General features: G+C 42.1%; 2 protein-coding genes across 2 annotated transcripts; both read left to right on the plus strand.

Moving 5' to 3' along the window:
• The first annotated feature begins 483 nt into the window (after positions 1-483).
• Positions 484-8,772, plus strand: LOC124673463 (cis-zeatin O-glucosyltransferase 1-like). Its single transcript, XM_047209541.1, has 3 exons — positions 484-678; positions 4,164-4,465; positions 7,892-8,772. The coding sequence occupies exons 1-3, from the start codon at positions 484-486 to the stop codon at positions 8,628-8,630; spliced, it is 1,236 nt and encodes a 411-aa protein (XP_047065497.1). The 3' UTR covers positions 8,631-8,772.
• A 24,157-nt stretch (positions 8,773-32,929) lies between these two features.
• Positions 32,930-36,927, plus strand: LOC124675335 (RNA pseudouridine synthase 6, chloroplastic-like). The gene is made up of 9 exons (XM_047211405.1): positions 32,930-33,167; positions 33,260-33,388; positions 33,489-33,743; positions 33,838-33,919; positions 34,474-34,589; positions 34,683-34,737; positions 34,819-34,930; positions 35,427-35,596; positions 36,142-36,927. Exons 1-9 carry the CDS (start codon positions 32,938-32,940, stop codon positions 36,445-36,447), a joined length of 1,455 nt encoding a protein of 484 aa, XP_047067361.1. The 5' UTR covers positions 32,930-32,937; the 3' UTR covers positions 36,448-36,927.
• The last annotated feature ends 35,162 nt before the right edge of the window (positions 36,928-72,089 follow it).

The raw sequence follows: 72,089 nt of genomic DNA on the forward strand, positions 1-72,089 counted from the left end.
AGATCTTATTTTGCTTTTGTACAACAGCTAAAATATGATACTCACAGCCAAGTTTTGGAATAAATAACAACATGGAATTAAAAAGTAACTAAGTAAATCAATGTGAGCAGTGTCTAGTTTCTCCTAGAAACTCATAAAATTTTCCAGGCTGGAGTTTCTGGAGGATCCGCTCACAAGGTAAGTTGTGTTTGATTTCATTAAGACTGCTAGGTAGTAGGTACGCACAATTTCATGATTTGAGAAGTCAACAGGGGCTTACTGGCTAACACCACGGGTGGAGGTCTCAGCAGCCTGGGTTCGATTCTCACCTCCTTAATAAAAAGTATTATCTAGTTTCTCCTAGACACTCATTCAATATTACTTTATTTTTAGTATTCTAGCCAATCCTTTTCAGGTTCCTTTACGGTGAAGAAGCAGTTGCGAGCCGCAGTGCGTTGGAACTGGACTACCTTGTACCAGAGGACGAAGAACAGGAGCTAAGTGATGTGTCGCAACAATAACAAATATGGGAATGAGGCAGCGAAGATCTTTGGTAATGCCACGGAGCAGGAGGAACACTCATGTGGTGCACAGAACGCCTGCGAGGTGGGTGCCTTCATGCAGCTTCAAAGAAAGTGCAGGTCAAGAATAGTTGAAAACGACGGTACTGAGATGGCGAAATTATTTGCAGCTGTCCAGGTTCGTAAACACGATGGTACAAGAAAGATTCGACCATTATGTACTACTGGGCAGAAATTGAGCTACACGCATTGACTATCTCTTATGCAAATGGGCCCCAGCACTGTTAAAAAAAGATATGAACTGAGTACATAGCTGAATACAACGACAAATAGTGATTAAGCTTGGGCTGCTGCATTTTTTTATTTTTCTATTTGGTTCAAAATTCATTTAGAAAGAGTACCATGACAGGGGACGAGGGGTATATAGTAGAAGTACCTCTTCACATATTCTATAGTTTGGGCTAATCCATAGCTCCTCTCGTCATTTTCTCTTTCACAGATAGCCTCTCTATTTCACCTTTAAAGTAGGAGAGTGATTCATTATTCACACCATTCTACAAATAGAAGAATTAAGGAATGTAAACAAATAACAGCTCTGCACATGTTACAGTTCTACAACAGACCATTATGTACCAAACTAGGGCAACCCAATGCAAAATCTTTTTTTAGATAAAAACAACAAGGAAGGCTCAAAAAGTATAATATATTATTCACAGGAAAAAAAGGTGTAGCAGGAGATCTAATGAAAAACCAGACCAGTAATGTTGTGATTCTAACAAAGAAAAAGCCACAGTAAAGTAAAGTCAATTAATTCACTATGGCATAGGGTGGCGATGTTTCAGCATCATGGTGCTATGGACCAGAACCATAACCTCTAAATTCTTCACTTCACAGCTAAATAAATTGTAAGGGTAGTACATCAATGGTCCATTCCTAAACTAAAAAGGCAAGCAACATCAGGTCACCTAGTATACATGATGCAGTAAGACAAACATCAACTCTTGTATCTAACTTTGCGAAAGTGGCTCCCTGTACCCTGTAGTAGTTTTCACTTTTTGTCTACATGGTAGCCACCTTAAAGAGCTCCCACAAAGTAAACTTTTGGGGGGAAAGGCAAACAATAGAAACAAGGTACAATACAGATTATACAACTGAGGTAGAAAGCGACAATATCAGTTTTAAAAGAACAACAACATAAAATCCCCCAAAACTGTCTGAATGTAAGCTCCATCGGAATGATGCAAGCATAATAATGGATGGCAAGAATATATTTCGCGACCTATTAGAGCTAGCAACATCAACCTCGGCTCACAGAAGGGGTGAAACAACATACATGACAAGGATATTTGCCTAGTACTTTCTTTAAAATCTTTATAACCATCACATATCAACCTTTTCACTATAGTAAGCAAAATTACATAACTGTGGCAGCAAACACCCAAGAACACTAGACTCAACGAGATTCATACCTAGATAAGCAGCAGGACAGGCATCAATCAAACGAAAACAGAATTCATGCTAGGCAACATATATTGCGTTGAATCAGAAAATAGCATATAAACTTTCGAGATCTGGTCCAGATCAGCTCCAACAATTGCAACCAGCAACATTATAAACAAAACCCTCTTAAATAAGACCTCTAGGTTTAAGGTTGACATTGATTAAGTCAACTAAACCAAGGAAGCCCACTAGAAAGACGCATATTTCTATCTGAAACACTCAGCCAACTCAGAGCCAACATTCAGCAAACTACTCAGCCAAGACAAATGCCACTACTTGGCATATCAAAATTAAAGACATGTGTGGTTAACACTGCTGATGTCGCCTTCTCATCGAATTAGGAAACCCGGCGAGCAGCTAAACTTGATAACTATAACGGAGAGTATGATAGACAAGCCTGTAGCAGTGTCAACACACAGAAAATAAGAAAATCGGCAAATGATAGCACGTAGTGTCAACGCCTAGTGAAACCAGGACTAGATCGGAGCAAAACAGGGGAAATCGAGTGAAGCCATACTAGTGTCATTGACTAGCTAGGCAGTAATTCAATACATCTATTAGCCATAAATTGCCACGTGAACATATAATAGAGGAGATGAGCTGGAGCTAGGGAGCTCGACCTGACAAGGATTGTAGCCAGCACCGATCTCTAGGAGAGGCTATGTCCAGCCAGCAAGGGAGAACACCACAGGTCTAAGAACATGACATTGACATGGGAAACCGGTGGCAGGCTACAAGGGCATATCCGAGGGCCGCGAAGCCGTGCTGGCAGCAGGAGCGCCATGGAACTAGAAACCAAGGTTTCGGTACACAGTGTGCAAGCCCCAGCAGCCGTGGCGACGGATAGCTGCAGCACGTTAACAAGCAAACCTTAGTGAAAAGCATAACAAAAATGACCAAACAGAATAGGAGCTATCTTGTTTTAGTGAAATAGACCTCTTGCACTGTTATCATGGTGAAGGCTAGGAAAGGATGGAATCCACCCGCGGCTCATATTTTGATGACAAAGTGGCTACCAATAAATGGGAAATCACGCACACATTTAGGCTCCACTGAAATTGTGGTGCAAACATCTCAATGAAATTTCACCTTGTTGCTAAATTCCTAATAACTCTCAATCCTAAAGGAAAATGTTGTTTTAATGAAAAGAACGGTTTTTTTTAGACGGAAGGCTCGAACAGAGCCTGGCTTTAAATTAATAAATCCCCCACGGAAGAGTACACACATAAGTTCTTAGAAACAGAAGGGTCAAAAATCCCGAATAAAACACATACACGCATAGATCAAACATCAGCTACCTCATGACCCAACACAAGAAAGAAGAAAGGGTACAGCAGATACAAGCGGCAAGAACAACAACATCAAGATCTCCCAAGCTGATGCCACATTTTTTCTTTGAGATCTTGCTTCCTAATGATTCTTCTTATAAGGACATATATGTGTAGCCTACAAAATCATTCACACATTACCATAGCTAGAGCTACAAAATAAGTAACTGAGTAACATAAGTGAACAAACTATACTGTCATGATATATATTATTTCAATGGAAAAACATGTACGATTTCAGACCAAGAAAAAACTACATGGTATACAATTTAGAAGGACGCTCAAATAATACATTGCAGGTAATGCAGAACATTGATCACCTAAAAAAAAAACATCATATGCCATAGATTAATAACCTTACAGTAACCACTTGACACAGTTTTAGATGAATAATTTAAAACGAGCTGAATACATATTACTATTGGGGGTGCAATGTCGTTGAGCACTAAAGTGCAGTCACAGTGGACATGTGATCTAACCAACAATGCAGCAATAGCGCTCTACAGAGCTCCTAAATTTTCTTTCCTAATGTGTTAGCAAAACTAAGAAATTCTTCTGAACAACAGTCACGTTTTCCTGACTCTGAACTCAACTTATTTTGAAGATTAATAATGAGGGCAACCAGATGAAATTGACGTTCCACTAGGACATACTAGTACTAGTAGAGTTGAGAGAATATAGACGAGATTTTGCCCATCTAGCTCAATAGGTTTGCCGATGAGAAGCTTTCTTTATTAGGGCTTAAATCACACAGAGAAGGAGAGGAGAGGAGAGGCAGGTTAGCGTGGGGTTGACTGCAGCTTCCCAAGATTACCTTGTGGTTCTTCGTTGACAGGTCGCGGACGGCAGTTGGGGCCGGGGAGGTGTTGGTGGTACAGGTACAGGAGATCCGGCAGCTGCTCCCCGTGGAGGCGAGGAGTCCGGCCGGAAGCAGCACCACGCGCAGGCGACCATCAGCTCGTCCTTCACGCGGCCAGTTCTGCGCCGCAGCGACCTGACGCCGGCTGCGGCCGTCGCCAGCATTGCTCGTCCCCACCGGCCGCGGGGACAACGGGTGCAGCTCGATCCGCCCTTCCCTGCACTTGGCCCCTACGCTGGGCTAGCTCTCCGTTGCTCGGATGGCGGGGAGGGCGGCCGGTTTGGGCGAGACCATCGTCATGGGGAAATGGAGAGGCGGCGGCGGCGGCGGCTGTATCGGGCGTTGGGGTGGAGGAGGGGAACCGAAGCGGTGAGAGTGAAACGCCCCAGCGCGGTTTGTGCTTTCGTTAGGTGGGGCAATGAAATACACTTTTTTTTGAGAATTATAATACACTTACTGTTGGGTGGAGGCGAATCGAAGCGTCGGGGTCGAGAATTGAATGCCAGTTTCGTTAGGTGGGACTCATTTCAATTTTTGTGTTCCATTGGTTGGGTGTGATCTCAGGATGTAAATGGACACGGACGTCCGTGAATTCCATGTGTTCGGACCGTGTAAATTGCCTAAACGACGTCGTGGACAGGCCGCCTAAACTAAACGGACTCACCGACGATGCCTCGTTTAGTACACCACTTCGGTGTTCCTTCTATCCTGCTTAGAAAAACAGATCGGCAAGTCGAAAGAAAGAACAGAGACGTGATTCCACTCGCCACCGGCCGGACGGACGCCCACCCGTCGCCGCCCATCGCCCCACTCGTCTTGCCTAGCACTTTCCCTCTACGTCTACGTTAGTCCGGGGCCTGGCTCCCTTGTCGTCGATGTTTGCGGAGCAAGATGGATGCAGCGGCGGAGGAGAGGTAAATCATGTCGGAGGCGATGAAAATATGGGCATGGCGGCGGAGGATGAACATAATCCAGCGAAGGTGGGGAAGAATCCAGTAGAGAAGGAAGAGGAAAGAGTTGTGTATTGGGTTTAGGGTTTTCGAGCCTTCCCGAGCCATTTTATGCACCCCTCCCCTATTCAGTGGGCCCCAAAAACGTCTACACCCTAGCAATTCATTGAAAGTGGTGATTTCATGTGAGTTTTCACTTTGTTTATGTTTGCAATAGGTTATATGCATATGGAAACCCCAACAAGAGGCCGTGTTATTACAAGATAATCTTGACCTTGTGTTAGGTCGCATACCAATCGACCCGTTCGTATTAGACCCATTTGGTGGGTGTCACTCCTTTGTTAGGGTAGATATTTAATTAGTAGATCTGTTACTAAAATTGAATTCAAAATTCATCCGAATTAGCTTGAACGTTAAAATGAAAAGTTTTCCGATATTGAGTGCCATCACGTAAAAACCAGCAACCTGGCAACGTAGACCATGTGAACACATGCATGGAGAGATCAGAGGTAAATCGTGTAATCATTAAGCATGTATACTATTGATTAAAGATGATATATATTAGATTGGCACTCGTAGATCTCAACTAACTCATGGCTACTTAATAACTAATAGTACTATTTTGCAATGTGGTGAGCCCTTCGTCGTTCGTTTTGACAACGTCCACCACCCGTGCAAGTAGAACAAAGCGCGTCGGCGTATGACACGGTGTCACGGCCACACTTATCACCTCTGCTTCGACAACGTCCGCCACCTTCCTTGCCTCTCTCATGCCCACCATCTATGCGATGTCCCTCCTGCCGATCCAACCTTAGCCTTGGCGTCGCCATCGAGATGCTCATGCCGGAGGAGTGCGTCCGCATGGTGCCGACTTTGACATTGATCATGTCGGGGCTTAGGGAGACCACACACATGGTGGCCTTCATCGCCGACCTCTTAGGTGTGATGTGTGGGTCCCACGTCGGTCGTTGGAGGGAGGAGATCAGGGAAATTCCAAGCGTGGGTGAAGTTACTTCATGGCGGTTGGGCATTCGCATGGCTAGATTTGTTTTGGACGTTTCGGGACTCGTGGGCCATATATTTCCGGGTTTGATAGGTTTCTTTTGGATGTGCCCTAAGTACACGGCCTATTTCTCTACTCCTCTAGAGCCGCTCCTACACGATTCTGTTTGAAGCTATCTACCAATCCCATCGATTCAACAACGGCTAATGGTATCATGAAGTCACGCTGATATCAACATGCTTTCTAGCCGGAAAATCCGGGGAATTTTATAATTTACCACACTTTTCTTTGCACTTCTATCATTTGCCATTTTATGTCTCACTGACATGTGGTGGTCATGTGACAAATAATAGACACTTCAGAGAAAAGTGTGGCAAATCATAAAATATTCCGGAAAATCCACGCTCTTTGTCCATACCTAACTCCAAGTGCTTGTGATCACCTCTAATAATTCTCTATTTTTTTTTACCTTTTTTTTTTGCCAAATGCATGAACATTTTGATTTTTTTTATTGTTTCCGATTTTTATTACACCCATATTTTTTCACGGAGACCAAGAAATAGGAGTTAACATAGACATGCATCGTACGATTGTTCTTCCCTACAAATCTTAATTTCACCTTGTAATAGTACAATATTTAGATTAAAAATTGCATTTGCTTCCAGAGTGTGCTGCCATAAGGATGTCACGTGTTCTCCCCAATATCGGTACAACCCCCATATGTACATGTTGACACATGTTGGCAGTATCGCCACCGTGTCTGTTGTTCCAACATGCATTCGTGCTATATAGTTTTGACATTCTTTGCACAAGGACCGTTCTAGCGATAGAAATTAATCAACACTATTGTCGTTGTACCTTAGACCGTGTCAATTTTAGCTAATTGAATTTTGACCCTCAACTAGAAGTTGAGAATGGCGGTAGATTGTTTCGACGCACGTTAACTTATCGGCGATGGAACGTGTCATCAAGCTAGCTAGTTCTCGCAAAAAGACACCTGCTTCCGTCATGCTTTCCGTTATTAACCGTCACCAGTTCAACCTCAAAAAAAAAACGTCACCAGTTGGTTTGGGTTGGCATCTTTTTGTGCCTGTAGCTGGATACCATATGTGTAAGCTGCATATATACACTCAAATTTGGAAGGCATGCGAACTTACGATAAATGAGCGGGAAAGGCTAAACCAGCGTGCACGCGAAGTGAATGAAAAGAATAACCTCGGAAGCAAACTCGAGAAAATTCCTGCATCGGACCCGTCGTATTGAATCCCCATTTTAATTTTAAGGTGTAAAAAAACAAAACAAAGAATTGAATCCCCTCGCCGGCCATTTTTCAACTTACGGCGCCGCCCCGTTTTAAGGTCTCAAAAAGAAAAAATTGAATCCCCATTTTCCCAAACGCGCCGCTCTGGATGGGCGGGGCGGCTATGCCCCTTGATCTAGCGGCCCAATCCAGCAGCAGCAGATTCCGTACTAGTATATTGGAGCGAGAGAAGGAGGTATTTATTAGTAGGTCGTTTTTTTTTTTCTGTTACGGCTTGATTATGGACCGCAGCAAATAAAGGAGGGATTAATTCGTCGTTTCGTTTCCCGCACGCGCGCACCAGTTAAAGCTAGCGATGGATGGATCGGTTTTTTCCAAAAAGAAAAATGGATGGATCGGTCGCATGGACGGAGAGAACGACACGCGAAGGAAACGTTCTCTCGTGAGGGGAGGAGGAGGATTCACATTCACGCCAGCGTTTGACAGCTAGCGGCGTGCGCCCGGATTCATCGATCGGGTCCCTGCACAGACAGCCAACGGCGCACGATCCTCTCGTCGCTCCGCGGGAGTGGCTCCGCAAGCAGCCGCCGTCGCTGGAGTGGCTCGACAAGCAGCCGCCGTCGTCGGCGCATTACATTTCGTTCGGCACGACGTCGTCTCTCCGGGCAGAGCAGGTCAGGGAGCTGGCCGCCGCGCTGCGGGACACCAAGCAGCGGTTCGTCTGGGCGCTGCGGGACGCCGACCGCGCCGACATGCGCGAGCCCGGCGGCGAGCGCCGGCTCGCGGCATCGGCGGCGTCCCTGCTCGGCGACGCGGCGGCGCAAGGGACGGGCGTGGTGGTGACCGGGTGGGCGCCGCAGCTGGAGATCCTAGCGCACGGCGCCACGGCGGCGTTCATGAGCCACTGCGGGTGGAACTCGACGGTGGAGGGGCTGAGCCACGGGAAGGCCATCCTGGCGTGGCCGATGCACAGCGACCAGCCGTGGGACGCGGAGCTCGTGTGCAAGTACCTCCGGGCGGGGATCCTCGTGCGGCCGTGGGAGGAGCGAGGGGACGTCACGCCGGCGGCCGCCATCCGCGAGGCTATCGAGAGGGCGATGCGATCGGACGAAGGGACGGCGGTCCGGGAGAGGGCAAGGATGCTTGGGGACGCTGTGTGCGCCGCCCATGGCAACGGCGGGTCGTCGAGCCGGGACATGGACGACCTTGTCGCGTACGTGACGAGGTGACCGATAGAAACACGATGCATCAGTGGATGTGGAGATGGAGCTAAACATTCATGGCCGCTCTTTGAAGCTTTTGATTCGAATTTGTACTCACTGAAACTGCTGACTAGTGCTGGACTGCTGTTGACTCGAACTAAGCAATGTCGGCACATGTTGTGATCTATCAGTACTGATCTTGTTCAGAGGTATTGGTGGTGCTTCCTCCATGTTGCCCACAGATAAACGATACCCACAAAACTATGATTTTTTTTTGCAAAAAATTGACCGTATTGAAACTTGATGCGTCTACCGTGCCACGTATTCAAGTCCTAATTCGATGATACAGTGAATAAGAAAATTAGAAGGCAAATCCGGTTAAACAAAGTAGACTACTGAAATCCAAGTATGATGTGCATAATACTCTCTATATTCCATAAAACAAGGCATATGCATTTAGTTAAAAATCAACATCTACTAAGTTTGATCAATTATATAGAAAAATATGAACATTCACAACACCAAATCAATATCATTCTCCATAAAACATATCCTCACAATATAATTATCCAATATTATTTGCTCAAATCTAGAGAATGTTGATTTTTAACTGAATTTCATAGATGGTGTAGTTGATACGAAGCTAACACCGGCTAAACTTTACTATGCTAAGCATGGGGTAACCTGGATGGCTTCATTGAGAATTATGAGCATGTCCCATCTCTCTTGTCACGCTTAAATAGTAAAAGTATTACATTAACGTTTGATACAATCTGGCAGAACAACCAGATGCTTTCATGTAGTTCAATGTTGTCATAAAGAGCACCTGTGTGTTCATGTACTGTTGTGAACATCCCCTTCCTCAACTTCCTGGTAGATGTTTTGGTCATATAGATTTCACATTGTACTTTCCTTTGATTCATTCTATCAAGTCATATCATCACTAACAAGCATAAATAGAACTAAGCAATCATTAGGAAGTACTTCCTGGGATCCATAACAAACTAAAATCACCGACATTTAGGGCTCCTTTGATTTATAGAATAAAAAAACATAGAAAAAGAAAAGAAAAAACATATGATTAGGATGGCATGCATAATCCAATCCTATAGAAAGATAAAGTGTGTTTGATTATAGCAAAGAAATTTTTATGAAGTATGATTTAATGTTTTTCTATACAATATACACTACAAAAAAAATATAGGATTTGTTACTATAAAATATGTTCCTATGAATCAAAGAACTTATGTAGGAAATTTTCCTAGGAGAACTAAATACTACACAAATCCTATGAATCAAAGGGGTAGGACGCATGGTACCATCATGTCCATCCATGGATGATGAATAAAATATTTTCATTGCTGATGAGGGGTTCATGCATAGCTGGGCACCTGATCTTGATACGCATGAAATAACCCACGAATCCCAAAGCTTGTGGCCTAAAACATGAATTTTAGCCATGGTCCCCGATTCTTTTGACCTTGCTATGATTTGCCCAATGGACGTGATGTTGTATGAGTATGCGTGGTTGTCTCAACATGTCCAATAATCGGCATGGATAAGTATAGAGCCCACCTGGTTTAAAACCTCATATAAGATGCAGTTTTTCTTTGGGAAGAAATGCATGTGAGGTGAACAACAAGAACAAACGGCCGAAGACTAGTGCTCACTATCTTCTCACACGAGTCAAAAGAGAGTTTGGTATTTGTCGATTCCCCTTTGATCTGAAGTAGCCGTGGAGTTGGAATCTCCTCCTACCCAAGTCAACACCATATTTCAGCAGCTCAATTTTTATGTCAAAGCAAAATTTGGCCTCCGATTTTGTCTCATATTCCTATTCTCCATATTTAGTGCAGTTTATGTTGAACTCTAGTTGTCTTTTTGTAAAAAGTTATACTCTAATGAGTTAATATGACAAGTCATGGGAAGTTTCTCTCCTCTAATTCCTTGCATTGCTCTTATATATTGTATATTTACAAGAAGCGACGACATGAGTTTCTTAACACTTGCTGACATTTTTCACTATAGTCCACCATTATGTAGAGTGTGTCTTAGCGGGGAAAAAAAGGTGGAGCCTTGAACCTGAATATCCCAAGGAACTACTCAAGTTGGACGCAGAGGCGCTGGAGAAGAGTTGGTCTCTAGTCTAGCATCATGGCGTTGTTACTTTGCGAAATCCACAAAGCTAAAGCAATCGAAAATTCTGATGCTTCCAAGTCCTATTATGTATGTGTGTTTCAATGGCATTACAAGAGTAGTTCTAACTAAGTGCGAAATAACTAAGTGCGAGACTTGTGGAAATTCCATACATGGTGTATGTTGATATGAAGCTTGCACCGACTAAGCTTTACTATGCCAAGGCTCGGGTAAGCCAGATGTCTTCATTGAGGATTATGAGATTATGAGCATGTTCCATCTCTCTTCTCACGTTTAAATAGGAACAAAATTATATTGATGTTTGATACAATGTGGCACAACAACCAGATGCTTTCATTTAGTTCAATGTTGCCATAAAGAGCATATGTATGCTCATATACAGTTGTGAACATCCTCTCCCTCAATGAACAAGCTTCATGGTAAATGTTTTGGTCGCATAGATATCACATTGTAGTTTCCTTTGATTCATCGTATCAAGCCACATAATCACTAACAAGCAGAAATAGAACTAAACAACCATTAATGTGTACTCCCTCGAATACATACTTCCTCCGTCCCGGTTTACAAGTCCTAGATGTATTCCTAGATCTCAATTTAACCAACGTAACAAAAGATATATACTACAAAATATATATCATTGAAAAATTTAGATGTTGTACTTTTTATTGGTATAATTTTTGTAATGCAAATCTTATATTATATTGGTCAAATTGACGATCTTGGAATACGCGTAGGCCCTGTAAACCGGGACGAAGGGAGTAATAAACTGAAATCATGACATTTATTATGGATCAAAGAAAGTTAAGAGTAGTTGGTACAATGCATGGTACCATCATGTTCACCCATGGACGGTGACTAAATATTTTATTTGCTGATGAGGGGTTCCATGCATAGTTGGGCACCTGATCTGACAAATCCTCTATGCCAACCAGGTCGGCAGTTACCGCGCGCCACACACCCCCGCGCGCGTGGTATGGGTCGGCCTGGTCGGCCCAGTTCGTGTTTTTTGTTTTTTTGTTTTTTGTTTTTTGTTTTATTTTATTTTACTTTTCTATTTTTTTATTTTCTATTTTTTTCGTTCTTAAGATTTAATTTTTTAAATTTAAATATATTTTAAATGTAAAATGTTCTATCTCAAAAATTGGAAAAAAAAATTAAATAAGAAATTTTTTCAATTGTGATTTTTTTCAATTTAGAAAATTGTTCAAGTACAAAATTGTTCAAATACGAATATTGTTCAAGTATAAAAAATGTTCAAATTCGAAAATTGTTCAAGTATAAAAATTGTTCAAATACAAAAATTGTTTAAATATGATATTTTTCAAATTCAAAATTGTTCAAATATAAAAGTTGTTCAAATTAGAGAAAAAATTAAATTTGGAAATTTTTCAAATTTTAAAAATGTTCTAATTCAGAAATTGTTCATATATAAAAAATACTCCATCCGTTCCTTTCTATAGTGCCTATAGATTTTTGACATATGTTTCAGAATATAAGGGCTGTAGCTTGACTTTTTTCAATTACCCCCTCCATCGATCAACTCCCATATGACATGCATAAAAAAATCCATACAAAATAGAAAAAAATTAATTGAGATTCCTAAGGCATGACCCCAATGATTGCTTAGATTTAGGAAACAATGTTTTTTCTTTCCTTAATTAAACCGGGCTGCACATATATGGTGAGTCAACTAGAGAGATTTGTGGGATTTGTTACGGTAAGTTAGGAAGTTATCGATTCCCTAATTTTACTCCGATCTCAAATCGTTCAGCCAGGGGATCTTGTGTAAAAAATACTCTTGCGCTAATTTCCGTACCAAAAAACTATAGACACTATACAATGGAACGGAGGGAGTAATAAATTTTGAAAAATATATTTTTTCAAATTTTGGAGAATCTATTTTTTTTTAATATGTTCATATTAAAAAAATTCAAATTTTGAGTTTTTAAAAAACGTAGTGATGTCTACGGGTGCTTCTATTCTTGTAGACAGTGTTGGGCCTCCAAGAGCAGAGGTTTGTAGAACAGCAGCAAGTTTCCCTTAAGTGGATCACCCAAGGTTTATTGAACTCAGGGAGGAAGAGGTCAAATATATCCCTCTCAAGCAACCCTGCAGTCACGATACAAGAAGTCTCTTGTGTCCCCAACACACCTAATACACTTGTCAGATGTATAGGTGCACTAGTTCGGCGAAGAGATAGTGAAATACAAGTGGTATGAATGAATATGAGCGAGTAGTAACGGCGCCAGAAAAGTGCTTGCTGGCGTGCGGTTGATGGTAGTAATATTGCAGGAAGTAAATATGCGAGTAAAACGAGTAAACAAGCGATGATTGCAGTATTTGGAAACAAGGCCTAGGGATCATACTTTCACTAGTGGACACTCTCAACATTGATCACATAAATAAATAAGTTCTCTTCCTTTGTGCTACATATACTCTTATTTGATAATGAACACCATTCATTGTGTAGGGCTACAAGAGCACCTCAATGCCGGAGTTAACAAGCTCCACAACATTCGGCATTCATATTTAAGTAACCTTTAGAGCATAATAGATCTTTGCAATTTAAACCGAGTACTAACATAGCATACACACTGTCACCTTTACACTATGAAGGGGGAGTGAATCACATCAATACTATCATAGTAATAATTAACTCCATAACCTACAAGAGATTATGATCATAGCCTACGCCAAGAACTACACGATGCACACACTGTCACCATTACACCGTGAAGGAGGAATAGACTACTTTAATAACATCACAAGAGTAGCACATAGACTAATAGTGATACAAAGCTCATATGAATCTCAATCATGTAAGGCAGCTCATGAGATCATTGTATTGAAGTACATAGGAGAGAGATTAACCACATAGCTACCGGTACAGCCCTTAGCCTCGATGGAGAACTACTCCCTCCTCATGGGAGACAAGCAGCGGTGATGAAGATGGCGGTGGTGTCGATGGAGGAGCCTTCCGGGGGCACTTCCCCGTCCCGGCGGCGTGCCGGAACAGGAGACTCTCGTCCCCCAGATCTTGGCTTCGCGATGGCGGCGGCTCTGGAAGGTTTCTCGTACCGTGGCTTTTTCGTATCGAAGATTTAGGTCAGGGACCTTTAAATAGGCGAAGAGGCGGAGTCGGAGGGGGTACGGAGGCTCCACACAATAGGGCGACGCGGGCCCAGCCCTGGCCGCGCCGGCCACATGTGTGGGCCCCCCAGGGCTCTCCTCTGGTGGCTCTCGGGTGTTCTGGAAGCTTCGTGGAATTCTAAGATGCTGGGCGTTGATTTCGTCCAATTCCGAGAATATTTCCTTACTAGGATTTACGAAACCAAAAACAGCAGGAAAACGAGAGCTGGCACTTCGGCATCTCGTCAATAGGTTAGTTCCGGAAAACGCATCAAAACGATATAAAGTGTGAACAAAACATGTAGGTATTGTCATAAAACTAGCATGGAACATAAGAAATTATAGATACGTTTGAGACCGGTAACTACCTACTATGTGGTATTTTTCTGCCATTCCAAGTAAATTGCTTGTGTGCTACCTTTAAAACCTTTCAAAAATTCATTCCTTGTTTTTGCAATACATAGCTCATGGGAAAGTAGCCTAAAAAACTATTGTGGTAAGGAATATGTCGCTTATGTATCTTAGTTCTTATAAGTTGCTTGTTGAGCGGTAACCATGTTATCTGGGGACGCCATCTAAGCTTGGGGATGCCCAAGGCATCCCCTTCTTCATCAACAACTTATCAGGTCACCTCTAGTGAAACTATATTTTTATTCCGTCACATCTTATGTTCTTTACTTGGAGCGTCTGTTTGTTATTATTTTTGTTTATGTTTGAATAAAATCGGATCCTAGCAATCCTTGTGTGGGAGAGAGACACGCTCCGCTTTTTCATATGAACACTGGTGTTCTTAGTTCTACTTTTAATGTTCATGGCGGAGTTGAAAACCGTTTCGTTGATTGCTATTTGGTTGGAAACAGAAAATGCTTCATGTGGGAAATGGTATATGTCTTGAATAATTTGATACTTGGGAATTGTTTTGAGCTCTCATGGATCATGTTTAAGCTCTTGCATCATGTAGTTTAAACCTATTAGTGGAGAACTACTGTAGAGCTTGTTGAAATTTGGATTGCATGATTGATCTCTCTAAGGTCTAGATATTTTCTGGTAAAAGTGTTTGAGCAACAAGGAGACAGTGTAGAGTCTTATAATGCTTGCAATGTGTTCTTATGTAAGTTTTGTTGTACCGGTTCATACTTGTGTTGCTTCAAACAACCTTGCTAGCCCAAAGCCTTGTACTGAGAGGAAATGCTTCTCGTGCATCCAAAAACCTTAAGCCAAAACTCATGCCATTTTTGTCCACCATAACTACCTACTATGTGGTATTTCTCTGCCATTCCAAAGTAAATTGGTTGTGTGCTACCTTTAAAAATTGCATTCCTTGTCTTTGCAATACATAGCTCATGGGAAAATAGCTTAAAAACTATTGTGGTATTGAATATGTTGCTTATGTATCTTATTTCTTATAAGTTGCTTGTTGAGCGGTGATACGTCTCCAACGTATCTATAATTTCTGATGTTCCATGCCTGTTTTATGACAATACCTACATGTTTTGTTCACACTTTATATCGTTTTGATGCGTTTTCCGGAACTAACCTATTGACGAGATGCCGAAGGGCCGATTCTTCGTTTTACTGCTGTTTTTGATTTCAGAAATCCTACAAAGGAAATATTCTCGGAATCGGACGAAATCAATGCCCAACATCTTATTTTTCCCGGAACCTTCCGGAAAGTCAAAGGGGGACCAGAGGGGAGCCCTGGGGGCCCCACACGTGTGGGCGGCGCGGCCCAGGGGGGCGCCCCCCTAGTGTGAGGAGGCCCCGTGGCCCCTCCGACTCCGCCTCTTCGCCTATAAGATGCCTCCTGACCTAAAACATCGACACGGAAAAGCCACGGTACGAGAAACCTTCCGAGCCGCCGCCATCGCGAAGCCAAGATGCGGGGGACAGGAGTCTCTGTTCGGCACGCTGCCGGGACGGGGAAGTGCCCCAGGAAGGCATCTCCATCGACACCACCGCCGTCTTCATCAACGCTGCTGTCTCCCATGAGGATGGAGTAGTTCTCCATCGAGGCTAAGCGCTGTACCGGTAGCTATGTGGTTAATCTCTCTCCTATGTACTTCAATACAATGATCTCATGAGCTGCCTTACATGATTGAGATTCATATGAGCTTTGTATCACTATTCATCTATGTGTTACTCTAGTGATGTTATTAAAGTACTCTATTCCTCCTTCATGATATAATGGTGACAGTGTGTGCATCATGTAGTTCTTGGCGTAGGTTATGATTGTAATCTCTTGTAGATTATGGAGTTAACTATTACTATGATAGTATTGATGTGATCTATTCCTCCTTTCAAAGTGTGATGGTGACAGTGTGCATGCTATGTTAGTACTTGGTATAATTGCAATGATCTATCATGCACTCTAAGGTTATTTAAATATGAACATCGAATGTTGTGGAGCTTGTTAACTCCGGCATTGAGGTGCTCTTGTAACCCTACACAATTAATGGTGTTCATCATCCAACAAGAGAGTGTAGAGTGGTTTTATTATGTGATCAATGTTGAGAGTGTCCACTAGTGAAAGTATGATCCCTAGGCCTTGTTTCCAAACATTGAAACTCCGTTTATTTACTGTTCTGTTGCATGTTTACTCGCTGCCATATTTTATTCAGATTGCTATTACCACTCATATACATCCATATTACTTGTATTTCACTATCTCTTCGCCGAACTAGTGCACCTATACATCCGACAAGTGTATTAGGTGTGTTGGGGACACAAGAGACTTCTTGTATCGTGATTGCGGGGTTGCTTGAGAGGGATATCTTTGACCTCTTCCTCCCTGAGTTCGATAAACCTTGGGTGATCCACTTAAGGGAAACTTGCTGCTGTTCTACAAACCTCTCGCTCTTGGAGGCCCAACACTGTCTACAAGAATAGAAGCACCCGTAGACATCAAGCACTTTTCTGGCGCCGTTGCCGGGGAGGAAAGGTAAAAGGCACTCATACTCCGGTCCCAGGTAACTAAGTAATTTTCTGGTGCCGTTGTGAGTGCTCGAAGCTATTTCCTTTAGATCCTGCAATTGCATCTTTTGGTTTCTTGTTTACACTAGTAAGGCATAATGGAAAACAACAATGAGCTTTTTATTCTATTTCCTGAGTTAAGACATGGATTGTTTGCTGCGAAAATTAAAAAACCTATGGAATCTTATTTGCATGCTAGTAGAAATGATATTAGTATGAACGCTTTGAACACCATTGTTGCTAATGATATGGAAAATTCTAAGCTTGGGGAAGCTGGTTTTGATGAGCATGATATTTTTAGTTCCCCAAGCATTGAGGAGAAAATTTTCTGTGATGATACTTTGCCTCCTATTTATGATGATTATAATGATAGTGGTCTTTTGGTGCCGCCTACTATGAAGAGTAAATTTTATTATGATTATACTATGCCTCCTACACTTGATGAGAATAATAATGATAGCTACTTTGTTGAATTTGCTCCCACTACAACTAATAAAATTGATTATGCTTATGTGGAGAGTAATGATACTTTTATGCATGTGAATAAGAATGCTTTATGTGATACTTATATTGTTGAGTTTGTTCATGATGCCACTGAAAGTTATTATGAGAGAGGAAAATATGGTTGTAGAAATTTTCATGTTACTAAAACACCTCTCTATATGCTGAAATTTTTGAAGTTACACTTGCTTTATCTTTCTATGCTTGTTGCATTATGCTTCATGAATTTGTTTACTTACAAGATTCCTTTTCATAGGAAGTGGGTTAGACTTAAATGTGTTTTGAACTGGCATTTTGATGCTCTCTTTTGCTTCAACTCTTATTTCTTGCGTGAGCATCATTAAAATTGTTGAGCCCATCTTAATGGCTATAAAGAAAGAACTTCTTGGGAGATAACCCATGTCTTTATTTTGCTACTGATTTGTTGCGTCTTGGAAGTTGTTACTACTGTAGCAACCTCTCCTTATCTTATTTTATTGCATTGTTGTGCCAAGTAAAGTCTTTGATAGCAAGGTTCATACTAGATTTGGATTATTGCGCTGAAACAGATTACGTACTGTCACTGAATTTGGGCGGGGTTCTCTGTAGGTAACTCAGAAAAATCTGCCAATTTACGTGCGGGATCCTCAGATATGTACGCAACTTTCATTCAATTTGAGCATTTTCATCTGAGCAAGTCCAGTGCCTCTAAAAAATTCGTCTTTACGGACTGTTCTGTTTTGACAGATTCTGCCTTTTATTTCGCATTGGCTCTTTTGGATGGATTTCTTTGTTCCATTGACTTCCAGTAGCTTTGGGCAATGTCCAGAAGTGTTAAGAATGATTGTGTCACCTCTGAACATGTGAATTTTTGATTATGCACTAACCCTCTAATGAGTTTGCTTTAAGTTTGGTGTGGAGGAAGTTTTCAAGGGTCAAGAGAGGAGGATGATATACTATGATCAAGAAGAGTGAAAGGTCTAAGCTTGGGGATGCCCCCGTGGTTCATCCCTGCATATTTCAAGAAGACTCAAGCATCTAAGCTTGGGGATGCCCAAGGCATCCCCTTCTTCATTAACAATTTATCAGGTTTCTTCTCTTGAAACTATATTTTTATTCGGTCACATCTTATGTGCTTTAGTTGGAGCGTCTGTTTGTTTTTATTTTCATTTTGTTATTTTCCTTCTCTGAATAAATTCATGCTTGTGTGGGAGAGAGACACGCTCCGCTTGTTCATATGAACACTGGTGTTCTTAGTTCTATCTTTAATGTTCATGGCGAGTTGAAAACCGTTTCGTTAATTGCTATATGGTTGGAAACGGAAAATGCTTTATGTGGTAATTGGTATAATGTCTTGAATAATTTGATACTTGGCAATTGTTGTGCTCATATGGATCATGTTTAAGCTCTTGCATCATGTACTTTGTACCCATTAATGAAGAACTACATAGAGCTTGTTAAAATTTGGTTTGCATGATTGTTCTCTAGAGTCTAGATATTTTCTCGGTTAAGGTGTTTGAACAACAAGGAAGACGATGTAAAGTCTTATAATGCTTACAATATGTTCATATGTGAGTCTTGCTGCACCGGTTTATACTTGAGTTTGCTTCAAACAACCTTGCTAGCCTAGCCTTGTATTGAGAGAAATTCTTCTCGTGCATCCAAATCCTTGAGCCAAAAACTATGCCATTTGTGTCCACCATACCTACCTACCACATGGTATTTCTCTGCCATTCCAAAGTAAATTACTTGAGTGCTACCTTTAAAATTCTATCCTTTGCCTTTACAATACATAGCTCATGGGAAAATAGCCTTAAAAACTATTGTGGTGAAGAATATGTACTTATGTATCTTATTTCTTAATAAGTTGCTTGTTGAGCGGTAACCATGTTTACGGGGATGCCATCAACTTTTACCTTTGTTGAATATCATGTGGGTTGCTATGCATGTTCGTCTTGTACTGAAGTAAGGGCGATTTTCATGATCAAATGGTTTGAGTATGCATATTGTTAGAGAAGAACATTGGGCCGCTAGCTAAAGCCATGAATCATGGTGGAAGTTTCAGTTTGGACACAAATCCTCAATCTCTTATGAGAATATTATCTGTTGTTAAATGCTTATGCATTAAAGAGGAGTCCATTATCATGTTGTCTATGTTGTCCCGGTATGGATGTCTAAGTTGAGAATAATCAAAAGCGAGAAATCCAATGCGAACTTTCTCCTTAGACCTCATGACAGGCGGCATAGAGGTACCCCTTTGTGACACTTGGTTGAAACATATGCTATGCAATGATAATCCATGTTAATCCAAGCTAATTAGGACAAGGTGCGAGCACTATTGGTATTCTATGCATGAGGCTTGCAACTTATAGGATATCTTATACATAACGCATATGCTTTATTACTACCGTTGACAAAATTGTTTCTATGTTTTCAAAATGAAAAGCTCTAGCACAAAAATAGTAATCCATGCTTCCCTCTGCGAAGGGCCATTCTTTTACTTTATGTTGAGTCAGTTTACCCACTTCTTTCTATCTTAGAAGCAAACACTTGTGTAAACTGTGTGCATTGATTCTTACATGTTTACCTATTGCACTTGTTATATTGCTTTGTGTTGACAATTATCCATGAGATAAACATGTTGATGTTGAAAGCAACCGCTGAAACGTATATCTTCCTTTGTGTTGCTTCAATGCCTTTTACTTTGAATCTATTGCTTTATGAGTTAACTCTTATGCAAGACTTATTGATGCTTGTCTTGAAAGTACTATTCATGAAAAGTCTTTGCTGTATGATTCAGTTGTTTAGTCATTATCTTTACTATCACTTCATTCATCTCATATGCTTTACAATAGTATGATCAAGATTATGTAAGTAGCATGTCACTACATAAATTATTCTTTTTATCGTTTACCTACTCGAGGACGAGTAGGAACTAAGCTTGGGGATGCTTGATACGTCTCCAACGTATCTATAATTTCTGATGTTTCATGCTTGTTTTATGACAATACCTACATGTTTTGTTCACACTTTATATCGTTTTGATGCGTTTTCCGGAACTAACCTATTGACGAGATGCCGAAGGGCCAGTTGCTGTTTTCTGCTGTTTTTGATTTCAGAAATCCTACAAAGGAAATATTCTCGGAATCGGACGAAATCAATGCCCAACATCTTATTTTTCCCGGAACCTTCCGGAAAGTCAAAGGGGGACCAGAGGGGAGCCCTGGGGGCCCCACACGTGTGAGGAGGCCCCGTGGCCCCTCCGACTCCGCCTCTTCGCCTATAAGATGCCTCCTGACCTAAAACATCGACACGGAAAAGCCACGGTACGAGAAACCTTCCAGAGCCGCCGCCATCGCGAAGCCAAGATCTGGGGGACAGGAGTCTCTGTTCCGGCACGCTGCCGGGACGGGGAAGTGCCCCAGGAAGGCATCTCCATCGACACCACCGCCATCTTCATCAACGCTGATGTCTCCCATGAGGAGGAGTATTTCTCCATCGAGGCTAAGGGCTGTACCGGTAGCTATGTGGTTAATCTCTCTCCTATGTACTTCAATACAATGATCTCATGAGCTGCCTTACATGATTGAGATTCATATGAGCTTTGTATCACTATTCATCTATGTGTTACTCTAGTGATGTTATTAAAGTACTCTATTCCTCCTTCATGATGTAATGGTGATAGTGTGTGCATCATGTAGTTCTTGGCGTAGGTTATGATTGTAATCTCTTGTAGATTATGGAGTTAACTATTACTATGATAGTATTGATGTGATCTATTCCTCCTTTCATAGTGTGATGGTGACGAGTGTGCATGCTATGTTAGTACTTGGTATAATTGCAATGATCTATCATGCACTCTAAGGTTATTTAAATATGAACATCGAATGTTGTGGAGCTTGTTAACTCCGGCATTGAGGTGCTCTTGTAGCCCTACACAATTAATGGTGTTCATCATCCAACAAGAGAGTGTAGAGTGGTTTTATTATGTGATCAATGTTGAGAGTGTCCACTAGTGAAAGTATGATCCCTAGGCCTTGTTTCCAAACATTGAAACTCCGTTTATTTACTGTTCTGTTGCATGTTTACTCACTGCCATATTTTATTCAGATTGCTATTACCACTCATATACATCCATATTACTTGTATTTCACTATCTCTTCGCCGAACTAGTGCACCTATACATCTGACAAGTGTATTAGGTGTGTTGGGGACACAAGAGACTTCTTATATCGTGATTGCGGGGTTGCTTGAGAGGGATATCTTTGACCTCTTCCTCCCTGAGTTCGATAAACCTTGGGTGATCCACTTAAGGGAAACTTACTGTTGTTCTACAAACCTCTGCTCTTGGAGGCCCAACACTGTCTACAAGAATAGAAGCACCCGTAGACATCAAGCGGTAACCATGTTTCTGGGGACGCCATCAACTTTTTACACCTTTGTTGAATATCATGTGAGTTGCTATGCATGTTCGTCTTGTCTGTAGTAAGGGAGATTTTCCATGATTGAAATGGTTTGAGTATGCATATTGTTAGAGAAGAACATTGGGTCGCCAACCAAAGCCATGTATCATGGTGGAAGTTTCAGCTTGGACATTTATCCTCAAATCTCTTATGAGAATATTATCTGTTGTTGAATGTTAAAGCATAAAAGAGGAGTCCATTATCTGTTTTCTATGTTGTCCCGGTATGGATGTCCTCAGTTGAGATCTATCAAAATCGAGAAATCAAATGCGATTTATCTCCTTGGACCTTTGTACAGGTGGCATAGAGGTACCCCTTTGTGACACTTGGTTGAAACATATGTAATGCAATGATAATCCATGGAAATCTGAGCTAATTAGGACAAGGTGCGGGCACTATTAGTATTCGATGCATGAGGCTTGCAACTTATAGGAAGTTTTATACATAACCCATATAAATTATTACTACCGTTGACACAATTGTTTCCATGTTTTCAAAATAAAAAGCTCTAGCACATGAGTAATCCTTGCTTCCCTCTGCGAAGGGCCTTTCTTTTACTTTATGTTGTGTCAGTTTACCTACTTCTTTCTATCTTAGAAGCAAACACTTGTGTCAACTTTGTGCACTGATTCTTACATGCTTGCTTATTGCACTCATCATATTACTTTGTGTTGACAATTATCCATGAGATATGCATGTTGAAAGTTGAAAGCAATTGCTGAAACTTAAATCTTCCTTTGTGTTGTTTCAAAACCTCTTATTAAGAATCTATTGCTTTATGAGTTAACTCTTATGCAAGACTTTTAGATGCTTGTCTTGAAAGTACTATTCATGAAAAGTTTTTGCTATATGATTCAGTTGTTTAGTCATCATCTTTTTGTTAGCAAACTATAGACCATTGCTTTGAGTCACTTCATTCATCTCATATGCTTTACAATAGTGTTGATCAAGAATATGTTGGTAGCATGTCACTTCAGAAATTATTCTTGTTATCGTTTACCTACTCGAGGGCGAGTAGGAACTAAGCTTGGGGATGCTTGATACGTCTCCAACGTATCTATAATTTCTTATGTTCCATGCTAGTTTTATGACAATACCTACATGTTTTGCTCATACTTTATATCATTTTTATGCATTTTCCGGGACTAACCTATTAACAATATGCCGAAGCGCCAGTTCCTGTTTTCTGCTGTTTTTGGTTTCAGAAATTCTACACAGGAAATATTCTCGGAATTGGACCCCACGAAGACAGAAGTCAATACTTTGTCGAGGTGGACCCAGAGAGCCAGAGAAGGGCCAGAGGGGGGCCAAGGGGCCCCCACACCATAGGGGGGCGCGGCCCACCCCTCTACCGCGCCACCAGGTGGGGAGGGCACCCTGGGGCCCCTCCGAGGCCGCCCTTCCGCCTATATATTCTCCCAGATGCGAAAACCCTAAAGGCATCAGTCATATTCCACGAAAAGTTACGTAGCCGCCATCACGAAGCCAAGTTCGGGGGACAGAAGTCTCTGTTCCGGCACGCCGCCGGGACGGGGAAGTGCCCCCGGAATCCATCTCCATCGACTCTACCGCCATCTTCATCGCCGTTGCTGTCTCCCATGATGAGGAGGAGTAGTTCTCCCCAGGGCTGAGGGCTCTACCGGTAGCTATGTGGTTCATCTCTCTCTCCCATGGTGTGATCTTTATGTGATCATGAGCTTTGTAATCTAGTTGAATATGTAGATGTTACTCTTGTTTATTATGCACTATAGAGGTTACTTTAATATGAACTCCGGAGTCACTCTCTGCTTGTGACGGTAAAGCACACGTCCGTTGGGAACCCCAAGAGGAAGGTATGATGCGTACAGCAGCGAGTTTTCCCTCAGAAACAAACCAAGGTTATCGAACCAGTAGGAGATGAAGGCCACGTGAAGGTTGTTGGTGAAGGAGTGTAGTGCGGTGCAACACCAGGGATTCCGGCGCCAACGTGGAACCTGCACAACACAATCAAAGTACTTTGCCCCAACTTAACAGTGAGGTTGTCAATCTCACCGGCTTGCTGAAAACAAAGGATTAAACGTATGGTGTGGAGAATGATGTTTGCTTGCAGAAAACAAAAGAGAACAATGATTGCAGTAGATTGTATTTCAGATGTAAAAGAATGGAACGGGGTCCACAGTTCACTAATGGTGTCTCTCCAATAAGATAAATAGCATGTTGGGTGAACAAATTATAGTTGGGCAATTGACAAATAGAGAGAGCATAACAATGCGCATACATATCATGATGACTACTATGAGATTTACTTAGGGCATTACGACAAAGAACATAGACCGCCATCCAACATGCATCTATGCCTAAAAAGTCCACCTTCGGGTTAGCATCCGCACCCCTTCCAGTATTAAGTTGCAAACAACAGACAATTGCATTAAGTACTGTGCGTAATGTAAACAATACAAATATCCTTGCGGCGGCGGATCTGGATCAAGAATAAGCTGAAGGCTGTTGTTCATGGCGACCGCGTCGATGGCGGTGGCGGTGCAGGGCGGAGGCTCTGCGGAGCCGAGTGGCGTCGACTTCCCGTCCGTACAGGGGCGTCTCCCGATCCAAGGCTTTGGGGAGATCGTGCGGTGGCGCGCTGGCGCAACGTTCTCGTTGCCGTCCCAGGTGTTGGGGTTCAGAAGGACCTTATTGTAATTTCTTTTTTGTTTCTGGACTGTTCTGTAAGAACCGCGGTTTAACATGATCAAAGTTTTCTCGCAAAAAAAGTACTCTGCACCCAGGCCCAACAGTCCGACCCATAGTGGCAGGGTTGTCCGCCAAGACGTAAACGCAGCCCCAATATGCGCTGCGTTTACGTCTGCATGGACGCTACGTGGTTGCGCCGTGTGACCGTGTTGATCGCATCCGGGCCCGCTAGGCAGTGGCAAAGGTAAGCTAAACAGTTTCTCATTACTATTGATTGGCCAAAAAGATCATCTTTACAGAGATGGTTAGTCGAGTTAACCTAAACCTACGATGGTTGTACCTACTAGTCGTCGCGCAGCCTACTACGATCTGGGTTACTCGCAGTCACGCAACCTACTGCTAGCCATCGGAGTGGCCTGAGGGGCCGGCACCATCATTGGAGCGCATCCGAGCGACATACGCCTTGCGTCGCGCCCGCCGACGAACTTCCACCTCATCTTGCCGCCGCCGGCGTTCGACAACCTCGGCCATGGAGGAGTCATAGTGGGCTCTCTTCGCAGCCGCCTCCGTCGCCTCCTCCACCGCCTGCAGGGCGGCGTGGTAGCGGGCCCTGTCCCTAGCCGTTGCCGCCGCTGCTTCGTCCCTCACGGCGATGGCCTCCTCCAGCTTGCGGTTCTCCCGGTTGACCCGTGCGTGCTCCGGTCCCCTCAACGCGACCGCGTCCAGGTCGGAGCACATGTATGCCCGCCTCATGGCGAGCGCATCCCTGCGAGCTTGCGCCTCCGCTGCCAGAGCCTGACAGCGATCTGCCGCCATCTCTGACTGTGCCACCGCGAGCTCCGCGCTGGCCTCGGCGAGCTTCGCCTCGAATTCCACCATGTTGCTGCCTGCCCCTGCCTCTGTAGCGTCAGGGTGAACGCGCGCCCTTCCGCTTTCGTCTCTGCCTCCACAACCTCCGCCTGTGTCCTCGTCGAACCGCTCCATCGCGCGGAGGGCGGCGAGGTTCGCATCGTCCAGGTAGACGAGGCGGGCCATCTCAACAAGATGAGCCCGGGTGCGGTTGTGCTCGTCCATGGATGAAGGCTAGGGTTAGGTTGAGGTGTGCCCGTATCGCCCACTAGCGTCCACCATATATAGCCACGGCGGGGCGCGTAGCGACGTTCACGCGCAGTCTGTTTCCCTCGCGCGCGAAACACACCAATTTGTTGTCCGCGCGTAGGAACCACCACCCTGGCATGCGAACCAGTAATCGCCAGCGGTAGGCCTCGACAGGACATTAAACCGCCATTACCGAGCTTGATGGTGTCACTGGGAAAAGTTACGTGTGCACCGCTGGGATACCCCCAACGCAAACAGTCACCACAACCCGTTTGGTGTCCGCGGGCTGATGCAAACGGACACATGTGATCAATTATTTTCTAAGAATACACCTTGAAAAGGTGTATCAATCACATAGAAGAGAGCCAAAGAAGAAAAAGTTTGTGCCGCCAACAAGGGGTGATGGCTCCCCATCAAAGCCTACTCTCCCGCCTTCCGCGGTAGATCTACAGGATCAGAAAAAGAGAAAAGAGTGCCGCGAAATAGCTTGGCCAGACGCCACCTATTGTTACTTCACCTTGATGTTCTCCTTAATGGACCGCTGCGAGGGCGACGCTTCATTGAAGACCACGTCATTTCAGTGCCTCCAGATGCACCAGAAAATGAGGATGATGGTTGTCCACATATCTCGCCTATGCGCCGCGGGGCAATGCCGAGACATCCACCACTTAAGAAGCTTTGCGTCTCTATCAGGGAGCCCATCCCCCTCATAGCCCAAGTTCAGATTTCCCTCGCCACCATGCAGTCAAGAAGCAGGTTAATTTGAGTGTCCGTTTTACATCAGCTCGCTGAAGATGCCTTTATTCGTCAGTTTGACAGAGACGATCCCTTCTGCTATGACTTCTACCAGATGATTAACCGCAAATTTGGCTACATGGTCCACACTTTAAACACTGCCATGACCTGCCCTCTCCGCATGTGCCGGCCAAATACACTGCCGTGTCTTGTGTTGTGCGGATGATCCCGGCTACTTAGAGCATGTAATGGAATAAACTGATGTACTGAGAAGGAAGGTGCGAGTTTTGCTCGAGGTAGAGCTGCGTATTGTTCGAGAGTGACATACATCATCTCTCCCCCATCTCGCGCCACAAAAAATGTGCACTGGCCACCTGAAAAGGAAACAGCGGATGTTCCGACGAATCATACGATCCATGCTGACTAGTGACTATTTAACGTGCTCATGCATGCAACTGCACATGCCCCATCTAGGAAAAAAAGGGTCAGCTTGCTTATTGCTGCAAGGTCATAAATTCCAAACAAAACAAACACCCGTCTGGTCGAAACAAGCTATGTCAGACACGAGACTTCAACTGATAGGTCCACACTCGCACAAACCTGACGCACTCTGTGGTATGCTACAACCTGTGCAGATGTTTTACAGACAGTGTATGCTAATTAGACCTGTTGAGGGGATAGTACATTACATCCAGACCGAATCTAAATGATGACCTACGGCAGCCAAAGGGGGGGCACTACCACCGGTGGCTACACCATATTTTGCTAAGACCAAATTGTGGGAAGTTTCTCTCTTATAATTTGCTGCAAAGATATCATATATTGTAGATTTACTTCCTAGGCTTGCCGACACTCTTTAGTGTAGTCATCTATTCTGTAGAGTGTGCCTTAGAGGAACACAAAAACAAGGGTGGAGTCTTGAAGCTGAATATCCTAAGCCATAAAGAGTTCTAACGAGGTGTGTAACTTGTAGAAATTCCGTAGATGGTATATGTTGACACGAAGCTAGCATAGGCTAAACTTTACTATGCCAAGCCTAAGGTAAGCTGGATTGCTTTATTGAGAATTATGAGCATGTTCCATATCTCTCTTGTCATGCTTAAATAGGAAAAGTATTACATTGACGTTTGATAAGATGTGATACAACAACAAGATGCTTTCATGTAGTTCAATGTTGCCATAAAGAGCACATGTGTGTTCATGTACTGTTGTGAACATCTCCTTCCTCAGTGAACAAGCTTCATGGTAGATGTTTTGGATTTCACATTGTAGTTTCCCTTGATTCATTGTATCAAGCCACATCATCACTAAAGAGCAGAAATTAAATATAACTAATTAAGCAACCATTAGGGAGTACTTCCTGAGATCCATAATATCACAAACTAAAATCACGACATTTAGGGCTCCTTTGACTCATAGGATAGAAAAAACATAGGAATAGAAAAAAACATAAGATTGGGATGTCATGCTTAATTAAATCCTATGAAAATATAAAATGTGTTTGATTGTAGCAAAAGAATTTTGATGATGTATGACCTAATGTTTTTTTCTATAAAATTTACACTAGAAATTTTAATAGGATTAGTTTCTATAAAAATATGTTCCTATGAATCAAATAACTTTTGTAGGAATTTTTTCTACAGAATCTAAATCCTACACAAATCCTATGAATAAAAAGGATCCTTATTATTAATCAAAGGAATTAATAGTAGTTGGTAGGATGCATGGTACCATCATGTTCATGCATGGATGGTGACTAAAATATTTTCATTGCTGATGAGGGGTTCCATGCATAGCTGGTCGGGCACCTGATCTTGATACACATGAAATAATCTACGGATTCCAAAGCTCTGAAAGATATGTCCAAGCCATGGTCAGAATTTCTCTTCACATCGCTATGATTTGGCTCGTTTGCTCAATGGATGTGATGTTGTATGAGTATGCGGTTGTCTCCACATGTCCAATAATCGGCACGGATAAGTATAGAGTTCACCTGGTTTAACACCTCATATAAGATGTAGTTTTCCTTGGGCAGAAATGCATCTGAGGTGAACAACAAGAACATACGGCCGAAGAGTAGTGCTCACTATCTTCTCACACGAGTCAAAGAGAGAGTTTGCTAGTTGTCGATTCCCCTTTGATCTAAAGAAGTCGCGGAGTTGGAATCTCCTCCCGTTGAAGTCAGCACCATATTTCAACAACTTAATTTTTATATCGGGGCAAAATTGGGCCTCTGATTTTGTCTCATATTTATTGTAGTAGTTTATGTTGAACTCTAGTTGTCTTATTTGTATAATAGCTTATAACTCATGAGTCAATATGACAAATTGTGGGAAGTTTCTCTCTTGTAAATCCCTGCAGAGATTTGATATGTTGTAGATTTACAATAAAAGTGTCAACATAAGTTTCTTACGCTTGCCGACACTCTTTACTATAGTCAACCTTTTTGTAGAGTGTGTCTTGGAGGAGCAAAAAACAAGGGTGGAGTCTTGACGCTGAATATCCCAAGGCACTGATTCATAGTAAACCACCAAAGAGGTATCTAAACACAAGAATAATTGAGATTAAACGATACCTGTTCGAGATTAGGGGTATGATGGCTGAGATTAAATGATACCACGATACCTCTTCGGGGCGATAAGGAAAAAATAGCGCGCTAAAAAATATAGCGTGATCTTCCAAAATACGCTATGAAGATTATAACGTGCTAAGCGCGCTATTTTACAAAATAGCGTTTCACAAAAAAGTTAAAAATAACAAATGTAGTATGCATACTAAGGATTTCAGCAGCTCAAAATTTATTCACATCACAACGATCAACAAACTAAATTGACAAAGTACTGATCGCACTAAAAGATAAAGATTTGTAAGTTCAACAAGTAGACAAGTGGACAAGTAGATAACTAATTAATCTGCCAACATGCAAACAATTAAAGAGCCGGCTACAGTAATTAATTAAAATGAGATGAACTAGATAGATAATGCATCCAGTCATCATCTGATTCAGAAGAAGAACCGCATACTGCAGCTCATCATAATGAAAAACTAGAAGCAACTTCTTTTTCTTAGGCAGATTGCATCAGTAGCTTTTACTCATTGTGATGTTGATTCTTCTTCTTCTTCTTCAACATACACGCGTCGTGTGAGGAGGAGTGGGAATTGTCGATGTTAATGGGGATTTCGGAACCTCGTGGGCCGCTATAACGCTACGAAAAATAGCGCCACTATAACGCTACGAAAAATAGTGCGCATAGCGCGCTAATAACGTGAATAGTGCCATAGCGAGCCAAATGTGCATAGCGTAGCGTTCACTTTCCAAATAGGCTATAGCGCTGCTATAGCCCCGAAATAGCTCGCTATTTTTTTTCGTTGGGCGATACACTGTTTCGAGATTTGGGGATCTATGGAACCACAAACCTTCGTAGTACTAACCCAATCATGAATTCAAGTTGCACGTGAAGACCCTGAAGTAGAGTTGATCTCTAGTCTAGCATCATGACGTTGTTACTTTCCGAAATCCACAAAGTTAGAGCAATCGAAAATTCTGATGCTTCCAAGTCCTATTATGTATATATGTGGGTCTCAATGGCATTACGAAAGTAGTTCTAACTAAGTGCGAAACTTTTTGAAATTCCATACATGGTGTATGTTAAAATGAAGCTAGTTCCGACTAAGCTTTACTATGCCAAGCCTCGGGTAAGCCAGATGGCTTCGTTGAGGATTATGAGCATGTTCCATCTCTCTTCTCATGTTTAAATAGGAATAATATTACATTGATGTTTGATACAATGTGGCAGAACAACCAGATGCTTTCATGTAGTTTAATGTTGCCATAAAGTGCACATGTGTGCTCACATACAGCTGTGAACATCCTCTCCCTCAATGAACAAGCTTCCTGGTAGATGTTTTGGTAGTATATATTTCACATTACAGCTTTTCTTCGATTCATTGTATCAAGCAGCATCATCACTAACGAGCAGAAATAGAACTAAACAACCATTAGTGAGTACTCCCTCCGATCCATAACAAACTAAAATCACGACGAATGTAGTATTAGTAGTCGATAGGATGCATGGTACCATCATGTTACCCATGGACGGTGACTAAATATTTTGTTTGCTGATGATGAGAGGTTCCATGCATAGCTGGGCACCTGATCTTGATACGCACGAAGCAACCCACGAATTCCAAAGCTCGTGGCCGCCATGGCCCATGATTCTTTTGGCCTCGCTATGATTTGGCTCGTTTAAAGCCCCATGGCTATGATGTTGTATGCGTATGCGGTTAGTTGCCTCCACATGTCCAATAATCGCCATGGATAAGTATAGAGCTCGCCTGGTGAAATGCAGATTTTCTTTGGGCAGAAATGCAGCTTAGGTGAACAACGTTTAACCATTCCAAGATGGAACGAACAAAGATGATGCTAAGGTAAGACAGTGAAACGGATTCGTGAGGTGGCGTCTGATATCTCAAGGGCGCTTGGGGACGCTGTGTGCGCCGCCCATGACAACGGCGGGTCGTCGAGCCGGGACATGGACGACCTTGTCGCGTATGTGACGAGGTGACCGATAGATACGCGATGGATCACTAACTGTGGAGCTGGAGTTAAACATTCATCGTTCTTGAAGCTTTTGATTCGAACCAGTACTCACTGAAAGGCAACCGACCACATATTGTGATCTATCAGTACTGATCTTCTTCTTTGTTCAGAGGTATCGGTGGTGCTTCCTCCATGTTGCACACAGATAGACCACGCCCACAAAACTATGAAATGTTTTCCAAAAAATTGGTCTTATTGAAACTAGATGCGTCTACTATGCCACGTATTCAAGTCCTAATTCGATGACACAATGAATAAAAAAATAAGAAGGCAAATCCGGTTAAATAAAGTAGAGTACTGAAATCCAAGTATGATGTGCATAATACTCTCTATATTCCATAAAACAAGGCATATAAAAAATCAACATCTACTAAGTTTGACAAACTATATAGAAAAACCATGAACATTCACAACACCAAATCAATATCATTCACCATAAAATATATTCTCACAATATAATTATCCAATATTATTTGCTCAAATTTAGAGAACGTTGATTTTTAACTGAATTTATATGCCCCGTTCTAAAATGGAGGTAGTATATATTTGATACTCTCTCCATTCCCATAAATAAAACACACACGCTTCTTAAGAATTAACTTTGATCAAGATTTATCCAAATATATAAGGAATATTTGATAGAAATTGATATTATGTGAAAGTGTTTTTCAATACGAATCCGACGACATCTATTTTCTATGACATAAGCAATGAAAAACACTTGCACTTTATTCATAAGAAAGGAGGGAGCACCGTTTACACTAAATGTTGTTTTTTTATATTATTATGTAGCATGGTACATGCATTTTTTCGTTTTGATATATAGTACTTCCAAGCATGAAAAACTTAGACATTATTTTTTAGCTTTGGTGGTGGTGTTAGAGCATCCACAATGTTGCTAAAAGTCAAATATACCAAGTAATGAAAAATGGCTTTAATGTTAAATGACTAGGTTTACCGCAGTGTGTAGATTGCCAAAAGAATCAATATTCTCTCTCGTGGCCCACAACAAAGAGAGAGACAAGAGGGGGGATAAGTTTGGATATAGGAGCAACTGCTTGCTCCCACGTCCTAATATTTGGCTATGACAATGCTCTCTACAATGGTGGGAACCAATGCCAAAAGCTAAATTTGGCATACACTATAGCTGCCCTTAGTGCATAAAACATAGTAGGTCTAAGCATGGAAATGTAGAACATGGTGGTGATAGAGAACATTTTTACTACCTCCATTTTAAAATATAAGACGTTTTGGTACCTACCAAAACATTTTCTTATTTGGAATATAGGAACTAGCTTTCATTGAACTCACATGGAAATTTATAAGGCGTATTGTTGAACTAAATGTCGGTGGTCGTACCGATTTTGCATTTATCCCAAGCAAAACATAAGACTGCAATCACGAAACATGTCGAAGGTTTGTCAAAATTCTAATGTATCAACATGTTTCGTGAAACGGATGGATTATTTGCCTTCACTTTTGCGAAAAGTGCTTTTGACTCCCGAACTCCAGTGCTCTCGCCATTTTATAAAAATTTAAAAATATTTATTATTTATCAAAAAATCTGAAAAATAATTGATACGTCTCACAATCATGCAAAGTATCAATACAAAATTATTTTTACTTTGTGCTAGAGAAAAATAACAGAATCTGATATGTTTTTGGAGATTTGATAATGACTACTCTTTTGTCTTTTTTGTGTAGTTTAAAATATAAATATTTAAAATTGATATTTTACATATCTGTGGATACATTATTGCTATATGCAGATTTTTTTTCAGAATTGTTGAAACTCAAAAATATGATTTTTTTATTTTAAAAACGATATTACTGGTGCCCATGTACACCAAATCTCTGTCCTCACTTTTGGGCAACTATTTTGAACTGGGAGAGTAGCAAAGTTTAGACGAATGAATATTGAGGTGATACACACAAAACGGAAAATATCGCCATCTTATCGCCGAGGAGCCCAAAGGGGAAAAAACCCCAAAGACACCGCAGCTCTGAACCCCGCCGCCATCCGCCGACCGCCGGGATGCCGAAGCCCGCGGCGTCGTTGGCTTCCCTCCTCCCGCAGCTATGGCACCGCCCCTTCTCGCCGCCTCCCCGCCTCCCCCGCGCCCTCTCCTCCTCCTCTTCCTCGCTCCTCACCACCCGCCACATCCCACGCAGCCGCTTCCGCTCCTCCCCCACCACGCACCTCGGCGCCGCCGCCACCGCGGTAACCACCGCCGCCGACCCTGTGGAAGCCCCAACAGCCAACTTGTAAGCTCCCCTCAACCCTTCCCTTCTGCTCCCCGAACAGCCTCTCTTCTGCAGGCAATACACTGATGAAATTGGTATCTACTGCACTGCAGGTACCCACTGTACGACAGGCTTCTGCCTTGCCCGTCGCAAGATTTCCCTCCGAGGATTGAGCACCTCGTCGCGCGGAAAGACGAGGTCGCCGGAGACTTCATCTCCAGGTCCCTCAGCCTCCCTCCTCTGTAAGCACTCAAATGCACAATCTGTAACACCAGCAGCTTAGTGGAAGGTGAAATGCATAGGCCGGCGCGCGAGTGATTTAGTAACATTGTGGGTGTGAAGGTATGTTGCAGATCTCATCAAGTTTGGGGCTGTGTACTATGCTCTTGTGGCGCCGCAGCCGCCTCCGTACGCTGATCCTGCGCATGTCAGGATCTTTAGAGAGGTGACCGAGCCTTCCCTTCTGCGCCGGAGGGCGTCCATTAAAGGGAAGACCGTGAGGGAGGCTCAGAAGACGTTCCGGGTGACGGACCCCAGCCAGCACCTTGAGGCCGGCACCTATCTGCGGGTTCATGTGCATCCCAAACGGTTCCCCAGGTAATTTTACTGAAGGTATTTTTATCTGCTAGGATGACCACTGTCTGTTTCCCACTGTGAACTGTTGTGATGCTTACTGACCAAATATTGTCAGGAATTATGAAATTGACTGGAAATCCAGGGTAGTGGCTACCACTGATAGCTATGTTGTCCTCAATAAGCCAGCTGCAACCGCAGTATGATTCTCTTTCCTTCCCTTTTGATCCTTCTATTTGCATCTATCGTAGATTTCCAAGGCCATGCTTATATAAGAATTCACAGTACTGATTATGTTTCTGCAAGTAACAATCTTGTATGTCTAATTTACCTTAGCATATTATGTGTGGCTTTCAAGTTTCCACTGACCATGTAATCAATCTACTTCACTAAATGAGGGCTTCATAAAACTGAGCTGTGACTAAATGGTGGCCTCATAATATTTAAAATAACTGCTCCTTCTGTCCCATGAAACACGTCTGAGATTTGTCTAAATTTTAATGTATCTAGACAGTAAATAGCCATATTAGATACATCCGAATTTTGACAAATGTCTGACATGTTTCATAGGCCGGAGGGAGTACATACCAATGATGCATGCAAGGGATTACACTAGCATAATACCAGATTATTTGTGAAACAAGATTTTTGTGTTGAGTTTCAGTTCTTGGACTTTCATAGGCCATGGCGCACGGCTAGAAGTTTAAGGGTCCAAAGTCCAAACTAATATCCTTTGATAATTTTCAATGTGTAGGTAGGAGGATCAACTGATAACATTGAGGAATCCTGTGTGGTATTTACTTCGCGTGCATTAGGACTAGAGAGCCCTTTAATGACAACCCATCAGATTGACAACTGTTCCGAGGGCTGGTTCGTCTTTTACCAACTTACTTATATATAAACCGCATGTTGTACAGTGCAAATAACTAACCCCATCCTTTCCCTTAATTTGAGAATTTGCAGTGTGGTATTGTCTAAAACCAAGGAATTCTGCTCAGTTTTCCATGGATTGATAAGGGTACATTCTTTTATTCCTCACAATAGCATGATGCTCCATGTGAACTGCTAGTCACAGTGTTAAGTTTTCCTTCTGCAACAGGAAAGACAGGTTAAGAAACTTTATCTCGCACTTACAACAGGACCCGTGTCTCCAGGAATAATTACTCATTACATGCGTCCTCTTAATCGTGCCCCCCGACTAGTTTCAGAAGGTAATCCCTGAATTGTAGTTTCTTGCTTCTAGTATCGTTGAGTGTTTAAATTATTGGCTCCAGTTCCAGTTAACATGTATTTAGGTTGCCATTCGCAAACATATTAGAGTTCAGGTTAAATCCCTCACTAAGCATATATATGCAGTAAGGTCAATAACCGACCATCATTAAATCGAACCACTTGTCATTAATTTGTTAGAGATCAGTCAATGGTTTGCATATAAGACTGGTAGTACTTCTTTACTTGTATGTCTTTTTTGTGCATTGCCTTCCCCGTGACCACTCATTTGTTTGTTTCAGTGCCTGTTTGGCTGTTAAAGATTTATAAGCAGTCCTTAGTCTGACTAAAACTAGTACGCTGTTTAAACGTCTACCCTGACCGTTAGTTAGTGTCTAAAGTTATATTGTCTTACCCTTGGATAGTATACCAGCCATGCATAGATAACCTGCTGCTGTCCTTATATCAGTAATTAATGCTTTTCTTATACTTTGCCAGATCATATTGGAGGATGGTATCTCTGTCAAATGGAGATATTAGAATGTAAGAAGGTTCCATGGCCAAAACCTTTGATAACAAAAGTCCACAAAGTGGACAACTGTGGGTGGCCCAAACAGGAAGCTGCCTATGAATGTAAGATCAATCTCATGACAGGGAAAACTCATCAGGTATTGTATCTTTATTTTTTAAAGTAATTTATTTTTTATTTAAGGTTCATCATTTATCAGTAATGTGTTCCTATTGTATGGAAAGGACACCGTTAAAGACTTGTTTTTTTTTCTAAAGTAGACTAAGAGACTCAAAACTAACAGGCTAAGAATAGGATACTCTGATATAAACTGTGAAGTACTGTTTGCCTATTTCTGCTTTTAATATTTAATGTAATCAGAACATTTACATGGATCGTTTAATGTTGGTAGGAAAGAAAAGCATAATTCTCTGATTCTTCTCATATTCAGAACTGGTATAAGAAGCTCCGTGCGTTTCCTTCTTGATGTTTGGGTGTAGAATAAGTAGTACTGATGTGAATACGTAATTTCTCTTAACCCAACTCTGCAATTCTCATCTTGTGTTGTGTCAAAGCCCACTGATGCTTGTGTTTCGAAATTAAACAATTTTCCAATGCACATCTATTTCTTTCATTGCTACATCCTTCTTTACAGTGTTGCTTGTAATCACGTCAGTGTGTGATTTGTTATATTCAATGATACAGATAAGAGCGCAACTGGCTGCTATAGGCGCTCCAATCGTAGGGGATTCTGCATACATGACTGGAGCAATTGCAGCGAAGGCTACCCCGAGTATAAACCCATATGGCAGGGAGAGCTTGAATTACAGCAGCGAAGAGGAAAAGGCTGCTGCTGTTGAAGCCTGGGTTGCTTGCCATGGCAAGGAGCCAAAATCTGTAATTGGTCTACAAGCATCTGAGATCTCGTGGGACTATGAAGGCGAGCACCACTACCACAAGGCAGGGGTCCCATGGTGGCGGCAAGATGCGGTGGAGTCCGACCTGGTCTGAGCAGTGACCGCTGTATATGAGAATTCTGTCTCTGGAACACTGCTCCCTGAACCTGAAGGGAGCCGATATGCCCATCCTCCGGTGGAGGGAAGGATCCATGGGGGCTCACTCGTCTGACAACATAAACATACCCATCATACTGACACCGGTTTCGGCCTCGAAGGGTCAGCCACCAGCACCAAGAATGTCAAACACTGAAGATCTTCAGACAGTGTGCTTCACATCTCAGGTGTCATTGACTGATGCTGAAAACTGTAATTGTTGTAGTCGGGACAGTGTTGCACTATCAATGCAATTTTCCCAGAATATTTTTTGCCGATTTTTAGCCTGGTTTTGGTCAGGTGCACTTGGTTAGGAATAGGAGACTCTGATATAAAAATGTAAAACACGGTTTACCTATATCTGCTTTTCATATTTAATGCAGTCAGAACAACACATGGATCATGAGGGATAGGTGATTCATGGATCAATAATGATTAATTTAATGTTGGCAACATAAAGCTCTAATACTTCTCATATTCAAAACTGGTACAAGAAGCTCCCTGTGTTTCCTTCTTGATGCTTGGATAGTACTGATGTGAATACACAATTTCTCTTAAGCTAAATCTGCAGTTATCTTGTTACATTGAAGTCCAGCATTGCTTGTGTTTTCAAAATTGAACAAACTGTCAATGTGTAGCTGTAATTTGTTATATTCAATGATTCAGATAAGAGCACAACTGGCTGCTATAGGCTCTCCAATTGTACAGAATTCTGTATACATGACAGGAGCAATTGCAGCGAAGGCTAACCCGAGCATAAACCCATATGGTGGCCTGAACTACAGCAGTCAAGAGGAAAAGGCTGCTGCTGTCTGAGTCTGACCTGGTATGAGCATTGAACTCTATACCAGAACTCTCCCCATGGGGACTCACTCGGCTGACAAAGAGAAACATGCCCAACATATTGACACTGGTTTTGGGCTGGAAGCCTCGCCACCTGCAGCAAGAACCTTGAACACACTGAAGATCTCCAGACAGGGTGTTTCACATATCAGGTGTGGGCGTGTGGCAGACTGATGCTGGAAACCGAGACTGCTGTAGACGGGACAGTGCTGCACTGCGAATGTAATTTTTCCAGAAACATTTTCCGTTGCGGATTTTTAGCATGGTTTCTGTCTGGTGCTGCTGTAGATTTCTGAAATGTTACCACTCTGTACTCCCTTGCACTGGCTCGTACTTTCGTACTCTGTGTCGAAGTTGAAAGGAAACCCGATCGGTGCCGTGCAGTCGTGCAGAACTTTTGAGCGGAAGCGCGTGTGTGGCCAGTTCTACATGTGCGCTGCCTCTCCTGATTCAACGAGGCCTACAAAGGAGGGAGGCCTTTTTTCCGGTTTTGGCTGGCTGCCATCTTGATCCCAGTTCCCAGTGTGTAGACCTACTCTACTCCAGCCGTCCAGACGCAGAAACCACTCGAACAGAAATGTTCCAGTGCGCAGTCTGCTGCAGCATCACAACCGGTGAGGTTCTTCTTTTTTCCTTTTTGAGTTAAATATACGTGGCTTGGTCCTTGAAGTATCGTCTGCAGCTTAGACCATCTCCAGTCGCGTCCCCCAAAGGGATTTGGGGCGCGCCGGACGAAAAATGCGTTCCAGCCGCGTCCCCCAAAGCCTTTTTTTGTCTGGCGCGCCCCTATTTGGTGTCCGGCGCCCCGAGCCCGTCCCCGTCCCACAGGGGACGCTCGGGGCACGCCGGACACAACGAAAAGCGAGGCGGGGAGTGGCGGGGCCGACGCGTCGGCCGGCACGGTTAATTTTAACCTAACCGTCGCCTACCTCGCGACGGAAGTTGTTCGCGCGCAGTGACACACGGCGGCATCTTTGCCTTAATGGCGACGGAGGGGCAGGCGAGACGTCTCGTCGGTGCTGCGCAGCCTCCACGCGTCGCCGGCGTTCGCACGCCACCGCCCGTTCCCGCGCGATCTTCCCGCCTCTTCTCGTCTGTTCCCGCGCTTTCTTCCCGACGCCGGCGTCTATAAAAGGTCTCCCGGCTCATCAATGGTAGCCACCACACCCCACCGGCAACAAACACAGCCCTCGTCGCTCCACAGCCGTCTCCTCCATCACCGGTGGCAATGGCGAACCGCCCGGCGATGGCCACTTCCCTCCACCGCCGTCTCCTCCACTTCCAGCCCGGCAGCGGCGTGCGGCACTAGAGGAGGCACTCGAGGAGGAGGCCCGCCAGCGGCGTGAGGCGCAGCAGGCGGCGGATCTAGCGGCGTTCTCCGCCCCTGCCTCCGCAGCTGAGGAGGCCGCGACGGCAGCAGCGTGGTAGGAGCAGCAGTGCGACACCGTTGCGGCGTTCGACGCCTCGACGGGACAAGAGGCGCGACGGCGCCGGTACCGGGAGGAGATGGAGCAACGATGGGCCGACGAGCGCCGGCGCCGGCGCGATGAGCGGCGGCGCTGTTCCGTGAACGGCGTGACTCGATCGAGCGCCGGCGGCGTGAGTCGATCGAGCTCCGGCAGCGAGTGACGGCGGAGGAGCATCGGCAGCGGGAGGCGGCGCTGACGGCGCTATGGGGGAGGCGGGCGGAGCTGTTGGCGGCGGAGGCCGACGCGTTTGCGGCGGCGATGATGGAGGCGCCAACAGATGTGGAGGAGGAGGCGCCAATGGAGGAGGAGGAGGCCAAGGCGGAGGAGACCGAGGTGGAGGACGACGACGACGACGAGTTCGACTGGTCCGACGACGACGGGCCGCACCCGGACGAGACGGCCGATCAGCAACGCGCCCTCGTCGAGTCCTTCGAGTCGGAGAAGAAGCTCCAGGACGACGCCCGTGCCCGCGAAGAGGCGCATATTCGTCGCGCCATCGAGCTCTCCCTCCGGGCGGCGCAGCGGGGACGGCGGAGGACGCGCGGCGGGAGCGGCACCGTCCGGCCACCGCCGAACGCAAGGAGAGGAGGCGCGCGCAGGAGGAGCTGCGGCGTAGGGGAGGCGACGACGGGCGGGGCCGTCGAACGCGCCGCCGGGCGGTCAGTAGTCTAGGTTTAGATGAAATCTAGCCATTTTCATTCAAACTTTGTAATATATAATCAAAATTGAATGAAAACCTTTATTTTCGTGCACAAATATTCATTTGGGGGCGGCGTTTGGGGGACGCGGGCACGAACAAAACACGTCCCCCAAACGCTCGATCCGGCGCGGTTTGGGGGACGCTTTGGGGGACGCGACTGGAGATGCTCTTAATTTGTTTCCTGAACCACTACAACATGGCCAAGCGAGTCTTTGAACTCGAGTTCCATTTCAATTTCGTCCAACCGGCAAACTGGATGTGAAACCTTAACCCTAGCGTATTTTCATTACTGAACACAACTCCCTTAAAAGTAAACAAGATAGGTCCGGTAAACTAAAGATAACGTACACTAGCAAATTTTGTAGACGTTTCCTTCACACCATTTAGTAGACCTTTTTTCTGGCGCTGTTGTCGGGGAAGCAATTTCGCTATTCCGGTAAGGTTGCTAGAGACCTTGTTAGTTTATCTTATTTTAAGTTTTAAGTTTTTATTTACTATTATTAGTTTATTGTTTTATTCTCTACTTGAAAACCCCAAAAAATTAGTTACTTGTTCTTTTGCAATCATAAAAGAAAATACCAAAAACATAATCACTATGGCAGAAAAGAAGCTTGGGGAATATGATATCCCCAATGATGATTTTATTCGTTCACCCATAACTCAGCCCGTTGTTGAAGCCGAGAACTACGAAATTAAGCCTAACCTTTTAAATTTTGTTCAACAAAACCAATTTGCAGGCTCAGTCGCTGAGGATTAAGTATGCATTTAAACACATTCACTGAAATATGTGATATGATGCACATTAAAGGTGTTGATCCAAATAATATTGATTAAATTATGATTGTTTCCTTTTTCATTAAAAGGAAAAACAAATGACTGGTTGGTAGCTTTGCCTAAGGGCGGTATAACTTCATGGGATGAATGCACTAATATATTTATGACTACGTTTTTTCACCAGCAAAGACTATGCAAGTGCGTTCTAACATTACAGGTTTTAGACAAGAAGACCGCGAGCCACTAGCGCTTGCATGGGAAAGGGTGAAGGAAGCCACCATGAACTGTCCAAGTCATGGAATTGAGGATTGGTTAATCCTACATTTTATTTTATAATACCCTTAACCCAATGTCAAAGTCTATACTTGATACTGCAGCTGGAGGAACATTCATGAGCAAGCCAATTTAAATGGAAAGGAGGCTTCGAGATGATATGCAAAGCAACCATGTCCAATGGCATGTAGACAGATCCTCCTCAAAAAAGGTGAATGCAATCACCGAATGTAACAATGAAGAACTTACTTCAAAGGTAGATGAGCTTATACATATTCTCAAGGGTAAGGAAACTACCCAAGTTAATGCCATCACCAATACTAAAGTTGAGGAAATAGACTTCATAGCAAGAAATCCTTATAACCTTGCATGGAAGAGTCAAAACTATGGCTCTAATTTTCCTAGATAATATAATAATAATACAGAGTTCCAAATAATAACTTCACCAAAGGTAATGGAGCAAGCAATGGTAATACCTCAATTGAAAGTACTTTCAAGAATTTTATGCATGTTCAAGCTAAACAAAATAGTACCCTTACAAAGCTCACTGAAAATCACAGCACTATGTTAGGGAATTTATCTAACCAAATTGTTTCTCTTAAGAATGATGTTCAAGTTTTACAGGAAAGGACAAAGACCGTTGATACACAACTGGGGAAGATAGTTAAAAGACAAACTATTATACTTGCAATATTTGCAGGTAAACCAGAACCAAACACCGTTGAAGATCTCAAGATGATGAGGATTGAAAGAAGTGGAGAAGCACTTGAAGAACTGGACTATAGCAATGCTCCAACACCTGAGTACTCTTTAGAAGACCTCATAAAAATGGTCACGATAAGACACCCCGGAGTCGATGAAGGTGATGGTGAAAGGTACCGTTAGTTTATTCATGAAGTAGCATGCAAAGTTCATGATTTAGAACAACAATATATAAGAAGCTAGATGGAAAACTTCCAGCTAGGCTTGATGCTATATTTGAGCCCACTATAAAATTCATTTTGGAATAAACGAGGTGGCTGCACTTTGTGATCTTTGTGCAAGCGTCTTCGCAATTCCAAAGACCTTATTTGATAAGTTAGGAATGGGGCCATTTAGAACAACTGAGCTAAGACTACACTTAGTTGATTCAACGTATAGACAAGTTGTAGGCATAAAAGATAATATTGTAGTAGAGATTAAATGATGTCCTACTCTTATTGATCTTATTATTGTGGACATGCCTGAAGATCCTATAGCTCCTATAATCTTAGGAAGGCCATTTCTTAGAACTATTAAAGCTCTGATCAACTTGCATGAAGGGAATGCGAGGATTGGACTACCATATAAAGATCCATTTGTAGTACACTTCCCTAGAAAGAAGAAGGCCAAAAATGATGATGATTATTTTGGAGTGGGTCTTCCACTTCCAAGTCTTAAGTGATCACCATCTTGATCAAGCTAATTGACCTTAACTAGAAGCGCTTCATGGGAGGCAACCCATGGTCAATAAATTTTCTATCTAGTTTTTTTAGTTTAATGTTTAGTTCTATTTGTTTTTTTCGCTCTTGTTTTTAATAAAGAGTGTTCATGAGATCTTTTGGAAAATAGGACAAGAAAATAAACAACAATGTCTTTTTGATTTTATATGCTAACAGTTGCGCATTCTTGATATGCACTGCAGTTTTTCCTTAGCCATTTTCGAGGTAATGTTGATTCATAAGGGCACGTAAAGATTGCACAGAAATTTTTGATGTTCACAGGTTACTGTAACTTCTGCGACCATCGGTACGGTAGTACCAGACCGTACCACGCACCCGTACCGCATCCACGACCACGGAAAAGAAAAGTTGAAGATTTTGTCAAAACCGTCTGTAATTTTGGCGACCATCGGTACGGGCAGACCAGACCGTATCGTGCGCCCGTACCGCTTCGACGACGGAAACATCAATTTTTCGGAAAACATATTGTAAGTTTAACGACCATCGGTATAGGGGGATACGGGCATACCAACCGGCCGTACCACATCGACCGCCTCAGTTCTAAAGCGGTTGCACCTGGTACGGGCGGGATGCGCCCGTACCGTGTGCCCATACCACGCATCGAACGACTTAAACACGCAGGAAAGAGGTAAGCAACCCCAAAATTGCATATTCCCTCTCTCTCTCTTCCTCCTCCAAACTCAAAACCTACTCCATTGGATCTCCAATTGCATTCGTTTTCAATTCGATTCCTCACACTCCATCGAAGTATGGTACGTTTCTCCTCCGACCCCCAACTTTTTATCCACGAATGCATGCTCTAGCTTTTGTCATTAACAATCTAGACTTAGGTCATATTATGAACTTCATCGCCTTAATGAGCATGCTAGATCGCAATTTTAGAGGAGATTCTTTCATAAGATATGTAGAGGATGATCATATGTCTATTTCTATTGGATCAGATTTTTATTTTTCGTTAGAAAAATTTAAGATGTGCTTAAGGTACTTTTTTTAGATAATGGGCGCTTTATTACTCAAGAGAAGCAATTACACCCGACCTCTGCATAGCTAAGATGCACACAGCCGTTTAAACCAGTCTTAACAAAGTTCTGGAACTAAAAACTGTCAAAATACAAAACACTTGTGAATGTAAAACGCCTAGGAAGATGTAGGAGGACCAATCCGTAGATTATGCTGCCACCCATGTAGGGAAAAAGTATCCCTCGCCGTATCCTCCAACCGTGTACAAACCTCCGTAAACAGGTCTCGGTTCTGCACCTTCTGAAGTGCAGACCACGAACGGAGAGTAGCTGTACATCCGTAAATAACTCTGCATAAGAGAACAATCTTTGTTATTAAAAACTTTGTCATTTCTACACATCCATAGCGACCATATCATGGCAAACGCCCCCACCCTAATAAACGTTCTGAATCTGTGATCAATACCGTGTAGCCAATTACCAAAGATATTGGTCACACTAGTTGGGGGATACAGATCTGAAGCTATTTGGATGCATGACCATATAGACCTGGCAAAGCGGCATTGGAAGAACATATGCTTAATTGTCTCATCTTGTTGACAAAAAACGCATTGTGAATTCCCATGCCAATTTCGTTTCAGAAGATTGTCTTTGGTTAGGATTACTCCACGACGCAAATACCAGCCAAAAATCTTAACTTTTAGCGGTATCTTCATCTTCCAAATCTTTTTGTTCTTATCAACTGGTATATCTGGTTGGAGGATGGCATTATATAGTGAACTTACAGAGAATTTCCCATTGGACAGCTGAACGGATGCCAAACGCAGCAGTAAGGCGTTCCATGCAATAAGTCTCGGACCGATTAAATCTCGTCTAAACGTCACATTTGGTGGTGAGGTTGCCATTACAGAAGCAATGGTATCACTTTTGCGACGGACAATGCTGAAGATTGCTGGATATTGTTCTGAGAGGGGCCTATTACCTAGCCATGTATCCTCCCAAAATCTTATCTGCGATCCATCCTTTATAATGAAAGTACCATATTTGAAGAAAAATTTCTTCGTGGCCATTAGGCCAGCCCAAAAATGCGAATCTCCCGGTTTCCAATGGATTTGGGATAACGCTTTCTCTCCTATGTACTTCCTTCTAACCAAGGTTTGCCATACGCCATTCTCGGTAAGGAGTTTAAAAAGCCACTTCCCCAATAAGGATGTGTTCTTGGCCTCGAGGTCATGAACTCCTAACCCACCCATATCTTTAGGTCGGCATACAACAGACCATTTGACCAGTCGATACTTCTTTTTCTCACTATATCCTTGCCAAAAGAATCTCGATCTATAATAATCGAGTTTGTGTAAGACACCTTTTGGCAGGATGAAGAAGGAAATCATATACAACACCATATTGGTGAGTACAGAATTAATGAGAACCAATCTTCCTCCAAGAGATAGCAATTTACCTTTCCGACTACTAAGTCTCTTCTGTAGTCTTTCTTCGACCAGTTTCCATTCAGCTATCGTCAACCTCCGATGATGAATCGGAATACCCAGATAGTTGATAGGAAACTGTCCTTGCCCACAACCAAACAGTTCCGAATAATCGGTTACTGAGTCCTGAGCATTACCAAAACAGAACAATTCGCTTTTATGGAAGTTAATCTTGAGCCCTGATAAATGCTCAAAGGCAGCCAGGATTAGCTTAAGATTTCGAGCTTTATCAAGATCATGTTCCATAAATAGAATTGTATCATCGGCGTATTGAAGGATAGATAAACCCCCATCCACTAAATGTGGGATCACTCCTTCAATTTGGCCGTCCGTTTTAGCTCTTTCGATCAGAATAGCGAGCATATCCGCCACAATATTAAATAGAAGTGGTGATAGAGGATCGCCTTGGCGTAAACCTTTTCGCGTCTGGAAAAAGCGTCCCGTGTCATCATTGACACGAATGGCTACACTTCCTCCATGCACAAAATTGTTGATCAACGCTCTCCACTCCGGTGAAAAACCTTTCATCCGGAGCATCTGATGAAGAAAAGACCAATTAAATTTATCATAGGCTTTCTCGAAATCTAATTTTAAAATTACCCCATTCAACTTTTTGGTATGCATTTCATGGACCGCCTCATGTAGAACTACAACCCCATCTAGGATATTGTGTCCTTGCATGAAGGCGGTCTGCGATGGCCTTACCACATTCTCAGCCACTGAATTTAATCAAATGGTGGCCACTTTCGTGAATATCTTGAAACTTACGTTTAGGAGACAAATGGGTCTAAACTGTTGGATCCTTTCTGCCTCTTTAACTTTAGGTAACAAGATAACCTCACCAAAATTTAGACGGAATAATTCTAGTTGTCCATCATGGAAAGCACTGAACATTTCTAGAAGGTCACCTTTAATGGTATCCCAGAAAATCTGATAGAATTCAGCAGGAAAACCATCCGGACCAGGGGTAAACCGATAATTAATTTTTAGATGAACACAAGGAGCCGCTCGCGCGCTGTGGCTGCACAGGCTGCATTACCGGTTGAAGACACACCCACTTCGCTCGGTATCGAGTTTGAATACTACCGTCATCTCAACCGTTCCAACCGTCTCAAAGACCGCGAGATCAAGTTGACAAAATGTGCATGCCCCCATATTCTGAACCAACTAGGGCTACGCAATGATTTCAATAACCTTTGCAACAATGTTGGTTTGCTTGACTTTTGTTTTCAGGAGGCCGCCACTTATCGCCGCTTGACACTCGAGTTTCTCAGCACCCTGAAGCACACGGTGAACCACTACTACAACTCTAAGGAGAACCAACCCGGAGTCGACCGGATAGCCTTCCGTTTGATGAATTGTGAGTATGATTTGACTTTAGATGAGTGGTGCAACCACTCTGGCTTTGAGAATAGTGTCACCGCCAACCGTTATGCATGCTTTACTTTGAACCCCTCACCTAGCATGTATTTTTCTAGGATGAGAATACGTAGCACACTCCCTCGGGGAAATTCTATTGAGTGCCCTGCTATTCGCTATGTGTACTATGTTATTGCTAACACCTTGCAGGCACGATGTGATTTCACAAGACTTAATGAAGAGGACACGATGATCCTCGCAAATGTTGTGTTCCCACAAAGCAACATTCGCCCAAACTTGGGTGCCATTCTTGTTCTCTACTTGAACCACCAAGCACTTGAAGCTCGTGGCCCCATATGCGGAGGTGGAGTCATTGCCATCTTCGTAAGATGGATTAATATCAATGTAAGTAATTTACAAGCATTGGAAGGCCCTCGCCGCCTTTATTTTACTACTCTCAATGCATGTGGTATGGTTAGAAAAATAGAAGGTAGATATTACTTCAATATACCGGGAGCTGATATACTTGATCGCTGCCTCTCTGCCTAATGGTCTATTCTCTCTCGAGGAAAGACGTTTGCATTATGATGCGCAGGTTGAGGGAAATCTACCCCTACAACAAGATGTACCTGAAGAAGAGGAGGAGGTTGAACAAGAACCTCAAGGATCGAAACAGGAGCAGCAGCCACTCCATGACTTCACCACCTATCAGGACATGTACGCACTCGAAGGAAGTATTGAGAATATGAGCAACCTCGCCATCAACCTTCGAGACCACACCAAACTTAATTCCCAGTTTACTCATTGGAGCAGCCAATGGAACGATGTGAATTATTCTCCACCACAATGAGCTCACCAAGAGGGCTTGCAAAAGCGTAAGCTTGGGGATGTGTTCCTCAAGCATTTCTATTTTTATTTAATAAATGTATACTCCATCTCTTTGAAAGAGCTTTGAAACACTCGTGTTGGTTTGTTCCAACACTTTGCTTTTATTTGCTTTTTGTTTTATTTCGTTTTCTTTTCTTTCATTTGTTTTTTTTTGTTCCTTACTTTGTCGCCATTCTTGTTTCTTTTTCCCTCTCTATCCCAATTCAGGAAAATACAAAAAAGGTTTTTCCTTTTATCCTTGTTCTTAAAAGAGCTGGATTTCCTGATGCCTCTTTGCTTGATAATATTTATGAGAGAGATCTAGCAAGAGTTTCGAAGGAACACATCATAAGGAAGATAAATATGAATCCACCTACAAGAGGTATGTCTTATGTATCCCACTTTTGAAGTTTGAATTGTTTATCCTAGTTAGTAGACTTGTTAATTAAGATATTGTACTAGTGGGAGTGATTTGAAACAATTGGAGTAGAGCTTTATTTGTATGCTTACTATATTGTGAAAGTTATTACTCTAGTTCATTTAGTTAACCGAGTCTTGCCTTGGAAATAATATTGTCAAACAAGTACAACAAGAATAAGTCTTAAATTTATGACTTGTATGATGACCAATTGTCTTAAGGGTTTAACTTTGAAGATACTTAACTACATAGATGTTGTGATAGACTTGATAGCACTCTTGATAGGATTTGTTTGATGGAATTGAAGTCTCGTGGTAGCTGAGACGCATACCAAAATGTAAGGTTGTATATAAATATGAGTTATTGTTTTACGTGTGTCAACATATGCATTAGTGTCTGATATTGATTTATGCGTGTCAACACGACTGTTGCGCACACTCTTGGGATACTAGCACCACCGGCCCCATGATTGTCACAATCCTACAAGGTCATTCATGACTTTTACTTGGAAACTGTCAAAGGAATTCGCAAGATATCACTTCTCAAGGCTTAGCATGGACTCGCTACTATTAGATGGTTATATTCTTTAAAGGCAATGAATGGATAATAAGTGTTTTGATAGCGTTGATCGATTGATGTGGGCGTAATTAATATACTTCATTGCTTATAGCTCTTTAGACATGAATTCCCATACTTAATTTGATGATAATAAACTACCAAGTTTTCCTTGGCAAACTGAGAGTTAACTACTTAAGCTAGAGTAATTGTTTCCACAACTAGCTATTCATACTTATAATCTTTATTGTGATTGCCTCGAGTTATCACTGCTTGTATTATATTCTTGGCACTTCTCTAACTATGCTAATCTTTCAAATGGAAGAGGTGTTGGACTCATAAGGTTACCACTTGTAAGTGACTTTACTTTCTCGTTGTTTTGGTTTAAATGCCAAGTTCCTTATGGTTCTTTGTTTTTTACTCGAGGACGATCAAGTTTAAGCTTGGGGAAGTTGATGGCTGTGAAATATGCCATATTTTCTCGCGTTTAAACCCTTAGCTAAGTCAAGAAACTGACTAAGTTTACCTCTAAACTTTCCAATAATGCCTAATCAATGCAAAGATGTGCAATCTCTTCTATTTTTGGACGATGTCTAGGAAATCACGTCATAATGGCGAATGGACCTGCAATTACTGAAGAAAATCACGTCAGGAGCATGTTAAAGTTGACTACGCTCGGAAAGGTGGTTCATGTGGATTTAACGGGCATCGGTACAAGCAGGCCCCTCCCGCACCGTCCGCCCGTACCACCTGCGGTTGCGTTCCCGAGGTCAAACACTATAAAAGTCGTGAAGGGACCGACGCAGAAAAGAGAGCCTTCGTCGCCAAACAGATCCGCCATCCACCAGATCCATCTTCACCACACCGAAGGAGATCCATCACTATAGTTCATCCATTCCATCTACCATCTCCTCCATAGCCATAGCCATCAATATTGTAATAGAGATCTCCTTGAGAATTGGCGACCATTGTAAGAATATTGTGATTTCAATCTAAGTATTTTGCACAATGATTTCTATATTTCTATTTGATCTTGATATTATGTGTGAGTACTCCTTACGGGTTGCGGGTTGGGGTGAATCCTCGCAGCGTTCATGTGCATCTAATCTTATGACATGTGTAAGGATCGGATAGGAGTTTTGCAATCTTGTATCGTTGTCTCTTTGCCTCGTCTTGATGATCTGTAGGTGCCCATATCATTCGAGTCGATCAAGGGAAGAGGTGGGATGAGTGGAGAACGGTGTGCTACCGTAAAACCTCAGTCACAGAAAGATGAAAGTAACGGTACATGTTTAGTTATTCATTCGGGATCATAGCACAATCATCTAGCTTAAGGCTTTGGTCTGTATTTACTTCAAATCTGTTGTTGCTTGCGGCTGTGAGGACAATGGTTGGACCATTAGGCTCTTGTCATCTCTGGCTTTTTAGGGGCAAGAGCATTTACGGATGCTCTACTCACAAATCTCTTATCTCTATTTTATTTGTTACACATATGAGATTCATTTATATATGTATGCATAGCTGCAGGTGAAACCTTAACCCTAGCCTATTTCCATCATTGAACACAACCCCCTTAAAATTAAACTAGGTAGGTTCGGTAAACTGAAGATAAAGTACACTAGCAAGTCTTGTAGACGTTTCCTTCACACTATTTAGGAGTGCTTCCCAATGTTCGATTAAACATAGGTCTTACAGGGAAAAATCTTATCATACTACAATCTGTATTCTGGATCGAATGTATCAATGCTAGAGCACGCTGAGCCTGCCGCACAGTAAATGAGTCCTCATGCCATCCTAGGGAAGTGGCACCAGGTGTTGCGCATGCGCTCCTGGGAGAGGTCGCGCCCCCAGGTCCCGGGAACGCATTGTCCAACAAAAGTCTTGACCTCCCTCGCCAAGGTTTCTTTGCGCATGGTCGAGGACATGGTGCATCTAGGTTCGCGAGGCTGCTGTCAGTGGGTCATTGGGCTGCTACTCCCAGGGTTCGCTCCCGAGGCCACGTACCATGAAGGAGTTCATGATGGACATGACCTAGGACGGCGTGCCGATGCTGCTTCTCCACATGCTTCTTCTCTTCCTTGGGTGACATGCCTACCGGCGAGGGTATTCTCGACCTTCTTCGATGTCGGGCACCACCTCCACCCATGTGTCCGGCACAGTAGGGACCCTGGTTCCCAATACGTCGACATTGTCCTGACACACACATACAGTTCCTTACTTCCTAGGATGATGACATGCATCTCAATTTGGTTGGCTTTGTTTCGGTTGTTTCATTCCTCGGTCACAGTCCCACAGCGTTAGCTGATTAATCAATTAGCAAAATTTTAGGATGACACTCGCCCTCTCTTTTTGAACATTTTCATCATAAAAAGTATCTATCTATCTTCTCCCTCCGTCCCATGGAAGATATGTTAGATTTGTCTAAATTTGAATGTATCTAGTCTTAAATAGTGTCTAGATATATCTAAACATAAGCACATATAAAACATATTTCCTGGAATGGATCGTAGGAGGGCACATTTAATGGAGGAAACGACAACGTGAACACGAATCACCAAACCATATATATAACGACATCGGATGCATGTGTAGCTAGCCTTCTAGATAGCAAATCCGCGTTAATTATAGTATTAGAACACCATATAATATCGCCTCCAAGGGGTGGGTGTAACTAGAAGGCAAAGTATTATGATGATCCTCATGATGTGATTAGCACTACATGCACATGTACACATTGGGTTCCACAAAAAAAATACACATTGGGCTGCCACACAATAGTCAACAAAAACTTAAAACTACGCTAAAACAAAATTGTTATGATAATACTATATAGAACAACATAAAGCATGTCATATCACACTACTCTAATTTGTTCCATAAGTGATTTAGGTACATGAAATTCGTGTTTACAAATAGATTAGAAACACTTAAAATTGGAGTTATGTTAAATACCATGAATACAACCTGCAATACTAGCATTGATTCTTGATTATTACATAAGCAACCCAATTAACTACGTTTTTAGTTGTGCTTTGTTGACCAAATTGGTTTTCTCAAAACAACCCAATGATAAATGTTACCAAACATACATTTTGATCCGTAGGAGATTGGGTGCCTAAAATAAGTAATGGAATATGTAACAAATGCGACATTCGGGTCAATATAGGAGCAATAACATATATAAGACTTTTGCTCATAGGAAAGAAAAAAACGTGGGAAACATTTTTACAATGTTGACAAAACACTAGAAAACGATGGGCATGCAATAATTCGATGGTTTTTAACTTTTTAAGTCTGCAAGTTGCAAATACAAAATATTTAAACCCTAACCATTACATTACCTGAGTAAGCACCAAATGATGTATCTCAAAGATGGCATACATAGATAGAAAGAGTTGTTAGAACAAATCCACACACAAAAACTAGGGGGGATTTATTTTTGTTTTATCTTCCTAGTTATGGGCTCGATTGGGTATCCAACCAAGCAAGTCGCACGTGGGACAGTTAGTGTTATGGTGTGTGGCAAATGCTGGAAAATAAGGATAGAATTGAAATGAAAGGGGGAAAGGGGGAGAAAAGGGGGAAGACATAGAGTAGTGGAAGAAAGGAAAGTGGTAGGGTCATTTCATTACCTCAGTACGACTCATAATAAAAATAAAAATAAACTCGTAATTGATTTGGAAATAGCAAGGTAACCTTCTACGGACAAAACTCGCTTTCCAAATCTAAGACTGTAGTAACTAGAAACTTTAGATGTTGCGTCGGACAGTGGTAACATTGTTGGTATTGATTACATCTTTGATATTCTTGATGACACGACAAAGCAGGTTCCCGGCGTCATCGATGGCCTCTAAGGACGTCTCATAATAAAAATAGAAACAAACTCGTAATTGATTTGGAAATTGCAAGGTAACCTTCTACGAGGCAAAACTCGCTTTCCAAATCTAAGACTCTACCAACTAGAAACTTTAGATGTTGCGTTAGACAGTGATAACATTGTTGGCATTGATGACATCTTTGATATTTTTTATAATACGATAAAGCAGGTTCCCAGCATTGTCGATGGCCTCCAAGAAGGTATCCTCTGGTTACCAGTGTCGGGTACATGACACATAGAGCAATCCAGCATGGCTTGTGAGACTGACGGCATTGCTGGAGGAGCACGCAGCAGGAACTAGGGACGTGCCATCAGGGATGATTACCAGCTTGAAGGGTAGGAGGAAGAGGGAGGCGTTGCCACCATTGTTCATGGCATGCGCGTAACCAGATGGTGAAGTTTGAACTATTTCCTCTGAAATTCCCCATAAGATTCCTACATCACCGATAAAGATTTAGTTTGTCATTCAACTAATTGGGAGTTACTTTTGACTATGATTATAGGGTTAACTTTTTTTTGCATAAGCATGGAACACTACTCGAGTTGTGTCATCTTTGCATGGCTATGCTCCTCACTAGTGTATAATATTAGTGTTTCCAGATCTCGATTTTCTTGTGGTGATGCACATGCACATCCGGAATAAAAACACTATATTTTGCCCCTTAGCCGTTCTAGATGTACTGTCTACATAAGTAGATCATTTTAATTACACTTTTATACGCAAAATAGCTCAAGTTAATAGTTCTCTTTGTCCCAACTTACAAACAATAACATCGAGCAACCTATCATTTTCCCTCTTAACCAAAATAATCTATTTTCAGTCATCCCTATCACAGTACCTGCTGCTGTTATCACTCTAACATCAACAACTAAAGTAGTCAACTAAATAAATGCATACCCTTTTCTATTTTTAAGAATAATTTAATGGCATGATAATATCCTTACGGCACACCTACTTCGTATGGTATTTGACACTCCAAAAGGCCATCTCTATTGTAAAAAAAAACAAAAACAAAATTCGCCGCCAAGGGACTACAATAAAAACACATAAATAAAATGCATGGTCGAACTTAGCCCTATTTTAACGCACGTGTTCTTATTCTACCATCAAGGAATTATAGATGGAATGATGGTAAGCAAGACAATAAATAATATAGCAAAAAATGCATCTTCCAATATCTAAGTTTGATGCAAATCTTGTTTTTGCAGGACAAGGACAAATCTAACAAAAAAAAACTGTATGTTCTGATATATAACTTGGTCGCCACTACTTGACCAATTTACTCAAATGTAAGATGAGTGGAATGCTATAAAATGACTCTCATAGGAAAATCTTCTAGCATGCGGGTACTTTCAAAGTTTGGCTACCTTATTTATTTGTTTTTCACTTGGAATGCACTTCTGGTTATCCATACCTCGCCCCTCCTCTTATAAGAGGTTCGAAGTAAACGGTGTCCTTTAATTATTATATTTTTACACCCACCTCGGTATCATCGAAGATTTACTGATTTATTACAACCGACAAATATATTTACACACAATTTGTCTGGTGGAAGTGGTTGCGGTGGTGGTAGGTGGGGAGAGGTGTTTTATTATCGTGTATCCTTTGGTTATTTTATGCCAACCTTGGACATATCGAATTATTGGTTTTTAATAATCAATAAAAACATTTACACGCAATGATGTTGTGTATCGAGTACAAGCAATATATAACCTCTTTTCGCTTTTTAATTCTTGTTTTCCTACAACACCTCGATCTCATCGAAAGATTTACTTATTTGTTACAATCGACAAAAAATAAAGATAATTTTGTCTCATGTCAGTGGTTGTGGTGGTGGTAGGTGGGCGGTGGTGTTGTCAGATTATAGTGTATCCTTATTTAGATCTTTGATGCATGCCTTGGTCCTATTGACTTGCTACGGTTTTTATAATTGATAGAAAAAATTATACGCAATAGTGTCTTGTATTCAATACACACGCAATCTTTTGAAATAAATGTAGCTCTTTAATTATTCTTTTTGGACACCCACCTTGATCTCATCGAAGATTTGCTATTTTTTACAAGAGAATAAACATTTATGCACAATTTTTTTATGTGCTTGTGGTTGATGTGGTAGTAGATGGGGATACACTACACCATGGACCAAATGTGGGGCACATTTTTTGCCGGGAAATGTCGCCTAACTTGGCAATTTAACAGCCAACAAGGGATTTTCCCCGACTCTTTGGCCTGCCTGCTATAACTCTGCATAGAAGGCCATTTAAGTGGGTTATAGGGTGATGTTGCGCAGTTGCACACCGTTGGGGAACTCCAAGAGGAAGGTATGATGAGCACAGTAGAAAGTTTTCCCTCAGTAAGAAACCAAAGTTTAATTGACCAGTAGGATAAAGGAATGACTTTCGAAGGTGTTGCTAGCTGACTTGTGGCAGGACGCACTACCGGCGTCAGCAACAATGTGGAACCTGCACACAACACAACCAAAATACTTTGCCCCAACTTACAGTGAGGTTGTCAATCTCACCGGGTTTGATGAAAACAAAGAATTAACCGTATAGTGTGGAAAGAGATGTTTGCTTGCAGTGGAATTAAAGAGAACAATGTTTGCAGTAAGTAAACAAAACAGGTGTTTGCAGTGGATGAATTTATCAATGTAAAAGAAAGGACTGGGGTCCACAGTTCACTAGAGGTGTCTCTCCATAAAGATAAATAACATGTTGGGTGAACAAATTACAGCTAGGCAATTGACAGAATAAAGACCATACATGACACGATGATTACTATGAGATTCATTTGGGCATTACAACATAATACATAGATCGTAATCCAAATGCGTCTATGAATAATAATCCACCTTCCGGTTATCATCCAAACCTCTTTCAGTATTAAGTTGCAAGCAACAGATTATCGCATTAAGCAATGTGTGTAAAGTAAACAATAGAATTGTCCTTAGACAAAGCATTGTTGTATTCTCCCTAATAGAAACATCACATCTACAATCTTAGAAGTTATTTTCACTCTTCCATATTACTAGAGGCACTAACCCACTGATACGTCCCAAACGTATCTATAATTTCTTATGTTCCATGCTACTTTTATGATGATACTCACATGTTTTATATACATTATATGTCATATTTATGCATTTTCCGGCACTAACCTATTGACGAGATGCCGAAGAGCCGATTCTTGTTTTTCTGCTGTTTTTGGTTTCAGAAATCCTAGTAAGGAAATATTCTCGGAATTGGACGAAATCAACGCCCAGGGTCCTATTTTTGCACGAAGCTTCCAGAAGACCGAAGAGGAGACGAAGTGGGGCCACGAGGCACCGCCTCAATAGGGCGGCGCGGCCAGCAAGGGGCCCGCGCGGCCCTGTTGTGTGGGGCCCCCGTGGCGCCTCTTGACCTACCCTTCCGCCTACTTAAAGCCTCCGTCGCGAAACCCCCAATACCGAGAGCCACGATACGGAAAACCTTTCAGAGACGCAGCCGCCGCCAATCCCATCTCGGGGGATTCCGGAGATCGCCTCCGGCACCCTGCCGGAGAGGGGAATCATCTCCCGGAGGTCTCTTCATCGCCATGATCGCCTCCGGATTGATGTGTGAGTAGTTCACCCCTGGACCATGGGTCCATAGCAGTAGCTAGATGGTCGTCTTCTCCTAATCGTGCTATCATGCTCGATCTTGTGAGCTGCCTATCATGATCAAGATCGTTTCTTTGTAATCCTACATGTTGTGTTTGTTGGGATCCGATGGATATTGAATACTATGTCAAGTTGATTATCAATCTATCATATATGAGTTGTTTATGTTCTTGCATGCTCTCTGTTGCTAGTAGAGGCTCTGGCCAAGTTGATACTTGTGACTCCAAGAGGGAGTATTTATGCTCGATAGTGGGTTCATGCCTCCATTAAATGCTGGGACGAGTGACGGAAAGTTCTAAGGTTGTGGATGTGCTGTTGCCACTAGGGATAAAACATCGATGCTTTGTCTAAGGATATTTGTGTTGATTACATTACGCACCATACTTAATGCAATTGTCTGTTGCTTGCAACTTAATACCGGAAGGGTTCGGATGATAACCTGAAAGTGGACTTTTTAGGCATAGATGCATGCTGGATGGCGGTCTATGTACTTTGTCGTAATGCCCTGATTAAATCTCATAGTACTCATCATGATATATGTATGTGCATTGTTATGCCTTCTTTATTTGTCAATTGCCCAACTGTAATTTGTTCACCCAACATGCTATTTATCTTATGGGAGAGACACCGCTAGTGAACTGTGGACCCCGGTCTATTCTTTACATCTGAAATACAATCTATTGCAATACTTGTTCTTTATTGTTCTTCGCAAACAATCATCTTCCACACAATACGGGTAATCCTTTGTTCACGGCAAGCCGGTGAGATTGACAACCTCACTCGTTACGTTGGGGCAAAGTACTTTGGTTGTGTTGTGCAGGTTCCACGTTGGCGCCGGAATCCCTGGTGTTGCGCCGCACTACATTCCGCCACCATCAACCTTCAACGTGCTTCTTGACTCCTACTGGTTCGATTAAACCTTGGTTTCTTGCTGAGGGAAACTTGCTACTGTGCGCATCACACCTTCCTCTTGGGGTTCCCAACGGACGTGTCAACTACACGCATCAAGCAAATTTACGGCGCCGTTGCCGGGACTCGAAGAAAAGTTACACCACAAAGATTTCTATCTCCCACGTCAACCGCACGCCGATAGCAAATTTACGGCGCCGTTGCGGGGAGATCAAGACACTGCTGCAAGGGGAGTCTCCACTTCCAATCTCTTTACTTTGTTTTTGTCTTGCTTTATTTTATTTACTACTTTGTTTGCTGCACTTAAACAAAACACAAAAAAATTAGTTGCTAGTTTTACTTTATTTACTGTCTTGCTCTCTATATCAAAAACACACAAAAATTAGTTACTAGCATTTAGTTTACTTTTGTTATCATGTCTAGCTCTGTACCTGTTACTTCTTCACCTGAGGAATTAGTTTTTACTTTTAAACAAGGGAATGAGGAGAGTTTTAAAGATGCTTGGTCTAGAATTTTTGATTCTTATCGTAAAGTTGAACCTCAAATGACACTAAGTCTGCTCCTTAGTAATTTTTATTTTGGGCTTATGATTCGCTATAGATATGCCTTGGATGCTGTAGTAGGAGGAGATTTCCTTCATTGCAATGGTGATCAAGCTTTTAATGCCATAAAAAAATTGGTTGCATCACATAGTTCAGCTAATAACTTTGATTCAGCTCTTATTAGCATTTATAATAGATTAAACACTCTTGAGATAAGTGCATCTCGCTTGAAAGAAAATTATAGTTATGTTCGTAACCGTCTTGATCAAGTTTTAGTGAACTCTGAACCTTCAATGTGGGACCCTACTATTAAAGTTATTATTGGTGGTGAAACTTTTCATGCCTATTGTGATATTATGTCTGAATTTTGTCTTATGCCTAAGAGTATTTATGAATCTTTGACACTTTGGGGACTCGTTGAAGGAGGAGAAGGAATAACTCTTGTTGATAACTCTGTTATAATTCCTAAGGGAATAGCCGAGGGTGTGCATACAACCATTCTTGTAAGAACGGTATCCACTGATTATCTTGTTATTGAATGTGTAGGAACAGGACAAATCACACTTGGAAGATCCCTGCTGAAACTATTGGGAGCTGTCATAAATGTGGGAGAAGGCACCCTAAAATTCACTTCTACGCCGGGAGGTAGACATGTATTCCCTAAACCAAAGAATTATTATAGGCCTAAAATTGATAAAACTCCCAACACCCCTGGTAATGATGTTGATGCTTCATCTCTCGATAATACTTGATACACACTTTCTGCGCCTAGCTGAAAGGCGTTAAAGAAAAGCGCTTATGGGAGACAACCCATGTTTTTAGTACAGTACTTTGTTTTATATTTGAGTCTTAGAAGTTGTTTACTACTGTAGCAACCTCTCCTTATCTTTATTTTATTGCATTGTTGTGCCAAGTAAAGTCTTTGATAGTAAAGTCAATACTAGATTTGGATTACTGCGCAGAAACAGATTTCTTGCTGTCACGAATCTGGGCAGAATTCTCTGTAGGTAACTCAGAAAAATCTGCCAAATTACGTGCGTGATCCTCATATATGTACGCAACTTTCATTCAATTTGAGCATTTTCATCTGAGCAAGTCTGGTGCAATTTTAAAATTCGTCTTTACGGACTGTTCTGTTTCGACAGATTCTGCCTTTTATTTCGCATTGCCTGTTTTGCTATGTTTGATGGATTTCTTTGTTCCATTAACTTTCAGTAGCTTTGTGCAATGTCCAGAAGTATTAAGAATGATTATGTCACCTCTGGATATATGAATTATGCACTGACCCTCTAATGAGTTTGTTTCGAGTTTGGCGTGGAGGAAGTTTTCAAGGGTCAAGAGAGGAGGATGATACAATATGATCAAGAAGAGTGAAAAGTCAAAGCTTGGGGATGCCCCCGTGGTTCATCCCTGCATATTTTAAGAAGACCCAAGCGTCTAAGCTTGGGGATGCCCAAGGCATCCCCTTCTTCATCGACAACTTATCAGGTTCCTCTAATGAAACTATATTTTTATTCCGTCACATCTTATGTGCTTTGCTTGGAGCGTCTGTTTGTTTTTATTTTTGTTTTGTTTGAATAAAGTCGGATCCCACAATCCTTTATATTGGAGATATTACGCTCCGTTGTTTCATATGAACACATGTGTTCTTAGCTTTATCTTTAATGTTCATTGCGAAAGTTGAACTACCTCATTCATTGATATATGGTTGGAAACGGAAAATGCCGCATGTGGTAAATGGTATAATGTCTTGAATAATGTGATACTTGGCAATTGTTGTGCTCATATAGATCTTGTTTAAGCTCTTGCATCATGTACCTTGTACCCATTAATGAATAACTACATAGAGCATGTTAAAATTTGGTTTGCATGATTGTTCTCTCTAAGTCTAGATATTTTCCGAGTTGAGGTGTTTGAACAACAAGGAGACGATGTAAAGTCTTATAATGCTTACACTATGTTTATATGTGAGTCTTGCTGCACCATTTCATACTTGAGTTTGCTTCAAACAACCTTGCTAGCCTAGCCTTGTATTGAGAGGGAATCTTCTCGTGCATCCAAATCCTTGAGCCAATAACCATGCCATTTGTGTCCACCATACCTACCTACTACATGGTATTTCTCCGCCATTCCAAAGTACATTACTTGAGTGCTACCTTTAAAATTCCATTCTTTGCCTTTACAATATATAGCTCATGGGACAAAATAGCTTAAAAACTATTGTGGTGAAGAATATGTACTTATGTGTCTTATTTCTTAGTAAGTTGCTTGTTGAGCGGTAACCATGTTTCTGGGGACGCCATCAACTTTTTACCTTTGTTGAATATCATGTGAGTTGCTATGCATGTTCGTCTTGTCCGAAGTAAGGGCGGTTTTCACAATCAAATGGTTTGAGTATGCATACTCGTTAGAGAAGAACATTGGGCCGCTAACTAAAGCCATGAATCATGGTGGAAGTTTCAGTTTGGACATAAAACCTCAATCTCTTATGAGAATATTAACTGTTGTTGAATGCTTAAGCATTAAAAGAGGAGTCCATTATCTGTTGTCTATGTTGTCCCGGTATGGGTGTCTAAGTTGAGAATGATCAAAAGCGAGAAATCCAATGCGAACCTTCTCCTTAGACCCTTGTACATGCGGCATAGAGGTACCCCTTTGTGACACTTGGTTGAAACATATGTTATGCAATGATAATCCGTGTTAACCCAAGCTAATTAGGACAAGGTGCGAGCACTATTAGTATACTATGCATGAGGCTTGCAACTTATAAGATATCTTATACATAACTCATATGATTTATTACTACCGTTGACAAAATTGTTTCTTGTTTTCAAAATGAAAAGCTCTAGAACAAATATAGTAATCCATGCTTCCCTCTGCGAAGGGCCTTTCTTCTACTTTATTGTTGAGTCAGTTTACATATTCTTTCTATCTTAGAAGCAAACACTTGTGTAAACTGTGTGCATTGATTCTTACATGTTTACCTATTGCACTTGTTTTATTACTTTGTGTTGACAATTATCCATGAGATATACATGTTGAAGTTGAAAGCAACCGCTGAAACTTATATCTTCCTTTGTGTTGTTTCAAAGCTTTCTACTAAGAACTTATTGCTTATGAGTTAACTCTTATGCAAGACTTATTGATGCTTGTCTTGAAAGTATTATTCATGAAAAGTCTTTGTTATATGATTCATTTGTTTACTCAGTATCTTCATCATTGCTTCGAATCGCAGCATTCATCTCATGTGCTTTACAATAGTATGATCAAGATTATGATAGCATGTCACTTCAGAAATTATCTTTGTTATCGTTTACCTACACGAGGGCGAGTAGGAACTAAGCTTGGGGATGCTTGATACGTCCCAAACGTATCTATAATTTCTTATGTTCCATGCTACTTTTATGATGATACTCACATGTTTTATATACATTATATGTCATATTTATGCATTTTCCGGCACTAACCTATTGACGAGATGCCGAAGAGCCGATTCTTGTTTTCTGCTGTTTTTGGTTTCAGAAATCCTAGTAAGGAAATATTCTCGGAATTGGACGAAATCAACGCCCAGGGTCCTATTTTTGCACGAAGCTTCCAGAAGACCGAAGAGGAGACGAAGTGGGGCCACGAGGCGCCGCCACAATAGGGCGGCGCGGCCAGCAAGGGGCCCGCGCGGCCCTGTTGTGTGGGGCCCCCGTGGCGCCTCTTGACCTACCCTTCCGCCTACTTAAAGCCTCCGTCGCGAAACCCCCAGTACCGAGAGCCACGATACGGAAAACCTTCCAGAGACGCAGCCGCCGCCAATCCCATCTCGGGGGATTCAGGAGATCGCCTCCGGCACCCTGCCGGAGAGGGGAATCATCTCCCGGAGGTCTCTTCATCGCCATGATCGCCTCCGGATTGATGTGTGAGTAGTTCACCCCTGGACCATGGGTCCATAGCAGTAACTAGATGATCGTCTTCTCCTAATTGTGCTATCATGCTCGATCTTGTGAGCTGCCTATCATGATCAAGATCGTTTCTTTGTAATCCTACATGTTGTGTTTGTTGGGATCCGATGGATATTGAATACTATGTCAAGTTGATTATCAATCTATCATATATGAGTTGTTTATGTTCTTGCATGCTCTCCGTTGCTAGTAGAGGCTCTGGCCAAGTTGATACTTGTGACTCCAAGAGGGAGTATTTATGCTCGATAGTGGGTTCATGCCTCCATTAAATCCGGGACGAGTGACGGAAAGTTCTAAGGTTGTGGATGTCTTGTTGCCACTAGGGATAAAACATCGATGCTTTGTCTAAGGATATTTGTGTTGATTACATTACGCACCATACTTAATGCAATTGTCTGTTGCTTGCAACTTAATACCGGAAGGGGTTCGGATGATAACCTCGAAAGTGGACTTTTTAGGCATAGATGCATGCTTGGATGGCGGTCTATGTACTTTGTCGTAATGCCCCGATTAAATCTCATAGTACTCATCATGATATATGTATGTGCATTGTTATGCCTTCTTTATTTGTCAATTGCCCAACCGTAATTTGTTCACCCAACATGTTATTTATCTTATGGGAGAGACACCGCTAGTGAAGCTGTGGACCCCGGTCTATTCTTTACATCTGAAATACAATCTATCGCAATACTTGTTCTTTATTGTTCTTCGCAAACAATCATCTTCCACACAATACGGTTAATCCTTTGTTCACGAGCAAGCCGGTGAGATTGACAACCTCACCGTTACGTTGGGGCAAAGTACTTTGGTTGTGTTGTGCAGGTTCCACGTTGGCGCCGGAATCCCTGGTGTTGCGCCGCACTACATTCCACCACCATCAACCTTCGACGTGCTTCTTGACTCCTACTGGTTCGATTAAACCTTGGTTTCTTACTGAGGGAAACTTGCTACTGTGCGCATCACACCTTCCTCTTGGGGTTCCCAACGGACGTGTCAACTACACGCATCACCCACTATCGAGCATAAATACCCCCTTTTGGAGTTACAAGCATATACTTGGCCAAAGAATCTACTAGCAACGAAAGAGCATGCAAGATCACAAATAACATATGACAAGTATATAATTGATCTCAACATAGTATTGAATATTCATTGGATCCCAACAAACACAACATGTAGCATTACATAAAGATGATCTTCATCATGATAGGCAGCTCACAAGATCTAAACATGAAGCATAAATTGGAGAAGACAACCATCTAGTTACTGCTATGGACCCGTAGTCCAGAGATGAACTACTCACGCATCACTTCGGAGGCGGGCATGGCGATGTACATAGAGGCCTTCGGTGATGATCTCCCTCTCCGACAGGGTGCTGAGAAGAGCATCAAACCCCTCCCGAGCTAGGGTTGGTGATGGCGGCCGCTGATACGTCTCCAACGTATCTATAATTTCTTATGTTCCATGCTAGTTTTATGACAATACCTACATGTTTTATTCATACTTTATAATGTTTTTATGCATTTTCTAGGACTAACCTATTAACAAGATGCCACAGTGCCGGTTCGTTTTTCGTTGTTTTTGATTTCAGAAAAGCTAGTTTACAAATATTCTCGGAATTGGACGAAACAAAAGCCCACGGCCCTATTTTCTACGGAGTGTTCCAGAAGACCGAAGAAGAGTCGAGGAAGGCCAGCAGGGGGCCCACACCATAAGGCGGCGCGGCAGTGGGGTCCCCCGCGCCGACATATGGGGAGGGAGCCCCCTGGCTCCCCCGACTCTGCCCCTTCGCCTATTTATTCCTTCGTCCCCGAAAACCCTAGCACCGAGAGCCAAAATACCAGAACAGTTCCAGAGACGCCGCCGCCGTCAACCCTATCTCGGGGGGTTCAGAAGATCTCCTCCGGCACCCTGTCGGAGAGGGGAATCATCACCGGAGGGCTCTACATCACCATGCCCGCCTCCGGATTGATGCGTGAGTAGTTCATCCTTGGACTACGGGTCCATAGCAGTAGCTAGATGGTTGTCTTCTCCTCTTGTCCTATCATGTTTAGATCTTGTGAGCTGCCTATCATGATCAAGATCATCTATTTGTAATGCTACATGTTGTGTTTGTTGGGATCCGATGAATATGGAATACTATGTCAAGTTGATTATTGATCTATCATATATGTGTTATTTATGATCTTGCATGCTCTCCGTTGCAAGTAGAGGCTGCGGCCAAGTTGATACTTGTGACTCCAAGAGGGAGTATTTATGCTAGATAGTGGGTTCATGTCTCCATTGAATGCGGGGAGTGACAGACAACCCCTAAGGTTGTGGATGTGATGTTGCCACTAGGGATAAAACATCAATGCTTTGTCTAAGGATATTTGTATTGTTTACATTACGCACAATACTTAATGCAATTGTCTGCTGTTTGCAACTTAATACTGGAAGGGGTGCGGATGCTAACCCGAAGGTGGACTTTTTAGGCATAGATTCATGCTGGATGGCAGTCTATGTTCTTTGTCGTAATGCCCTAAGTAAATCTCGTAGTAGTCATCATGATATGTATGTGCATTGTTATGCCCTCTCTATTTGTCAATTTCCCAACTGTAATTTGTTTACCCAACATGTTATTTATCTTATTGGAGAGACACCACTAGTGAACTGTGGACCCCGGTCCATTCTTTTACATCTGAAATACAACCTACGCAATCATTGTTCTCTTTTGTTTTCACGCAAGCAAACATCATTTTCCACACCATACGTTTAATCCTTTGTTTTCAGCAAGCCGGTGAGATTGACAACCTCACCGTTAAGTTGGGGCAAAGTAGTTTGATTGTGTTGTGCAGGTTCCACGTTGACACCGAAATCCCTGGTGTTGCGCCGCACTACACTCCTTCACCAACAACCTTCACGTGGTCTTCATCTCCTACTGGTTCGATAACCTTGGTTTCTTACTGAGGGAAAACTCGTTGCTGTACTCATCATACCTTCCTCTTGGGGTTCCCAACGGACGTGTGCTTTACCGTCACAAGCAGCCGTGACGGAACTTTTTCGTGGATGGAGGCTCAGGTATTTAGGTTTTTCCCGAACAGGTGAATAAATAGGCGGAAGGCGAGGTCGGTGGGTGCTCGAGGGGCCCACACCACCCCTTGGCGTGGCCAGGGCCTGGACCAAGCCATGGGCTAGTGTGGCCACCTCGTGGCGCTTCTTCGTCTCCCCTCTGGACTCCGTCTTCGTTACAATAAAATAGGAACTTCAGCTTTTATTTCGTCCAATTCCGATAATATTTTCGGTACAACTTTTCTGAAACAAAGCAGCAGAAAAGAGGGAACTGGCACTGTGGCATCTTGTCAATAGGTTAGTTCCGGAAAATGTATAAAAGTGCAACAAAGTGTAAACAAAACATATAGAAATTGGTATAAAACAAGCATGGAGCATGAAAAGTTATAGATACGTTTGAAACGTATCAACATCCTCAAGCTTAACTCCTGCTCGTTCTCGAGTAGGTAAGTGATAACAAAAATAATTTTGAGGTGACATGAAGCCAACACAATCTAGATCAAGTTTATTGTAAAAGCATTGTGAGCTGGGATCAAAGTACTCTAAACATAGGCATGATAGATATAATTCTAACAATAGAACTTAGCAACCATGCTACAACATGAGAAGTAACTCAAACAAAGGATCATGAATAATTGTGCACTAAAAGCAAATGTTTGTTTTTTAGTATAGAGAAAGCATAGCAAAGTGGTACTCAGCTTGTCCTTTATGAAGTAGCAAAACGTAAATGCTAGGGCACCTTTAAAGTTCAAAGGGTGACTAGATACAAGTAATTTGAGAACACAAGCAATAGCATAATCATGAATCAATCAATAATTAATTTTGGGACTATGCACATTATACTCAGAATGACAACTATGCTCTCTTAATTGGTGCATAAAGCAAGAAGATGAAGATTCAACATAAAAGTAAAAGAAAGGCCCTACACAACGGGAAGCAAGATTACTCATGTGCTAGAGCTTTTTATTCTGAATACAACACAGGTGTTGAAAATATATTTTGAGTGGTGCATGTCTATGTCAACGAATGACATCAAATGTTCTATCATCCTTTCATGTTTATTGGCTTCAAGAGCAGCTCCCATAGAGAGAACAATAAAGTTCCTCTTCTCCTTTGTTTGAACAAGCTAGGTTCATGATTTCTCAAGTACATAGTGTTAGGAGATTTAGATTATTGGTTCAATTTATATTTAGTGGGTGGGCACCCACGCCTGCTCTTTTGCAAAATTAAGAACCAACACATTGTGCATGTGATGGTGCTCCGGTGATGGCGCCAGACAATCTTGCTGAGCGTTGTTGTGGAAGCGGTTGGGAAACCCCAAGAGGAAGGTGCGATAAGCACAGCAACAAGTTTTCCCTCAGTACGAGACCAAAGTTTAATCGACCAGCATGAGAAAGGCGTGACTTCTGAAGGTGTTGCTAGCTGACTAGTGGCAGAGCACACTACCTGCATCAGTAACAACATGGAACCTACACACAACACAACCAAAGTACTTCACCCCAACTTGCAATGAGGTTGTCAATCTCACTGGTTTGCTGAACACAAAGGATTAGACTTATCGAGTGGAAAGAGATGTTTGCAGAAAGTAAACAGAACAGGATTGCAGTATATGAATTTATCAGTGTAAAGGAAACAGGACTGGGTCCACAGTTCACTAGAGGTGTCTCTCCGTAAAGATAAATAGCATGTTGGGTGAACAAATTACAGCTGGGAAATTGACAGAATATCGACCATACATGACAAGATGATTACCATGAGATTTGATTGGGCATTACAACATAATACATATACCGTAATCCAATTGCGTTTATGACTTATAATCCACGTCTGAACCCCTTTCATTATTAAATTGTAAGCAACAGATTATCGCATTAAGCAATGTGTGTAAAGTAAACAATAGAATTACCCTTGGATAAAATATTGTTGTTTTCTCCCTAGTAGCAACAACACATCTAAAATCTTAGAAGTTATTGTTACTCTCCCAGAAAACTAGAGGCATGAACCTACTATCGAGCATAAATACCCCATCTTGGAGTCACAAGTATCCACTTGGCCAGAGTATCCACTAGCAATAGAGAGCATGCAAGATCACAAATAACATATGACATGAATATATAACCAATCTCAACATAGTATACAATATTCATCGGATCCCAGCAAACACAACATGTAGGATTACATAAAGATGATCTTGATCATGTAGGGCAGCTCACAAGATCTATACATGAAGCACAAAGTGGAGAAGACAACCATCTAGCTACTGCTATGGACCCATAGTCCAGTGATGAACTACTCACGCATCACTTCGGAGGTGGGCATGGCGATGTAGATGCCTCCGGCGATGATTTCCCCCTCTGGTAGGGTTGCCGGGAAGAGCTTCAGAACCCCCCGAGATGGGTTCTACGATGGCAGACGCGACGGACCTTTTCGTGGATGGAGGTTCAGGTATCCAGGGTTTTCCCGAGAAGATGTACAAATAGGCGGAGGATATAGGTTGGTGGGGTTCATGGGGGGCCCACACACCCCTTGGCGCGGGCCAATTCTAGGCCGCGCTAAGGGTAGGTCTAGCCGCCCTGTGGCACTTCCTCGACCCCCTCTGGACTTCGTCTCTGTTTCGGTAAAATATTGACTTCAGCTTTTGTTTCGTCCAATTCCGAGAATATTTCCTGTACAACTTTTCTGAAATACAAAAACAGCAGAAAATAGGGAACTGGCACTGTGGCATCTTGTTAATAGGTTAGTGCCGGAAATCATTTAAAAGTGCAATGAAGTGTAAGCAAAACATATATGAATTGGTGTAAAGCAAGCATGGAGCATAAAAAATTATAGATACGTTTGAGACGTATCAAGCATCTTCAAGCTTAACTCCTGCTTGTCCTCAAGTAGGTAAGTGATAACAAAATAATGTTTGAGCTGACATGAAGCCAACACAATCTTGATCAAGCATGTAAAGCATTGTGAGCTGGGATCTAAGTACTCTAACATAGGCATGATAGATATAATTCAATAGAAATTAGCAACTATGTTATAACATGAAGAGTAACTCAAATAAAGGATCGTGAATAATAGTGCATTGAAAGCAACTGTGTGTTTATGAGCATAGAGTAAACATAACAAAGTGGTACTCAACATCTCCTTTATGGAATAGCAAAACATAAATGCTAGGACACCTTCAAAGTTCAGAGGGTGACTAGATACAAGTAATTTGAGAGCAAGCAATAGCACAATCATGAATCACTATGCACATTGCACTAAGAATGACAACTATGCTCTCTTAATTGGTGCATAAAGTAGAAGATGAAGACTAAACATAATAGTAAAAAAGAGACTCTTTGCGGAGTAAGCAAGATAAACAAGTTTTATAAACCTTCCAAAAAGTATGGTACTTATTAGCTTTGAGCTCTCATTGCCCCTATCATAAGCATCTTGAATGGTTAAAGTTAATATGAGTCAAAAATGAGCTATATGCTTGCAAATCACAAGTTGAAAATCTCATGCCCCTTGAATGTGAGTACCTAAACCTCATGCTACTCAACTTAGGTCTCAAATAAGTTCTTGTCATTGTAAGTGTACATGTATCATTGAGAACCGCCGACGGGGTACCTCTTGCCCGATGATATGGAGGCACTCTTGTAAGAGCAATCTGATACGTCTCAAACGTATCTATAATTTTTGATGTTCCATGCTTGTTTTACACCAATTCATATATGTTTTGTTTATACTTCGTTGCACTTTTACATGATTTCCGGCACTAACCTATTAACAAGATGCCACAGTGCCAGTTCCCTGTTTCTGCTGTTTTTGTAGTTCGGAAAAGTTGTACAGGAAATATTCTCGGATTGGACGAAACAAAAGCCGAAGTCAATATTTTACCGAAACAGAGACGAAGTCCAGAGGGGGTCGAAGAGGTGCCACAAGGCGGCCAGACCACCCCATGGCGCGGCCTAGGCCTGGCCTGTGTCTAGGGGGGTCTAGGACACTAGGAGCCCAACCTACCTAATTCCTCCGCCTATTTATACATCTTCTCGGTAAAACCCTGGTTACCCGAGCCTCCATCCACGAAAGTTTCCATCGCGGCCGCCATCGCAGAACCCATCTCGGGGGGGGGGGGTACTGAAGCTCTTCCCGGCACCCTGCCGGAGGGGGAAATCATCGCCGGAGGCATCTACATCGTCATGCCCGCCTCCGAAGTGATGCGCGAGTAGTTCATCCCTGGACTATGGTTCCATAGCAGTAGCTAGATGGTTGTCTTCTCCACTTTGTGCTTCATGTATCGATCTCGTGAGCTGCCCTACATGATCAAGATCATCTTTATGTAATCCTATATGTTTGGTATGCTGGGATCCGATGAATATTGAATACTATGTTTAGATTGATTATATATTCATGGCATATGTTATTTGTGATCTTGCATCTCTCCGTTGCTAGTAGAAACTCTGCCCGGCCAGGTGGATACTTGTGACTCAAGAGGGGGTATTTATGCTTGATAGTAGATTCATGCCATTAGTTTTCTTGGAGAGTGACTTTATAACTTCTAAGATTGTAGATGTGTTGTTGCTACTAGGGAAAAAACAACAATTTTTTTATCTAAGGGTAATTCTATTGTTTACTTTAGACACATTGCTTAATGCGATAGTCTGTTGCTTGCAACTTTATACTGGAAGGGGTGCGGACGCTAACCTGAAGGTGGATTATTAGTCACTAGGAAAAATACCCGTGCGTTGCATCTGGGGAAGAAAAAAGCTATGTACTAAAAGATGAGTACTTTTACTAAATGCATATTCCCTAACCATTACATTACTTGAGTAAGCACCAAATGATGTATCTCAAAGATGGCATACATAGATAGAAAGAGTTGTTAGAACAAATCCACACACAAAAACTAGGGGGGATTTATTTCTTTTTTATCTTCCTAGTTATGGGCTCGATTGGATATCCAAACGAGCAAGTCGCACGTGGGACACTTAGTATTATAGTGTGTGGCATAAATGCTAGAAAATAAGGATAAAAATGAAGGGGGGAAAAGGGGGAAGAGATAGAGTAGTGGAAGAAAGGAAAGTGGTAGGGTCATTTTATTACCTTAGTACGACTCATAATAAAAATAGAAATAAACTCGTAATTGATTTGGAAACAGCAAGGTAACCTTCTACGGGACAAAACTCGCTTTCCAAATCTAAGACTGTAGTAACTAGAAACTTTAGATGTTGCATCAGGCAGTGGTAACAGTGTTGGCATTGATTACATCTTTGATATTCTTGATGACACGACAGAGCAGGTTCCCGGCGTCATAGATGGCCTCTAAGGAAGTCTCATAATAAAAATAGAAATAAACTCGTAATTGATTTGGAAATTGCAAGGTAACCTTCTACGAGATAAAACTCGCTTTCCAAATCTAAGACTCTACCAACTAGAAACTTTAGATGTTGCGTCAGACAGTGATAACATTGTTGGCATTGATGACATCTTTGATATTTTTAATAATACGACAAAGCAGGTTCCCAGCATTGTCGATGGCCTCCAAGAAGGTATCCTATGGTTCTTCGCCATTTACCAGTGTCTGGTACATGACACATAGAGCAATCCAGCATGGCTTGTGAGACTGATGGCATTGCTTGAGGAGCACGCAACAGGAACTAGGGACGTGCCATCAGGGATGATTACCATCTCGAAGGGTAGGAGGGAGAGGGAGGCGTTGCCACCATTGTTCATGGCATGCGCGTAACCAGATGGTGAAGTTTGAACTATTTCCTCTGAAACCCCCCATAAGATTCCTGCATCACCGACAAAGATTTAGTCTGTCATTCAACTAATTGGGAGTTACTTTTGACTATGATTATAGGGCTACCTTTTTTGCATAAGCATGGCACACTACTAGAGTTGTGTCATCTTTTCATGGCTATGCTCCTCACTAGTGTGTAATATTAGTGTTTCTAGATCTCGATTTTCTTGTGGTGATGCACATGCACATCTAGAAAACACTATATTTTGCCCCTTAGTCGTTCTAGATGTACTGTCTACATAAGTAGATCGTTTTAATTACATTTTTACACTTAAAATAGCTTAAGTTAATAGTTGTCTTTGTCCCAACTTACAAACAATAGCATCGAGCAACCTATCATTTTCCCTCTTAACCAAAATAATCTATTTTCAGTCATCTCTATCACAGTACCTGCTGATGTTATCACTCTAACATCAACAACTAAAGTAGTCAACTAACTAAATGCATACCCTTTTCCATTTTTAAGAAGAATTTAATGGCATGATAATATCCTTACTATGGCACACCTACTTCCTATGATATTTGACATTCCAAAAGGCCATCTCTATTGTAAAAAAAAATGTCACCGCCAAGGGACTACAATAAAAACACATACAAAAACCCATGGTCGAACTTAGCCCTATTTTAACGCACGTATTCTTATTCTACCATCGAGGAATTATAGATGGAATGATGGTAAGCAAGACAATAAAGAATATAGCAAAAATGCATCTTCCAATATCTAAGTTTGATGCAAATCTTGTTTTGCGGGACAAGAACAAATCTAACAAAACAAACTGTATGTTCTGATACATAACTTGGTCGCCACTACTTGACCAATTAACTCAAATGTAAGATGAGTGGAATTCTATAAAATGATCACCTTGCGCTTCTAAAACGACTCTCATATGAAAATCTTCTCGCATGCGGGTACTTTCAAACTTTAGCTACCTTTATTTGTATTTCACTTGGAATGCACTTCTGGTTATCCATACCTCGCCCCTCCTCTTATAAGAGGTTCGAAGTAAATGGTGTCCTTTAATTATTGTATTATTACACCCACCTTGGTATCATCGAAGATTTACTAATTTATTATAACCGACAAATATATTTACACACAATTTTGTCTGGTGGAAGTGGTTGCGGTGGTGGTAGGTGGGGAGAGGTGTTTTATTATCGTGTATCCTTTGGTTATTTTATGCCAACCTTGGACATATCGAATTATTGGTTTTTAATAATCAATAAAAACATTTACACGCAATGATGTTGTGTATCGAGTACAAGCAATATATAACCTCTTTTCGTTTTTAATCCCTGTTTTCCTACACCACCTCGGTCTCATCGAAAGATTTACTTATTTGTTACAATCGACAAAAAATAAAGATGATTTTGTCTCATGTCGGTGGTTGTGGTGGTGGTAGGTGGGCGGTGGTGTTGTGATATTATAGTGTATCCTTATTTAGTTCTTTTATGCATGCCTTGGTCCTATTGACTTGCTACGGCTTTTATAATTGATAGAAAAATTTGCACGCAATAGTGTCTTGTATTCAATACACACGCAATCTCTTGAAATAAATGTCGCTCTTTAATTATTATTTTTGGACACCCACCTCGATCTCATCGAAGATTTACTATTTTTTACAAGAGAATAAACATTTATGCACAATTTTTTTACGTGCTTGTAGTTGATGTGGTAGTAGATGGGGATACACTACACCATGGACCAAATGTGGGGCACATTTTTTGCCGGGAAATTTCACCTAACTTGGCAATTTAACAGCCGACAAGGGATTTTCCCCGACTCTTTGGCCTGCCCCCTATAACTTTGCATAGAAGGCCATATAAGTGGGTTATAGGGTGATGTTGCGCAGTTGCACACCTTGGGGGAACCCCAAGAGGAAGGTATGATGAGCACAGTAGCAAGTTTTCCCTCAGTAAGAAACCAAGGTTTAATCGACCAATAGGAGAAAGGAATGACTTTCGAAGGTGTTGCTAGCTGACTTGTGGCAGGGCGCACTACCGGTGTCAGCAACAACGTGAAATCTGCACACAACACAACCAAAATACTTTGCCCCAACTTACAGTGAGGTTGTCAATCTCACCGGTTTTGCTGAAAATAAAGGATTAACCGTATAGTGTGGAAAGAGATGTTTGTTTGCAGTGGAATTAAATAGAATAGTGTTTACAGTAAGTAAACAGAATATGTGTTTGCAGTGGATGAATTTATCAGTGTAAAAGAAAGGACTGGGGTCCACAGTTCACTAGAGGTGTCTCTCCATAAAGATAAATAACATGTTGGGTTAACAAATTACAGCTGGGCAATTGACAGAAGAAAAACCATACATGACAAGATGATTACTATGAGATTTATTTGCGCATTACAACATAATACATAGACTGTAATCCAACCGCGTCTATGACTAATAATCCACCTTCCGGTTATCATCCGAACCCCTTTCAGTATTAAGTTGCAAGCAACAGATTATCGCATTAAGCAATGTGTGTAAAGTAAACAATAGAATTATCCTTAGACAAAGCATTGTTGTATTCTCCCTAGTAGCAACATCACATCTACAATCTTAGAAGTTATTGTCACTCTTCCAGATTACTAGAGGCACTAACCGACTATCGAGCATAAATACTCCCTCTTGGAGTTACAAGCATATACTTGGCCAAAGCATCTACTAA

Source organism: Lolium rigidum, chromosome 7 (assembly GCF_022539505.1).
Source record: "Lolium rigidum isolate FL_2022 chromosome 7, APGP_CSIRO_Lrig_0.1, whole genome shotgun sequence".
Taxonomy (NCBI): domain Eukaryota; kingdom Viridiplantae; phylum Streptophyta; class Magnoliopsida; order Poales; family Poaceae; genus Lolium; species Lolium rigidum.

Coding starts and splice junctions, on each gene's coding strand:
- LOC124673463 (XM_047209541.1), top strand. CDS start 484: ATGTGTCGCAACAATAACAAATATGGGAATGAGGCAGCGAAGATCTTT. Junction 679..4,163: donor AATTATTTGCAGCTGTCCAG/GTTCGTAAACAC, acceptor CTTCGTTGACAG/GTCGCGGACGGCAGTTGGGG. Junction 4,466..7,891: donor GATGGCGGGGAGGGCGGCCG/GTTTGGGCGAGA, acceptor TTTGACAGCTAG/CGGCGTGCGCCCGGATTCAT.
- LOC124675335 (XM_047211405.1), top strand. CDS start 32,938: ATGCCGAAGCCCGCGGCGTCGTTGGCTTCCCTCCTCCCGCAGCTATGG. Junction 33,168..33,259: donor GAAGCCCCAACAGCCAACTT/GTAAGCTCCCCT, acceptor ACTGCACTGCAG/GTACCCACTGTACGACAGGC. Junction 35,597..36,141: donor TGACAGGGAAAACTCATCAG/GTATTGTATCTT, acceptor TCAATGATACAG/ATAAGAGCGCAACTGGCTGC.